Source organism: Bidens hawaiensis, unplaced genomic scaffold (assembly GCF_021521415.1).
Source record: "Bidens hawaiensis isolate Kalapana, Puna unplaced genomic scaffold, B.hawaiensis_p1.1 tig00041920_1, whole genome shotgun sequence".
NCBI lineage: Eukaryota > Viridiplantae > Streptophyta > Magnoliopsida > Asterales > Asteraceae > Bidens > Bidens hawaiensis.
The window spans coordinates 1-72,089 of NW_027505753.1; the positions used below are offsets into that span (position 1 = coordinate 1).

Genomic DNA, 72,089 nt, shown 5'->3' on the forward strand with positions numbered 1-72,089 from the left:
CCTGTCACCGCTGTTCCTTATTATCCACCAACTAATGTAGAGCGCACTGCACCACCTATGCCAGCTTCTGCAATTGAAAATCAGGTACATTTTTTAGTTTATTATTTTATACTTTATTTGTTTTATATTTTTATGAGAAAGAGTAATGTTAGTTAATAATATCTTCTGTGACATTACAGCTATGCCCCATTTGTCTAACCAACCAAAAGGATATGGCCTTTGGCTGTGGACATCAGGTATGCTTCATTCATTCAACATCAGGAAAATAATACACACACACACACACACACACATATAAAATAAATTTAATACAAATGGTATTTTTTTACTCGAAAAGATGACCTGTTACCAGGTTGATCTAACTTGACCTGTTTTGACCTGTTTTGACCCGTTTGGTTTTTTTGCAGACATGTCGTGACTGTGGACAAACGCTCAAGTTGTGCCCGATTTGTAGGAGTACAATCGATACCAGAATTAAGCTTTACTAAGGCTGGTTTGTTTGTTTGATTTGGATAGTAGTGTGATTTGATACGAGTTGAAGGTTTGGTTCGTGATGATGTTCTTAAATTTTTAATAAATTGTAAATTAATTAATATTTATATGTTTGGGCTCTTTCTTGAAAGCTAAAGTATATACCTGTTTGGATTTGGGTGTGGGACAATTATATGTTATTTCATGGATATTTGAGGCCTCACTCGCTCATGATATTTATGTTGTACATGTATAGTAAACTTCCATTTCACCTGGTCTATTACTGTAAAACTTGACTAATATGCTGGGCTGAAGAGACTGCTCATATATTAACAGGTTATAAACCGTTTAATACACATTAAATAAAGAAAATATTAACTAGTTGACTATGAAGATTTAAGATATGGTTGTAATTACTTTTTTAGATGCAACTCACACTTTGTCTTCTATTATGTTTCTTTAAACCTATTTATATTGGGTTTTGATTGACATTGACAATAAGCAAACGATCTAAACCGTCTTTATTTGACGACAAATAATCGAATGGGATAAAAAAAATTAATCTAAAAATGGGGGAAGTTTCAGATATAAAAAGTATTAATTTTTCTTTTGAACAACCAATCAAACTTTATTAATAAACAACTATCGTTATAAGCAAGACACAACCAACGAACAAAGTACAAAACCACCCCCATACACTATACAAAAATAAACACAAACAAAATAAGCAAGAGACACTTCTCAAACACCCGTTATAACATGAAATTAAAGCCCCACCGCTTCTTCCATGTGAGACTTCCGTTCTTTCCCCGGTTCTACCCAAAAATGACTTAGGGCCTTAATCTCGTCAACCATGTTATTAATGTTTATCTGTTTACCTTCAAACACAAGAGCATTTCACGCGCACCAAATCGTCGTTAAACACACCGCATTATACACTTTTGCTTTTCGCTTTGGGAAGTGAGAGAACCGATGTAATTCTAGCAAGTCTTTTACCAAGAAAGCAAAAATAGAAGACACCTTACACCACAAAAAGATTACACTCCATAGAGTTTGGGCGAACCGACATGAAATCACCAAATGCTCCGTCGACTCCAACTTTTGTCTTCACATATCCGGCATACCGCTGTCATCACTGCAATAATAATAATAATAATAATAATTAATTATTATTATTATTATTATTATTATTATTATTATGTGGGCTGTATCAATTACAATTACTATACTGGCCATCATTGCTGTGCATTGAATGCATGCTAACTAACAGCTGACAGCTTCATAAACCACCTCAACCCTACCACCAGCGGTTCCGATGAGATGAAGCCACCACGTATTACTTATTCCTTCTCTCATTCACTACCAACTCCACCACATGGCTGCCACCTGTTTTTCATACCAGAGACTGCGAAACGAAGGCGACAATAAGGCGAGAATCCGATGGCCGTCCAGGTTGAAGATCAAGAAGAGACTGAAGATGAAGATTCCAAGCTTGATGAGGCGCAAAGCTCGGGTGGTTATAGCGTCATTTGCAAAGGTTTTGAAGAGGCTTAAGGAGAGCCAGTCGCATTTAGGTGATCTATTTGCTGGTAACTACTTGTTCTTGCAGGTCACTCCTACACCTTTGAAGTCATCTTCACATGCAGTTGTTAGTCGAGAGTCCGTCAAGAGGATCGATGATTGATCCCAGTGTGTTTGCTGGTTGTTACTTGTTCTTGCAAGTTCTTTTGATTTCAAAGAAATAAACTTCATATATTTTTGAATTTTGTTTTACATATGGTGAATATTAAGTAGAATTTTTTTTAATATTGGAAGACTCGTCTATAAGTTTAAGGTCATTTTAGATGCATCGTTTTAATGGTTTGAAGGTATCATTATAATCTTTGTTCATATTTCATATTTAGACAACTTTAGCACGTCTTTGTAGTTGGTTTAAGCGAAGTGTTAGAAGTAGTTTAGATGTTGCAATTGGTTAGGTGTACCGGTGTAAATAGTTTTATGCATGGTTATAACGGGTCATCTACAATGTGACAACCAGTATAGTAATTCTATTATATACAAGAGATGCTAAAATTTTGGATTTGATAGGTAGTTTTTATTTATTGAATGTATTGAGATTTTTAAGAAATAATTGAAGTTTTGACAAAAAATTACTAATAAATAATTCCGCGATCAAATTTGTTACGTGAGGTAGTGTGTTTGTAAGTTGTAGCAAAGTTGATAATCAAAGTAAAAATGACACTAGTAATTACAAGGAAAGCCCTTGATTGATTTAGGATCTCTGACATAAAATCTCGAGAGGCGACTAAACGTCAATCTGCCTTAGAAGTATTATTAATTGAAAACGAAGTACAACTCTACAGGTGTAGATGATCGTAGCTAAGGACTTACATAACGTGTGTTGCATGAGTGTGTGAAGTGTTCTTTAATATCAATCTATGCCTTATATAACAAAACGGAAATAGCTAACATCCCAAAATATTCATTTGTATTCTTGGTCAATACTCCTAGCCCCACACGTGAATCCTCTCAGTCAGCTAGCGAGTAAGGCTATCCGTAATGGGTCGAGGGTTGGGGCGAAATGGGGCGAGAAGAGGAGGGAACACCGCCCCCCCCCCCCCTCGGTGATATGTGGGCGAAAAGGGGCGGGGGCGGGGTTTTCTTGTCTCCGGAATTAGTTTAATAATAATATTACATTATTATGACCGTTACAACGGTCAAAAATAAAAAAATAAAAAATTTAATTAATTAAAACAATATATATATATATTATATATATATATATACCTATCTAATAAATGAGTGGAATCTCAAACAACTTTTTTTTTATAATTAACCAGGATTCTTCAAAGTGTCATATGACAATTTCTAATTATTTTATAATTAATTTTAATTCAATATTATACTTCACATTCGCATGACTATTTCAAATTCTCTCGCTGTTTCAAATCCAATTCCTTCTAACCCTATCAAACAAGTAAACAGGTAACTATCAAATATTTGTAATCCAATTCACATATTCAATCGTCTTACCTAATCATATTCAATCTGATTCGCAGTTTCAATCGGATTCGAACGATTCACCTTCACATCACAGGTTAAATCAGGTTCAATCGATCAATCTTTATAATTCTATTAACAGGTTCAATAGATCAATCTTTGTAATTGTATTAATCGGTAAATAATTAAAACGCATATTCTATTAAAAAAACATATTTTATAAAGATAATGTTATTGTAATTTGAATCAAATAGAGCTTGCGATTGAGATTTTAGATGAATGATTTTGATTTAGGTTATTGTTATAATTATATGGATGATTTTGATTGTAATCGTAATAATGATATGTGTTAGATTGACTAGGTGTTGTATAATGATATGTTCATCTTTTGTGACTTGATTGTATGTATAGCTAATTTCATTGATACCTAGAATTTGATCAATTTGTGCTATCAAACAAAATATTCTGGATTTCTGATTATAGCTATTTTTTATTTTTTATTCATAATAAATCAATCACACACCACAAATATCAACCTCAAATTCAAATGTCAAATATGTGATATGTCCATATTATGTTAAATAGCTATATGTTGTTTTAGTTGATTACAAGATATTGTCGCGCCCGGTAAGTTTTCTAACCTATTTTTTTAACGGTGTTCGGTGAGTTTTCCGACAACATTATAATTTGGAAGAGGTAGAACGCCAATTACAATAGGTCAGTTATATGATGTCATGTGATTTTGTGAGGTGTGGCACCTTATCCCACATGAGGCATAAAGTGTGTATATTGCATTCAATCAAGTTGAAACATTTATAGTTGATTGGGATCTTAATATACATTAGAGATTTGTTTCATTTGTATTTTTTTATTATGTTTATGTTAACCTTAAAAGCATTTAGTGTTACTTTATTTATGTTTTTTAGTTTTCTTTAACAAATTTAACGCAGTTACCAATCATATTATGTCTTCTTCATCCGGGTAATATCGGTTCCAAAAAGCCTTATTTACAATAGTTCTGTCATCACTTCTCTGGTTAATAATATAGGACTAATTGTGTTATAAATTATCCAATAAATGTCTTCGGATAGGCAATGTCAATGATGAAATTCGGAACATAACACCCTCTGACTTAACAAACAAAGACGTCAATCAAGTTTGTATTTATTTTATTTTTACAGAATTTTTAATGAATATTTATGGACTTTTGTTGTTTTTACGGGGATGATGTCCTTCAATGGTGACACTATGATGTCTTCAACATCTATCAATATTGATAGTAATGATGGTAAATTTCTCTAAACTCTAATTCTTATTATTCATTATTGATATTGATTACCTCCGAATGTTTATTTATTCGGTAAAATTATCATTTTTCGTTTTCTTACTACAAGTATCACCAATGAGAATTTCGCCTCTACACAACAAATTACACAATGAAGATTGACAAAAAATTGTAAGCTTAGTTTTATATATTCACCTTTCTATTAATATTGGCCATGTTGTTAGAATCATTATTATATTGACTTTTTTTTACTTTTAGATATATGTAAGGAAAACCGACGGATAATGAGGATTTTCTAGAACGAATACAACTTAACTTAATAGCAAAGATAGAACTTGATAATGCTTCTACATATTGTATTCAAACTAATGTTAGGATGATTTTCATAAACTGGTGATTATGCATCACATATAATTTTTTATTTCTTATCATACATGTGAGAATCTAAATTATGCATTTTCTATTGAAATGATTGTCGCTAATGAGCAAGTAGTTTATTTTCTTTTGATAGTTTTTTCCATTTTGTCTTATTTTGTAATCTTAGTATTTATGCATGTTTTAATGCTATTACCATTTGTTTTTTAATGTTTTAGGGTACAGGAATGGCATAATGCATACAAGTTGCTTGAGTAATATAAAGAAATATAGACATTGTTTGGCATCAGGTAAAGGATCAATAGACTGCAAAAAGGATTATTATGCACCAGGGGCATTTTGGTCAAATGTTAGTAAGGGAATTTTTTTACAGATTGTTTATGGTGAAACTGATAATTCGGGATTTCTGTTATGTGCCATTTTAGGACTTTGGTTTCGGGTCATAATATTTGAATTGCGAGTCGATGATTAGATCTTCTCAATTTGAAAATAAGGTATGTTCGGTATATTAAGGTGAAGATAAGGTTTAGAAACTCAGAAAACTAATCAAGCAAAACGGGTAATATACTGCATTAAATAAGTAAACTTTCTTATGGAGTTCCTTTCTAATGAAGTTATCTCTTTAGCTATATGTTTTTTGAAACCGATGCTTTTCGGTATTAATCTAAATCTATAATATACTGTATTGTTGGTATATAAAGAAATTGGCATAAAGTGGGACTGTAACTAAAATGGCAAAGATGTTGTATTGACAAAGTTATTTTTGTATTCATTTGTTTGATCGATTAATGGTTTCATACGATTATTAGTTTTAAAGTTCAATGGTTTTGTTTGGTTAATTAAAACTATTAGTTGCTAATTACATAAAATAGTTAGTTTATTTAAATTATACCTTAGTAAACTACTCAATGTTGACTTCAAAAGAACTAATTAACATATGATGGTGTGTTACTTCATAATTTTTGTATGTGAGTGTGTTTATATAAAGGTTTGATAAAACATGTAAAAATTACATACATTCAAATGGTGACACAAACCGTCAAAGTTCTCCGCCATTCAGTTTAAAAAGGAAAGTTGGAGATATCTATGACATTGATTATGATGTTGTTGCAAATTCAAGTAATAAATCTAAGGAAAAATAGGTTTCGTGCGACGTTGATGATTGTTTGTTTGGTTGGTTTGACAGTACAAAAGTTATAATGGTTTATGAGTAATAATGGTTTATGGTTTGCAATAACACCACAAAATTTGAGTTTGTTTTTGTGACATCCGTCAAAATTCGAGTCTTGAGTTGTTTTCATTTTGTAAACTTTTATTACGTGAACCCGACTCAACATTTTTAGAACATTATTTATTTATTATACAATATTATATTATATTATATATTTCGATCACCAATAAATCGATGTTTTGTCATATTATAGTGTCGTTGAGAAAACACAGAGGGTTTAATCTAATTTTCGTAAACTCGTTATAACTTTGAAAACCTTTAAACTCATATTAAACATTTATTGAAACTTGAGGGGCCACTTTTGAAAATATGTATATATATAAACAACAAACATGACCTAACCCTAGCCGCCACCACCATTGAGCCGTTTTCCGGCGACGGCGGTCCGGCAAGCCCCGAGCTCCGGCCGTCTTCCCTCCCTCGTTTCTCCGACCATCTCAGCCGCAAACCACCACCACCAACCTCGCCACTCCACCTCCTGCCGATTTTCCGGCCACCATCGACGATATTCCGGCGACACCCCACCACCTCCACTGTCGCACCACCACCACCGAACACCCACCATCCTCCCTTCCCCTCTGTTCGCTTTTCCGGCGGCCGGAATTGACCTCTCACCGCAGCTCTCTCTACTCTCTCTCTGCCTCTCCCTCTCACCGCAGCTCTCTATCTCTCTCGTCTTTCTCTCCCTCCGCCTTGTCTCTCTCTCTCTCTGTATCGTTTTTCGGCACGCCTCCGGCGGCCGGAAATGGCTTCGGCTTCTGTTTCTTCGTCTTCGGCAGGTTTCGACTCGGGTTTTGTTTCCGGTGTAGAGCCAACCTCATAAACATCTAACAGGTAAAGTAATATTAGACTTGGGTGTTAATAATTTTATATATATCGATTATAAGTTTGAAATCGTTAATAATCGGTTATATATTTGGTTGTATACTTTGAAACGGGTTGGATGGATTTTGGTATTGTTTTGAATTGGGGGAAAAGATAACGATCGGATAATGGATATGTTATCTTTATTATGGGTTTAAATTAACAATTGTTATTTTGGTTCGGTCGGTTGGTACATAAGTTGTTTAGAGGTCACGGGTTCGGGTCTCATCCTAGACCGGTTTCGATGTTATTTTTTATACTTAACAAAACTTTATTACTATTAATACTAACATTACTATATATAGATTGTTATTAGTATTATTTTGTATAACTTACTATTATACTTATTAATTGATAATATTATAATTATTGTCGTTATTATTATAAATATAAAATTGTTATTAATATTATTAAAAGTCATAATATTATTATCTATTAAAATCATATATCATCATTAATTACTAGCAATAGTATTAATATGGTTATTTTGTGAACTCGTTTAGAAATCGAACCAACATCACGTATGGTATCATAATTTACTATCAATATAATTTATTATTATTATTATCTTTTTTTTATCAACAACATTTTAATTAATACTAAGATCTTTATTCTATAACTATTATTATTAGTATTATACTATATTAGTATTATTAATAATAATTATTCTTATTATTTCTATTATCTTTATCTTATATCTATATATATATATATACAACCTATCTTTTTTTTTTGAATTATTACTATCATTACTATCATCATCATTAATAATACTTTTATAAACTTTATTGCCAATTCATTTTTATAAAACCCGAACTCTTAAATTAAGCACGTCTTGTTTCTATTTTGATATTGTTTTAGTTATTTAAAAGTCCAATAAAATAATAATATTTTATTTTAAATTATCAATTAAGTACGAGTCCTTAATCATTGACAAATTAACCGGTAATCCGATTTACAACCGAACCTTCTCGTCCAATGTTTCCAATATAGTTTCATTATGGTTTCAAGTTCATTAATATATATTACATTATTTATTTTAGCTACGGTGTTTATCGTTTCAAGTTGGATCTGTTCGTTTACCGTTCGAGCTTCATTTATTTATCTATTTATTTCTCGGTTCATCAATCGAGGTGAGTACTTTCATACCCCTTTTTCCATCTTTCGTTTTGGGGTGACATTTCATACTTATCAAACTAAATGCTTTAATTACTTGCATCTTAAACCCACAAAAGTGATTGTATACCTTACTTGAATAATTGCTCGATTTGGTGTTCTATGCTTATTTGTCTATGTGTTTATCGCTTTTGGATGGTGGAACTATAAATCCTAGACCATTTGGCAACCCCTCATGGCAAGGTGTCGTTAACGTAATGCAATTAACGATAATTATAAAATCCTAGACTACTTGGCAACCCCTTGTAGCTAGGTGGCGCTAACGTAAAACTATTAGCGATTGTCAATTTATCCAAGTTTATAGCTTTTATTTATTGTTTTGTATACAAGTTTGTGGCTTTTTATTACTATATACTTATAGGCTCAAACTTATGAATTGCTCACCAACCTTTGTGTTGACAAACTTTATTTTATGAAATGTTACAGGTTTGACTTTTGTTGACTCGAGTGCTTGACGGAAATCGTTATCAAGACTATTAGGGTATTAGTGAAATGAACAATATGATTGCTATTTGTTTATATGAACGAGATGTGTTATTAGTGATTTGTTGAAATAAAATGAGTTGAATAAATATTGTCACTTTAAATAGTATCTTGTGTGTTTGTCCAATCACGTCGCACCCCGGCATGTTCCGCCGCCTTTGGTCGGGGTGTTACAGTTTTAGTTTGAGGTTTCCAATTTTATTTTACTGGTAAACACATTTACGTCGGTGGTTGTTATTATTATTATTATTATTATTATTATTATGTTTGATTGGTTAGTTGGTTTGACATTTGACAAGTTCTAATTATTGTTTAAGAATAATGCTTTATGGTTTGCAATAATTAATTTTGTTATATTTGGTTTTAAATTATCAAAACATTTGTTTGCTTTAAAGTTGTTTTTTTATTTAATTTAACCTGTGTGTTACACGGGTTCTAACCTAGTATATATATATAAACATATATCTTCTTCTCCATTTTATATCCATTTTATACACAATTTATACCCAAATTCTTACAAAAAAATTAGCAAAAAAGTCGAAGACATCGTCGTCGACAAATCCGAGCACACCAAACACACCCTCCGATGCTCGTAGCTTCTTCGTGGACGACGCGGTTAATTTAGCTAACGCGGTTAATTTAGATGACGACGAAGAAGTACAGGAGTTGCTCGACCACACGGGAGATCGAGAGAAAATAAGGGGGGAGGTTCGTCGTCATCACGATTCAATACGGCAGCCAGTGAAGACGTCGGACAATTAAACGAGTTGGTCGGTCGTTTGGAAACAAATGCCACGGAAATAGGAAACGACCTTAGAGCATCCAACAAACACCAAGAAAAGCTAGCCCAGACGTTGGAATTACGTCAAATGAAAGAAGACTAAGAATCCCTCAAATCGGAGGGGTTTCACGAGGATGCCGCATTATTGTATCAACGATGACGTGAAAAAATGCGCGAATATTACGGATATTAGTTTTTTTTAGTTGTGTATTTTTTTTGTATTTCTTTTTAATTCTAGTACATTTTTATTTTATTATTTAATTTTCTTGGTTTTTATTTGTTTATTTTAATTATAAAAAGAAAATAATAAAAAAATACTTTGGGCTCAGTTTGTAGCCCCTACACTATTACACCTCAAAAACAAATTCTCACCCCTTACTGACTGGGCGCCGCGTGTCGCAATTCGCCCCCATTTGTAGCCCCTTCACTACGCATAGCCTAATAAGTGTAGATTAAATCCATAGTCGTTACCAGTATTGACAAATCAAGAGCAAAAGAGAAGTATCAGTTAGTGTATTCAGGATAATATTGTAACGTCAACTTTGCCCACCCTTACTAGGCTTTGCGCTTCTCACAACCAAAAGCATCCAAAACGCCATCTCTTCTCCTCTCGTATTTGGCGTTTTCAACAAAATGCACATCCTTTCCCTCATCTCTACATGAACTATAAAAACTCTAAATGGAAGAAGATTTTCTTTGAAAAGTAATTTGGTACCATCTGCTAGAGCTTGAAGAATTCCCAAAGGTCCTGCGTATTCAGGACCAATACGTTGTTGTATACCTGCGGATATCTCTCTCTCTAACCAAACAATTACTAGTACACCTATTGTAATTCGTCATGAGAGGTGTCTTCTAAAACTAACCCATATCTCCCCCTGCCCAAATACTTGTTTTGGATGTTTTAGTTTTGCTATTTAGATTAAGGGCTGTCAATTTAGACACAAGACACGAATACATGTCATTAACATACACAACTTTAACAGGTATCAGATGTGGCCTTAACATGTTTCATGTATCAAATAGGTAGACACGAATTGACCTGCTAGTTTTCGTGTCTAAGTAGGTAAAATACTCGTTTACCTGTTACGTATCCGTTAGTGCATGATTAGATTTTTTGATAAATACAAATATATATTAATATAATATGTTATATACCCTAAATAGTTAACCATACATTTTTATATCAAACAATTGAACGCGACACACATCATTTCAATCAAACATCAAGCGGACAACGCACAAAACGCTTATCCGATTCTCCCTCTCCGGATCTTCGGTATTCTGGTGGTTTCCCTTCACATCTCGGGTAGTCGCATCCATTCGATTCTCCAGTTTACCTCTCCACATATCCGATTCTCCGGTAGTCCGGTCACCGAATGCCTGAACCCTTCTCTGATTATCCAGCAGGTTCGTGTTCGGGATTGGGTTACATGTACATGTACATGTACATGTATACATGTTTTGTATTCGTGTCTTATCGTGTATGAGTATACACGATATGTCAGTCCTATTTAGATTTGGTTTTGGGTATGTGTGTCCTCCCTTATAAACCCTGAGGAGTTTAAATCCAAACAAACTCAACTTCAGAGACCAACTGTGATAGATTTCATAATACAAGGTGCACAATGGACACAACCAAAACACCTCCCACAAAAAAAGAAGAAAAATATCCCTTCATGAAAATCTAAAATAATCTTTGGCCTTTGCTTCTTGCACTTCTTAACATCTTATTCTTATCTTTCTACACATCTCCACTTCCTCTTCTTGTTATGACTTCTGCTACTGCACTTCTACCATTCCAATTACTAACCCCTAAATGCATTACCATTACCACATTTAAGTCAAACCCATCTCTCACCTTATCTTCTAAACCCATAAAAACCTCAACTTTCTCTCACTTCTCATCATGGGCCTCTCAAAAACACAAGCTTTCACCTTCCAAGACCTCAGACTGGTCACAACAAGTCACACAAGAAAGTGAAGCAGATGAACAAGAAGAAGAAGAACAAGAACAAGAATCTTATTCTGAGCCACCTGAAGATGCAAAGCTTTTTGTTGGTAACTTGCCTTATGATTTTGACAGTGAGAACTTGGCACAGCCTTTTCAGTTCTGCTGGAGTTGTTGAGATTGCTGAGGTAGTGTTTTTTTTTTAAGGGCTTTCAAGATTTTCTTGATTTTTGTGTAAAGGTTTGAACTTTGAAGTGTGTGTTTTGTAGGTAATATATAATAGGGATACTGATCAGAGTAGAGGGTTTGGGTTTGTGACATTGAGCGCAGTTGAAGAAGCTGAGAAAGCTGTGGAGACATTCAATGGCTATGTAATGTTTATTATCCTTTTCTCACTCTTAATTAGTTTATTGTCTGTCTTTACAATGCTAATATGCTATTATATGACTGTTCACGAGTCGAGCCAGAGTGGTTTCGAGCTCGTGCTTGAAATTAAACGAGGTAGCTCAGCTAGGCTAGAGCTCGATTTTGAAGTTAAACGAGCCTAAGATTGAGCCAACGAGCCGAGCCTGGGTCGATTTTGGCCGGTTACAAATCAAGTTTTTTTAGCTAGTTTTCGAGCTCGTGCTTGACTGTTCACGAGTCGAGCCAGAGTGGTTTCGAGCTCGTGCTTGAAATTAAACGAGGCAGCTCAGCTAGGCTAGAGCTCGATTTTGAAGTTAAACGAGCCTAAGATTGAGCCAACGAGCCGAGCCTGGGTCGATTTTGGCCGGTTACAAATCAAGTTTTTTTAGCTAGTTTTATTCAAGTTTTTATCAAGCGAGCCACGAGCCAGAGCTTCGAGCCTCTAGCTTTTTGAACAGCAGCTATTATGATATGCATACTTCTAATTAATTATTACACAACTTTAACTTAGAACAAGGAAATTTTTTTCAGTAAATTTGATATTTTACTCTACAAGTCGGTAAATTCGTAAATTCACACTTTTATCTGTATTAACGTGTCTGCTAGCGTTTCTAAGTGTAAGTCGACAGATGAACAAAGATGAAACAAAAATGAAAATGTGATTTGTCAACCTTTTCCAATGGAGAATGCTTCAAAAGTTTAGCAAAAACTCCAATTGATATATATATATGTGTGTGTGTGTGTATTTATATATATTGATGAATTTTGTGAGTTGGATATCAAATTTAGATAATTTCTTATGGTTCTGACCAAGATTTAACTTCATACTGGAACCCGCCGTTATTTGCATAACTATGTTTACCTGTCGAAATAAAGTTAATGTTAAATGGACTTGTAATGATGTGGATAATGTTTTGAAAACAGGATTTGAGTGGCAGGCTTTTAACTGTAAATAAAGCTGCACCAAGAGGTTCACAACCAGAGAGACGAGTAGTAGCGACTTCCTTTAAAGTATATGTGGGTAATTTGGCTTGGCAAGTGGATAGCAGTCGACTTGAGCAGGCGTTTAGTGAACATGGGAAGGTGGTTGATGCACGAGTTATCTATGATCGTGAAACGGGTCGTTCACGTGGGTTTGGTTTTGTAACAATGGCAAGTGAGACAGAAATGAACGATGCCATTGCTGCTTTAGATGGACAGGTATGCAAACTAGTACTACAAATTTTAGTATGGTCAAAGTCACATATATTCACTAAATTTTTTTGTTCATTTTCTTAAAAGATCATGTATACCTTAGTTACGATTACAAAAGCAACGTTACAATAATAATCTATATCATGAATAAAACGGTCCGGGATGTTTGCGTTAAAATAGATTTCGAACGACTCTTAACTTATCTCGCCAGTTTGACTCATTTCACGCGTTCCACTTTTAGCTAATTATTTTAATTTGGCCCATTTGAGATAAAGAACAACCCAAATCGAGCGGTTCATAATAAGTAAACGAGCCGAAATTGTGAACAACCGTATGCAAATGATGGTCTTCATTGAATTAATGAATTGTGTATATGATGCAGAGTTTGGATGGGAGGGCAATCAAGGTTAACGTTGCGGAGGAACGTCCAAAGCGTGGCTTCTTTTGATTTTGAATGAGGACTACTGGCTTCAGGATTGCAGGAAGCAGATTTTTGTACTTTTTTTCTCCATTGTAGGTTCTTTCAAATAGTTAATGTTCTTCAGTAAGATCCTAGGTTTCCCCACTTGTTCAAATATCAGAAAGATATTTTACTCATATTAACATTCTATGTTCTATATAAGTTGCAAATGAGAAATGAAAAGAATTATAAAATGTTAAATTCAAATAAATACACTGCACATAAGAGGATATCCAGTAATTTCTCACAAAACATTCTTATATTTTGAAAATCATTACCAACTTTTACATTTATTTTCTATAACCGCTTTATTTATTCAAATAAACTAGTTAACTTTTAACATTGTATAATATATAAAATAAATATATTTAAACATTATAGTATTGCGGAAAAATTATAAATTTGAAATATATAAGTATGCATAAAAATTTTATACATTTTCAACTTTTACAAATACAATATGATTTAACAAGTTCAATAAATAGATATTTGTATATTTATTAATGTATTTACTTTATAAACGTTTAAAAATTTTAAAAAATGAAATAAGATCATAAAAAACCCGACCCCCGCCCCACCCGCCATGTCACGCCCGTGAAATGGTGACGTGAATGTGTTTTTGGGTTTAAGGTTTAGACTTTAGAATTTTATATAATATAACTGAATTATAGTTATCTGGTTTGAAAAGGAGACTGGGTATATCATTATAGCTAGTGAGACCAAGGACTGTTTACTATCAGCAAACTTCACCAAGATTGATTAACAAACAAACAAGAAAGCAGATAAGAATATATGTTTTCACTTTCAAAGACCCAACCCTTAATTAAGTAATACCAAACATTAATGCACCAAAAGAACCCATCTTTTTCTTTTCCCTCAAATATATGCATTCCTAGACAAAAAGAACCAGCAAAGAATCTTACACACAAACATGTTTCATGTTGCTTGCTCCAGTATCCTGCATCCCTGTAGGAATCAAAAAGAAAAAGTTATACCATGCAAAAAAATATATATAAATTTGAAAATGTAAAATAAAGATTTTTTTGGAGGATATAACATTATTCGTGAATAATACGTAAATTTGAAAGGACTACACATGCATGTACACAGCGTACAATTGCCAAAGCGGCTGCATGACAGCCCATTTCGTATTTTCATTGGTTCTTTTTCTAGATTCTTATGACTGTAAATGATAAACAGCGTAAAGACATTGGGGGTCTGATGAGATATAGAGTATAGACCACAAAAGAGATGAAGCTTCAAATTAACATTAAGCTTTCTTGACTCCAAATGAAGCAAGGAAGATGGTTCAATTTGGTTTACCACTTTATTCTATTTTTAATATGTATTTAAAGGCTACCAGGTGATTCAGGAAGACCACACCAAAACCACCTATTCCTAAACCAAAATGGATCAATCACTCTCCAACTACACCGGCAAAAACCTACCATCATCAAACCCTGACATGCGGCTCTTAACCGCCACCAATCCCTTAGCAACCAGCAACCCGTTTACAGGGGTGGTCAACTCACCAATTAACCAACTGCAGCAACAGCCACTCCAACAACACCAACAGCAGCAGCCACTTATGGGTCCTATGACTAACTCAGTGGCACAGCAGCTACTGGGTATGTCAATGGGTCCCAAGAACAACCAGATGCTAAATCCAATGGTTAACCCGATGCATATCCCAAGGCAACACGAGATGACGAGCCCCATGCATAATCCAATGATGCAGCAGCAGCAGCATAAAGGTGAAAGAAACTCGATATTTAGTGCATCGGATGATAATGTTATCATGAAGCAAGTGCTTGATACTCATCTTCCTGATGGCACTGATGTTGATGTCAAACCCCTTATTCACATTGTGGAGGACATCCTTCGTCATGCCACCATTAATGCCGTCATTGATTCTGATTCAACTTCATTGGTACTATTACTATTATTATTATTATTATTATTATTTTTATTAAACAGTTGTATTGATCTGTGGCTCTTGAACTCTATGTAGATTACACACTCAGATGTGGGAAAACTGGAGGGCAAATCCCTCCAAACCAATACACACGAAGCCAATGCACGCCACATGACCAATGCACACCAAACCAATGCAGTTGTGATCCTTAATGCATTGTCACACACAATTGACAAGCTGGCTTGCGAGGTTTGATCTCAAAAACTATACACTCATCTTCTTTAGAGACTAACATGTGATTAAAATTATTTGTTTTTAAATATAATATTTAATAGATGGCATTCAAGTGCTTAAGTGGCGGAGATGGACACACAACCGCACTTTCACTATTTCACGAAGTGGGAAACTTCCACTGGGACGCGAAGTTGGCATTGATCCTAGCAGCGTTTGCTCTAAACTACGGTGAATTCTGGCTTCTAGCTCAGATTTATTCATCAAATCAACTTGCAAAATCAATGGCTATTCTTAGACAAGTACCAATGATCATGGAGCATTCGGCTCCCTTGAAACCAAGATTCGATGCACTCAACAAACTCATTCACGCGGTCCTCGAGTTGACTCGGTGCATTATGCAATTTAAGGAGATTCCATCTGCTTATGTCAGTACTGATGTGCCAGCCATGGCTAGAGCATTGCAAACAGTTCCTACCGCTGTTTACTGGAATGTTAGAGGGATCATTGCTTGTGCTGCACAGATCACTAGCCTCACCAGCATGGGTCATGAGTAAGTGGAAATTTAATACTGTATTAAGTAATAAAGATGGTGATTAACATGATTTAATGACTTTAGGTTCGGGATATCATCCTCTGAGATGCAGTCATGGGAACTATCCACCTTAATCATGAAGATCAACCACTTACTCGAGTTTCTCAAGAAGCAATTGGAGGAATGCCACCGTGTTATAGGTATTTGTTCAATGCTTCGTATTACACCTTGTAATCATGACCCGTTTTGACAAGTCATCCAGCCCGCTTTGTATTAAAAACAATGTTGATAACTTTGTTCTTGACTGGTTGATGCAGGAGACAGGAAGGAAATGGATTTCAGAAACTCATTCAATCAGCTATTCGAAACGATCCATATTGACAACATGAAAATCCTCAAGATCTTGCTCAATTACAGGGATGAACCACTGCCACTTTTCGACGGGGCTACTAAGAAAAGGGTCTGAGCAATAATTCATATTTAGTTTTTTATATATATCGTATTAATAACTAATACTTCTTATAAATATAATTAAATGAATTCCTGTTGAACTAACCTCACAGGTGGGCTTAGAAGTTCTGAGGAAAAGGAATGTTTTGCTGCTGATATCAGGGCTAGACATGTCACGCGACGAGCTGTCGATTCTCGAGCAGATTTACAGCGAGTCACGTGTTCAAGGGTCCAGATTGGATTCTTTGTATGAGGTGGTGTGGGTCCCTATTGTGGACCCCTCTATTGTGTACACTGATGCAATGGACCTACAATTTGAGGAAATGAAGAATAGCATGCCATGGTTTTCAGTGTACCACCCTTCAAATATTGACAGGGCGGTGAAGAAGTCGATTGGTGACAGGTGGCACTTTAGAAGCAAGCCGATCCTTGTTGTGTTGGACCCACAGGGAAGAGAGTTGAGTCCTAATGCATTGCACATGATGTGGATTTGGGGAAGCACCGCCTTCCCGTTCACCACTGCCCGAGAGGAAGCTTTGTGGAAGGAAGAAACATGGAGGCTAGAGTTGCTAGTCAGTGGCATGGACCCAACCATACTCAACTGGGTCGGTTCACCGTTTACCATTCACTTTATTCTTTATATACTCTTATTAAGGTATGTTTTATAAAAGATTTGATTGATTTATGTTTTAGGTAAGAGATGACAAATACATCTTCTTGTATGGTGGCGATGACATTGAGTGGATTCGCAAGTTCACGAGCAATGCACGGGCCATGGCAACTGCTGCACGCATCCCGCTAGAGATGGCTTATGTTGGCAAAAGCAAGAAAAGAGAAAACGTGCGAAGGGCGATTGCCACCATTAATGTGGAAAAGCTTAGTTACTGCTGGCAAGATACCACTCTGATCTGGTTCTTCTGGACCCGAATAGAGAGCATGTTGTTTTCCAAGATCCAACTCAAACGAGCTGATGACCAAGACAACATAATGCTGCAGATCAAGAAGCTGCTCAGTTACGACAAAGATGGATCATGGGCTTTGCTTTGTAGAGGATCACAGATTCTCACCAACGGGCACGGAACCACCATGTTGCAAACCCCTACTGACTTTGACCTATGGAAGGAACACATCCCTACAAGGGGTTTTGACTTGTCGTTTAAAGATTACCATGACAAGCTTCATGTTGCGGCCAACAACTGCTGCCGATTTGAGTTTCCCATGCAGCAGGTAGAATCCCTGAAGGTATGCGTTGTCCCGAGTGCCATCGTCTGATGGAGAAATACATTGCCTTCCTCTGTTGCCACGACCAAACCGGCCTTCTCGAACCCTACTGAACGAGCAATATTAACACCAATCTTGCAGCCTCTGATGTCGGCTATTATTACTAAGTGAATAAACAGCAGCATGTGACTGTTGATGTGTTTCTCTTACGGTTTAATACGATTATTGTGTGTGAAGAGTGAAATGGTTTTACATGAGTGTAATCTGGAAGGTGTAGACTTCTATGAGTTAGGCATGCGTTTGATGTAATAAAATATTTTATGAATTTTAATAAAGCTTGTTTCCATTAAATGGCTGATTGATACCTATAAACTTAATAATCTATCTGCATGCTCACGAATTCCAAATTGCAACAGATAGATAGATAATCGAATATCACTGATCACATCTACTACTTGTTGTGGGAGTCACCGAAGCCACCTAAGCCATTAACGCACTGCCAAACCACAACACCCCATCAAAATTTGGGGTCCGCCCCCCACTAACAGTGGAGAAGATTGCTTAGGGCCCGCGGTGGCCCCGCCCCCCCCCCCCCTGTTTTTTAACGCAGGAGTGTAAATTTACCCGTTTTTGTCCGAAATTTTTTATACGTAGTGTAAAAATAGCTGTTTTCGGCCGAAAGTTTTTATACGTAGAGTAAAATTTAGACGTTTTCGGTCGACTCTTTTTATACGTAGTGTAAACTTTAGCCATTTTCGGCCGAAATTTTTTATACGTAGTGTAAATTTAGGCGTTTATGGCCGAAAATTTGAGCCCGGCCCCCTTCATTTGTGAAATTTTGTATACATTTTGTACCCCCCCCCCCCCGCCCGCGGGTGTCTTAGTCCAAGCTTCGCCACTGCCCACTAACAACCAATCACATCTTTATTCTTAATATGTAGAACGTAGTTAACCCAACGAGCTTGTTAAAAGGTTGGCTAGTTAAAGCCACTGTCTACGTGGAAGTGACATGACACTTTAACTAGGCTTTAAAAGTTAAACCACAACACACGGCCTTATCTACATTCACACATTTACAAAGAGGATCAGCTAAAGTATTGACCTAGATTCGTGGACATTAAACAAATTCAGCATGAATCAGAGTAAAATGATTAAGCCAATTGAAGTCAAGAGCAATGTAGGTTAAATCATGATTAATTCAACTTCAGAAACGAAAAACGCACTAAGTAGTGAAGTTATTGTGATCAAATGATAATCGAATTAGGAAACAACAGTAGTTTTAGAAATCAGAAACAAAAAAGAATATACTAGCCTGGAGACGAAGGTAACGTTCGCCGGTTCCTGAATGACGATTTTGTGGCAATCTCCGGCGATGGTCCACGTGTAAAAAAGCTTAATTGAAAAGGATTTACTTTCAAATTTCACAAGTAGCTCCAAAACTTTCATCATTGTTCCAGCCAGTCCTTGTAAGGAGCGAATAAGCCAAGCCTGGCCCAAGCTCGACTAGGCTTGTTAAACTTGTAGAGTGCTCATTGCTCAAGCTTCAAGCTCGAGTTTGGCTCGTTTTCTAATTATTAGTAAATTCTTTTATAACTTTATAATTATGTTTGTATTTATCTTTTAATTATAAATTTTTGTGTAACATATTATTTATTTAGTTATTTTTACGTAATTTTATATATAATAACTAGGTATGTACCCGTCACGATGCGGCGATACATTAACATGTATTCGGTTGGTAGAAGTTCATTATGATCGTGGTGGGTACATTTAAGTGGATTCGACGCGAGTTAGGTCGATTCTGGTTATGTTCGTTACGACACATAAACTAAAAACAAAACATCGGTTGGTACCCCGGGCGTTACAGTGTCGAGTAGACATAAATTGGGTCGGTTTCGATTACGTCCTTTACGATACTTAACTAAAAAAAATCAAAATATTGTATGACGCGTCACAAGTTGGTGCTGCCACGTGGACCAATGATATTGGTTACAGTTGTAGAACAAAAAAAAGACGGCCGGTAAAACCTGGGTATTACTGAGAAGAGTGGATTCGAATTGGATTGGTTTCGTTTACGACGATACGATATTGAAATTGAAACTAAAAAAATGGATGATGATTGGAATCATACTCTAGTTTTAGTCATAATTGTCATTAGTCTATTTTGGGAGGGGTTAAGTGTAATTATATTTCTATAAATAGGTATCAATAGCTAATAGAGAAAGGAGAGTATGTTTTAGATTTAAGATGGCATTACCATGGCTCCCGTGTATGCGGTGAGAGAGGGCTAGGCCCGGGAATATCTTATAATCTTTATTTACGTTTTCAATAATATAACCGTTCTTCCATCTTATCCCTATTATCCAATCTTCACATATATCAAACCCTATCATTGGTCCGACCTGCCTTTGACCTGCCATTTTATTCAGTCAATCATGGAAACCCTAAATCAGCAAGTTCGTATGGATATTCATGAACAATAGATTCAAAAACTTCAATCGGATGTAACTGAGATCAAGGCTTCTCTCTCCACTTTAATTGCAGATCGGGAGGATTCAAGGGAATTTCGATTGGTCTTTTTAGCCTGGATGAAATCACACGAGAAGCTCAATGGTTCATTTAGCTCAGGGATCTCCGATCTGGAATATTCATCCGGCGCCACACCTAGTTCGGGAGGCAATTTCGGTGAGTTCTTTCCCTATTCTCGTTCCAACTCTATTTCCGGCACAGATTCTGGCCTCAAATCAGACTCCGAGGGGGATTTTTCTGGTGGTCTTCCATCTGTAATAGCTCAATTGGAGGCACTCGTGTCCAGATCTGATGAGAGAGAAAAACAGAACGTCGATGGTTCGTCGAGATCTGGATTTTCCGGCGAGGTTTTCTCCAGATCTGATTCAAAATCTATTACACTACCAGATCCGTCTCTAGATCTGGAAATTGGCTATGTGGTGGATCGTTTCTCAGGTTCTGTTCCTATTTTCCCATCTCTACCCGCTCGAATGACGACAATAATCCCCAATTATGAAGCCAATACGATTGGCGCTGACGAGAAACTACCCATATTTGACAAACAACCAACCGTTCAAGCCAAATTGGGGCTGTTAGGTGATACATGGGCCATATTGGATAATATTTGGTGGGCTTTGGGCTTTGGTACAGGGGTGGGCCACAATCTGGAGCTGAAAATCATTGTGGGCCGATACTCCCCAGATCTGGGCCCGTTTTATGGGGACGTTCAGTTTGTCACTCAGTTCCTTGGGCCTGCGTTAAAAATTGACGATAGACGCCTTGGTTGGAAATGAGGCACACTTTGGATCACTCGTGCTGACCGGTTCTGTCTTTTGGCCCGTTTACCTCTATTGGAATTTTCTTTAATAGAGAACTACCGGGTATTCAGTGGTGGTACAAGAATGCCAGTCTTGTTATTGTGTTAAGTATTGGATCATATCATTTGTGGATGGTGCATGGGCAGGGTCGACCACCTGAAAACGCTCTCGGGGAAGCTTCCGCTTGGTTATTGAGTCAATTGTTCGTTACCAGTCTTGAGGGCAAGACTGTTTTGAGGGGGGGGGGGGAGTAATGATAGGAATCATTCTCTAGTTTTAGTCATAATTGTCATTAGTCTATTTTGGGAGGGGTTAAGTGTAATTATATTTCTATAAATAGGTATCAATAGCTAATAGAGAAAGGAGAGTATGTTTTAGGTTTAAGATGGCATTGCCATGGCTCCCGTGTATGCGGTGAGAGAGGGCTAGGCCTGGAAATATCTTGTAATCTTTATTTACGTTTTCAATAATATAACCATTCTTCCATCTTATCCCTATTATCCAATCTTCACATATATCAAACCCTATCAGATGATGTGCCAGAAGCTGGTGCCGCCACGTGGACTGATTACGGTCTTGCGGCACCAAGCTTCTCAAATGTTATATATTATTAATCATTTAATTGGTATTAATTAAAGAAACATATATCAAATATGTTAAATAAATAAATAAATGTAAGCAACAGGCTCGTTTAAGTTTGTGAGTCAGAAAGGGACGCTTAGTCTTGTTTATTAAATAAGCTTACTTTTAGGCTTAAGCTTGGGTTGTTTAAGCTCAGCTCAATTGAAGCTTATTTTGCGAGCTAGTTTCGAGAAGTTCGCAAGCAACTTACTCGTTTACACCCTTGTATATTTGTTGGCTTGTTGCTAATAGTTTGTGACAATTTCTCACACGTCATGCATTATTACATCAAGATAATCATAATTTTTGTTTCCAAATGCTAACCCGTTTAATAAACATGCGTTTTTTAATCGGCTTGTCAACCTGTTTATCATTTTATGACTTGTCTAATCCTTTTGTTACAATCCACCAACATGTTTACAACCCATTACCTACCATCAAATTGTTCAACTCACTTAGATACATGTGTTGCTTTCGAGTTTTGAGGTACGCCATGGATAGTGTGTTAGAACTTAGAATAGATGTTAATACTTTTGACACAAACAAGTATACGGGTCACACTCGAAACCAGTTATTCAACAGGCAAACCCGCAAACCGTACATGATTTATAGTTATTGACTTATTTCTAGAGAAATTATAACAAATTCTCCACAAGTGTTTTTTTTTTGTCACTTTCGATTACAAACACAAACTCAAAATTTTTCATTTTTATTTTCATTTTCATTTTCATTTTCATTTTTTAGTTTCCTTGTTGGGTTTTAATTTATTAAATTGAAAGCTCACTAAAACCCTAATCATAACCAGCAAATAAATCAGAGATCCATTCTCATGCTTTCACCTTCTATTCCACCTCTCATCAATGGCTTCCATTCTCCAAAGACTCGTTAGAAAACACCCACTAACCCCAACCCTAATCACCAATCTCAACACCCGAATCCTCATCTCACCGACCCATTTACCCGACCCACCCGTCACTTCAACCCCCATTTTCAAAACCCTACCCGATGAATCAAACCCACATCCACATTCTTCAACTTATTATTACCCTAGTTTCTCATTTGACTCATTTCTGAACCCAGTTTTTAATACTGGGTATGTTCAATCTGAAGAAGATGTTGGGATTTGGGCTGATAGTGTGAAGAAGAAGAGGAAGAAGAAGATGAACAAACACAAGTTGAAGAAGCTGCGGAAGCGCCTGCGCAGGAAGACTTAGTTTTTTCGGGTTTTAGGTTTCGGTAAGGCCGGTTTCTAGACCTTTCATTGCTTGAGTGGAATGTGTTGGATAGTGTGCCTGATTTAAAGTTATTAATTAAGTGGTATTTGATCCTATGTTATCTCTAGAACCCTTAAATTGTGAGTTCAAACATTAATATCTAAATTTGATAGCTAAACTATTGCCTATTGATCTAATGGGATGTTTTGGAATAATAAAAGAATTTTTCTTTATGTGCCTACTTTAGTTTATGTAAAATTGTTGTTTGGTTCTAGTTTTCATAAGGGTTAATTTTCTGGATTAAAATTTAATGTTCGTTGCTCGATTCGGAATGGTTAAAATGGTCTCTTTTTGTTGTTTTTTTTGGAGTTTTCACGAGTGTTTGGATATGATTTGACATAGAAATGAAACTCGTTTTTTCTGAGGGTGAGGCGCTAAATGCGCTATTGAAAAAGCATCAGGGGCGAAAACAAAAGGGGCACGCCTCATGTAGTTTTGGGTCAAAATTAGGGCCGAAGGGGCTTTATACGTAAACTCAAAGGGTGAAGTTATTACAAAAGGTTTACTTGATAAGTAGGTTGATATGTAACACAGATGACAGAGATGCGGCTTCTGGTTGTAAAAGAACTTATGTGGTTGTACGTAGACGCGCTTCGTGCCTTTTTAACTAAGTTACGTAGATTATAATACAAAAAATGTAGTTATAGAGGTATATGATTGCTCTGTATTTTCTTTGTGGACTAGAGAGGATAGATGATTGATAGATTTTAGCTTTTAGGTAATGGGTTGTGGGTTGCCATTGAATGGTCTGAATAAGTGACATGGCAATAGTGTAGATGAGGTGAGGATTCTAATAGTTGAAACTGTTAGGCCACAAAGGGGCACTCTAGAGGTGTCAAAATGGGCTGGTCATGCCGTTTTTTAGTAGGGTAGAGTTGTGCCTGGGCGGGTGGGTTTGGTTGGATGGCAAACGGTTTTGCGCTGTTTAAAATGTCTTTTAAATTAGTTACTGAAATAAGTGGATTTTATATTGTAACTTGTATCTTGCTAGTTTCTGTTTCACTTAAAACTTTTTCTTTAACTTAGTAAAGATAAAAATAATAACTCAAATTGATATATTCACATAACAAACTGCTTAAGATATAAACTTCATATAGATAAATAGGTATGGTTTGGTTATGGGCATTTTTATAGATATGTTGGACTGTTTGTTTGGATGTGTTTTTTTAGCAGAACATAATCACATATAGATTTGAACCATTTTTAAAACTAAATACTAGGGGTCTTGACTCTTGACAAAACAGTTGAAACCGAAGCAAGTAGGCCGGTATGAAATTTATGTGGTTCGGTTTTGGTGGCGTAATGGTCCGCTTGACAGACTGGAACCTGGAACTGACCGGTGTAAATCCAATTTATTTTTCATTTTATGAAATACATAATTGGTAGCTTTATGGTTGTTTTCATTTTATGAAATACACAATTATTTCATTTATAAGCATATTCTTAGTTTATGAATATGCAATGCATTTAAATAAAACCAAAAGGTCAATTACTATTCTCCAGTTGGACCAAATTGAGAACTTGTGGCATGTTTTTCCATTTTGAGAGTGGTTTGAATCGGTAAACTGAAAGCCTTACAAGAACCATAATTCTCTCCCAAATTACATCTACACCTAACACCTATATCTCTTCATCCACATACATTACACTATACAAAACAACTATCTATCATTTTCGTCCACGTTACATTACTTCAAAATTTTTAATAAGCATTCTCTCTTTACAATAAGTCCAGAGAATGTAATGCAATTTTCCACAATTCTGAATAAAAACTTCCTTGTAAATAATCTCTCTTTTGTGCATTATGGCGCGCGGTTTGCATATTACCGCTCTAGTTATCATCGCCGTTACAGGCCTTGTCATGGCTTCCCATACTCCGAAACACTCCCACAAAGGTTCATCGTCAAAAGGTTCTGGCAAGAGCTCAGCATCATCTCCTTCATCTAACGCCCCGTCTCCATCTGATGATTCCTCACCTACATCTTCGCCGTCTCCATCACCCTCAAGCGACGATGGTTCATCCCCTAGCCCATCCGCTGATGAGAGTAGTGCCAGCCATTCGCACCAGAATTTTCTATTGCACCGGACTCTTATGATGCCCCGGATTCTTCTGACTCACCGGGGATCGCCGAAGCACCGGAATTAGCCGATGCACCAGGTTTCAGAGGCTAATGCACAGTTTTCTGAGTATAATGCACCGGGTTCTGAGGCTTATGCACCGGGTTCTGAGGCTGATGCACCGTTTTCTGAGGATAATGCACCGGGTTCTGAGGCTTACGCACCGGCTTCAGAGGCTTATGCACCAGGTTCAGAGGCTGATGCACCGCTTATAGAGGATAATGCACCGAGTTCTGAGGCTTATGCACCGGCTTCCGAGGCTAATGCACCGGCTTCTGAGGCCAATACACCAACATATGAAGAAGATACCGATGATGAAATTCGAGGGCATGACGCTGCTGATATCTTGAAGGCTGCTATCGCCGCTGGCGTTGAAGCTCTTGCAGGTCTATTTCTCTTCAAAATTCGATTGTCGTAGATGATAGAACGATTTAAAAATTTTCATATTAGGATGTAAATATGTATATCATCTACATAGGAACCCAATTTTGGTAAATATTCCACTTTATATATTACAATTTACAAGATTTTATACAAATTATTTCACTTTTAAATAACTTTTAGGTTTCTAATTTTAATAAACATTGGATATTAAATGAAATTCAACAAAAATTGGAGAACTAGGGAAGCATGTCCTTTTACATGTAAAAAAATAATATAAAACTTGATTTCACTTATAAAAAATTAGTTTTAACATCTGAATAAAAAAAATTTAATTTTGTAAAAAATATTATGTTTTACCTTTTTTTTAACTGTTTTTTTAAATAAAAAACTTTTTTTATTAAAAACGTCTTTTACATGTGTTTATATGTAAAAGTTCAAAAAAATATTTCAAATTTGCGATTTTTGTCCATGTGGTTTCATTTTACTTGCAATTAAACCCGGCTCACACTAACCCCGTTAAGTCTGGTCGTTAAACTCATCAGCGTGCTTATCACGTGAGGGCAATTTTGTCCTTTTTCCCAAATACACCCCAACCCCTCACGTGAGGAGGCTTGCGAATTATGAGTGAGGATTATTTGGGAGAAAAAAAGACAAAACTGCCCCTCACGTGATGAGCATGCTGATGGGTTTACCGATAAGGCTTAACGAGGTTAGTGTAGTCGGGTTTAATTGAAAATGAAATGAAACCACATGAACGGAAATCGTAAATTTGAACTATTTGACTAAAATTGCAGATTTAGACAAACCACAGCGACGAAAACCGCAGTTTACTCAAAAGATTATGTAAATATGTGCTTTTTACATGTGAAAACAAATTTTTTATCTCTTTACATGTAATAGACATGATAGTTTTTTTGGTTTTTTTTGAACCCGCACCTTAAATAAGAGATAAGTATTAAAGTTATTTATTTTTTTCTCAGGACGGGGGTAGTATATGACAGGCTGAATTGAATTGCTGAAAGCGATTGTTTCTCCTATCCACCCATGATTGACGGCCCAATAGCTCTACTTCACCACCACTTTCTATTAGAGGAAGACAAACATTTGGATGGTCTACTTATAACTAGACAAAGTATTATAACTGAGTTTTCTTATATATATTGTAGACATTTGGATCGGGTTTTATGCATAACTAGGTTGTTTCAAACATTAGGCATCTTCCTACTTGGTCCAACATTGGACTCTCTTGTGTTATCACATTTGAATATGTGAATCAATTTAGCTAAATGGGTCGCGTTCAAGTTAGACTTGTTAAATTTATGAATAGACTTGTTTATTTTTTTTATTCTAAAAAAGTGCTTTACATCGTAACGTTAACAAGACTAGCCACTTTAAGCATAAATGTTTTATACACATATATTAGTATTTTTGTGATAGATTTTTAGTTCTAAGCTACAAGAAAAACAAATTAAAACAATTTTTCAGGTTTAAAAGGTCGTGTTCATGTCAACTCAAGAAGGTTGGCGTTGTGCCTAAGTTCATGTGACTGGCATGATTTTTCATGTTTACGTCAACTCTCAAACATGATCCGTGTAACATTTATAAGCTAGTTATTGTTTTGGATTAATCTTATATTTTTCCTAAATGACAGATATTCAAATTATGGTCAACTCTTATGCACTTAATTTTTCAATACATATGGATTAACTCATCTTAGTTCATATGCAACCAGGCACAAAGGTTGTCTTCTTAGTGAAATCAAGAACAACATACAACAAAAAGCATCCAAGAAACTCAAAATGTAATACTGTTATATATGATTTATCCATGATCAACAATGAGACCCTTTTCTGCAAACGAGTGCACCGGCGCTCTGCGTCATGGCCCCAACTAACGTCGATGGCCTGCCACTTAAACTTGAAGCTCTTGCAAACGATGAGGCGGCACCTCTACCGGATTCCCTGAAATATGCACCGTTTAACATCAAGTCCCCTTCCGATCTCCAATTCCAGTTCTTCCATTCACTTTCGGGTGCATTTTCATGCTTCGTCACCTATACATATACATTAATCCGCGGTTTAATTCTCTATTTGAAATATACAAAACTTGTAAACAAAAATCACTTATTTGCATGCATCATGCTTGCTTGCATACCTCCTTGTCAAATCTTGTATTAGGTGCCAAAAATATATTGCCTTGGCTATAAATGGTAGGTGATGCACTACCTCCAATTGCATACATCTCCCAATGAGTATAATCATTATTAACCACATGGAAATACCCATGTCTACATCTACAATATTTCACATTCAAAAGTCAAAAACTTAACTACCAAGTGCTTAATTAATTAAGTAACTTATAGACTAAAGCAATTATTTGGTAACTTTTACCTTGGCATTCTTTGAACAAGACCTTCACCAAAATGGTTAAAAGCAATGGTGACTTGCATATCTTTATCTTGTGTAAAACTATCACTATGTCCCAACAACATGACTTTATCATGATGAGTCATGTAATTGTTGGATATCGTGATCGCGGTGGACCCATGTATGACATCAATGAGCCCATCATGGCAATTCGACAACGAACAATGATCAATCCACACATGTTTGCTAGCCAGAATCGAGATCCCATCACCGTTGGATTGATCCCAGTGCCCTGCATGATGAGGTGAGTTTCTAATAATACCATTACCAGCCTGCTGACAATCATGTATGTGAATGCCATGTATGATAATATTATTAACATCATGAATAGTTATGCATGGACCATTAGCAATATGAACATTAACACCCCTTCCATCTATGGTTTTAAACGAGTTCATAACAAGTTCTTGACGTAATTGTATAACCATGTCACGTTTAAATATGATCCATAACGGTTCATCTTGAATAACCGCATGTCTAAGTGTCCCGGGAATCGGGTTCACTGGATCATCATTCCCGGGATCGGTAACAACGTATATTCGCCCATTTTCGTCCCCAATCGCGTTCTTTCCGAACCCGATCGCGCAATCAGCTAACCGTTGGCGATTAGTTTCCCACTTGGGATCACACCGCCAGCAGTCGTCAATGGGGTTGCCAGTGGCACAGGAGAGATACCCCAAGTTTCTCCGGGAGGCGTTGATGCTACGATGAACTTCGTCAACGACGAAATCGGGGGTTTGATTAGGTGGTGATGAAGTGACAATTGCTAGTGAAGAAAGCAAGAGGATTAATGGAAGAAATGTGTTGGCCGTTTTCAAAGACGTTTTACCCTGTTGTTAAGAACAGTGTTTTTAAGTCAGACCTGAAGCGTCAAATTGGGAAGAAAAGATTGTGAAGGGGTGATATTAATGAGCGTATGAAGGGTGTTTAAATAGTAATAATGGTGCCGTGATAAATGGCGTAATTAGTCTGGTATTGGAGAACCACGTGTAACTTGGGGTTAAAAACCTTAATATTTTCTTGGAGTTCTCATTGTAGGTCGTTTATTCGGTTAGTGTTTAAGCTTTTTCAACAGTTTTCTGGTCAATGTTTATATATTTTATTTATTTATATATTATATTGTGACGAGTTAAATAGAAATTAAACTCTCATGATATATAAAATATTTAGATCGTTGTAGCTGAGAGGGAGGATCATTGTATGGTGTGGTGAAAGAAAATCGATTGGACCGGTCCGAGCGGAAGAAAACTTTAATAGGAATCAGGTAGCACGTAAACTTTGGATTTAAAACAAAAGACAAAGATTCTCGTTCTTGTTGTATAGCAGTAGGGGTCAAAATGTAACGTTCTAGGATCAAGTTAAGATCCTTCTATAACTCTATTGTATTCGTTATATTCTGTTTTATATTTTAGCTACTTGTTAAGATTGTTTTTGTTTTATATAATACTATATTTAGAAAAAACAATAGAGAAACGTGAATATATTCTTTCAATAATGACGTATCCAAAGGAAGAATCAACGTCATATAGGTGGCAATTAAATTTCTGACTCGGATAAGATGGAAACAAAAGTCAACTTTTTTTTCCAAAATAGGCGGACAAGCCTGATTAGCAACAGATATAATCATGTAAAGTATAAACAACCATCTATAATCTATTGTTGAGATAATTTCACACTTCCAGGAATATTTTTTTAAGAGAAGGGTTTTTCAAAGGGTTGATCACCATGGGTTTTACTAGAGAGCCTTTCTCAGGTACTGGTGACGAAATAAAATGTGAAGTCTCTTTTAAGAGAATGCAACCTCACATGTCTATACGGCTTGTATATGTAAAACTTGAAGCAACACCAATTTAAAGGACCCGAATGGTTAATACGAAAAGTATAAGGGTGGTATGGAAGATCTCAGGGGGGCGGTTTGGTGGAGATCCAAAGTTAAAGGACCAAGTTGAATAACTTGGTGTCATAATTATCTTTTACTTATTATTAAATAAATTAGAAGTCTAGTTTAATTGTGATTTCTAGTTTGAGTAGGATTAGAATTGTGGGTGTTATATAAACCCATCAAAAGGTTTATTTCTAGTAGAGTAGAGAAGAGTACAGAAGAGTCATAAATATTTTGTTCTTTTTCTTATTAATGAAAAGAGTCGCATAAACGTTTTATGCAAAATCGTGTTTGGTGTTCTTGATTCACTTGTCTAAGGTTTAACAGTATAGGCCTATACGGACCGTATAGGATACGAATGACTGGTGGGGAGAAAAAACAGCTTTTTGCAGCCTATACGACCGTATACCCTTATATGAGTCGAAGAGTTGTATAGGCATTAAATGTCTCGTAATGCTCCTTGACAAACCATAAAACCTATACGGTCGTATTGGGCTATACGACTGTATAGAAAATATCTGCAAAAAAATTCGGACCGCCTTTTGACTACTATTAATCGTTGCCGAAAAACGAATATACGAGCCTGTATGGACTATTATAAAGCGCAACATAATATAAACTTAAACGAATGTTCTTAGGGTACACTACAAATTACTTAGCCAAGCGTGATATGTAAATATTAATAGACAGTTTATTTTATTAGAACATATCATATCATTCAACTTTTCAATATAAAACATAATTGTGAAACAACAAATGAAAGGGTCGAAAAAGAGAACGGTTAAAACTGATTAAAAAAATATGATGCAAGTCAGATAATATATCTGGATGACGTATAATGTTAAAGTCATACATCATATATATTAAATATATGGTCATCAAAAAAATATTCTACACGATGAAGGCTACATATGATGTGAAAGTCATAAATCACATATATTAAATATATGGTCATCAAAAAGTTTTTTCAAAAAATTGTCTATACGGGCCCGTATATACCTATACGACCCATATAGGCTTATACGACCTGTATAGGTCTATACGAGGCACTATAAACGATTATCAACAACATCATACACAAACTGACACGATTCAGGTGTTATACAACCGTATAGCCCTATACGAGTCGTGTAGGAAAAAAAATGATGTGTGAGGATCTTAAGTTGTGTGGGAGGATCCTAAGCCTTAGTTAATTCATCACTCTTGGTGATGAAATAATATATTCTATGACACATTTGTTTGCATTTTCTAAAAAGCAACTTACACATCTTATTTTGTCACTGGTAACTGAGAAATACCCACATGTGATTAAACTAAAACAAAGCCCCATAGTGATTAACCGTTTAATGAAAGCCTCATTTATAAAAAAAAACAAATCCACTTTCAATGACTACACCTTTCACTAAGTTGTTGGTGCATGATGTCAGTAGTTCAGTATCTAGTGTCTGTAATCGTGTTAGTTGGATTTGTTTATGTGTTTTAGATAACTTGTCTCACAAGTTCGCTTGGTATAAGCGAACTTGTGGAACAAGCGAAGTTATTGACAACATCGCCTAGCATGTTAGGCGAAGTTGTCGAATGATATATATGTATAGCTACGGCTTATTTTTTAAAACGGTGGTTCAGTACGTGTAATTGTGATTTGGCTATCACGTGTTAAGGTTGCAATACAACGTGTCTTTTGAGTATTGTAACGTGTCTTTGTGCTTGGTATTAACGTATATCGCGTCTAACACTCGTATCGTCTTACGTAGGGATTCCGCACCTACGTAATACGAGATATTTCCGTGTAGATCCGGCTGGGAACCTACAATTGGTATCAGAGCTTTTGCTCGTGTTTGTGTGGTTCGGGATTATCACACGAGTGAAGAAATCGTTCCGTTCGACTATTCGTGGAACGAGTTTACGTTGAAATACCGAGTTTTTGTGTCCTACTCATCTCCCACTATCAAATATAACCCATTACACCTTCGCATACCTCGCAATACGTCAAATTAAAACCTGCAAAAACCGTTTGTTCATCAGGCGAAGTTGCCGCCACTGTTTGTAGGGTTTAGGCGAAGATATAAGTTTAAGCGAAGTTATTATTAACTTCGCCTGCCTCACAAGTTCGCTTAAATAAGCGAAGTTGTCATCAAGCGAAGTTAACATCAGGCAATCTTAAGAAGAAAGCGAAGTTAAGAGTTTCAGCGAAGTTAAGAGTTTCAGCGAAGTTAAGTATTCAAGCGAAGTTAATCTTAAGCGAAGTTAAGAATAACTTCGCCTACTGGGTACTGTTCAGAATAATAAAATATTATTTTTGAGTTCCTTTGTGTTTTCGAGTCGTATTTCTTTCAAAGATGACTTCTATAAACATTACGGAACCGGTGAAGATGGAGGTGGAAGCCAGTTCAGCTACTAAGGCTCCGAAAATGCTTAAGGGTACCGATTTCGTGGCTTGGAAAGATCGGTTTGAGCAGTATGTTAAATATCAAAATGCTAAAATATGGGTGTGCATTCAAGATGGATACATTCCACCAACGGCCTTGTTTGAGGGTCGTGATCAGATTAAGAAGTACAATAAGATGGAAGAGGAAGAAAAGAAGATGTATGAGGCAGAGAGTAAAGCTCATGCAGCAATCACCATGGCTCTTCCACAAGAGATTCTACACACCTTCAAGAAATACAAAACTGCTAGAGAGCTATGGGAAGCTCTAGAAAACCGATATGAAGGTAATGTGGGGATACGTGCATCCAAAATTAAGCTGCTAAAAACCCAATTCTCAGTGTTCAAATATTTGAAAAATGAATCACTTGATGATATCATCACAAGATATTATCACCTGATGACCGAACTCAGCAATTACTCCATTGTAAATAAAGAAGAGGAGATAGTAGAGAAACTTCTTGATGCTCTTCCACCGAAATGGGAAATGTACACGGTTTTGATGAGAGAAGATAAAGAGTTTGCCGATATTGATTTGGAAACAGCAGTCAATAAATTACGAACTTTTGAACTAAACATGGTTCGGAAAGAGACACCAACTGATCAGGTTCAGGATCCGGGAATGTACGGTGCAAAAGTTAGTTCAAGTTCAACTTCAAGGTCAGAATCAACTGCTTACTACTCAAAGGGAGACTCAAGCTCAAACTCAACTCAAGATGGTCATGTGACTCTCAACTTGGACGGTGATGTATGTTTTGTAGCTGGAGGAAGTAATTCTTCAAAACCTCAAGCCACAACTGGTAACTTCTCATCAAATGCTCCAACCAACAAATACTCACAGATGCCCATGAGTATTAAATCAGCTGAACAGCAGTTTGCTCTCTATGCATCCTTCATTGCATCTTATGAAAATTACATCAAAGGTAAAATAGTCGACCCTGCAACTTTAGATGAAGACTATGATCAGATTGATGCTGATGATCTGGAAGAGATGGATCTGCAGTGGCAGATGGCGATGATAGTAAGAAGAGTTAAAAGGTTCATGAAGAAAACGGGTAGAAAGTTCGTTGGTGAAAGACCAGGGTTTGACAAGTCAAAGGTTCGATGCTATAACTGTCAACAAAATGGTCACTTTGCCAAGGAATGTACAAATGAGAGAGTCGAACGCAGCCAGACCAGGCCTGCACAAAAGAATGGGGGAGATAGTGAGAATAAGGCTATGGTATCTAGACACAATAGTGGGTATAACTGGAATCTACATGTTGAGGAAGTCTTCGAACAGGCAAATTTGGTGAACATCGAAACTGCAGGAAGTGAGAAAGAGACAGGAGAAATTCAAGCTTACATGGCAGAAGTGAACGATCAGCTTTCTGAGGTAAGTCCTGAACTCCCATGTATGCAATGTGAAAATCTGTCTGAACAATTGAAAACCGTAACTGATCAGTTTATTAGTTTGGACGCTCAATTTAAAACATTAAAAGAAGATCATCATTACACTAAAACTAGAGAAAACAGTTACAAGGTAAAAATAAAAGCTAATGAAAAAGATATCAGGAGTCTTAAAGCCAGTCTAGCTGAGAAAATACAAGTAATTGATCTTTGTTATGAAGTCGTAGAAGAGAAAACCAAACTAATTGCTGAGAGGGATAAACAGATAGCTGATTACCAGGTAAAAGTGGTGGAACTGAACAGAAAAATTGAACAGTTTAGAAATTCCTCTGCAATGCTTGATCACATCGTAAGTGTTCAACGTTCCCCAGTTAAAAAGGGGGGAATTGGATATTCTGAAGTTCCACCACCATATAATCATAACTATACGTATAATCCTAGTAATCAGAAATCTGTTGATGATGAGATTAGTCAGACAGTTCCTGTCAAAGTTTCGATTAAAGAACCTGAAGTTAGTCAAAGCGAAACAAGTACGCCTGTTTCGGATGTTAAGATTTCTGTTCCTAGTTTTGTCTCATCAAATTCGGACAAGACATCCGAATCTAGTGAGATAAAAGAAGAGGTAGTATTACTAAAACGTGGGGAGGAATATAAGCCAACTGAAAAGATTTCTCCCCTAAACCTGTTTGTCCCACCATATGTTAGACAAACGAATAGTAATGCAAACTCAACATCTGAAACAACTGTTGAGACGAAAGTTGAACACAGGAGTTGTTTCAGATGCAATCAAATCGGACACCTAATTGCTACTTGCCCTCTAAATCAGAGATTCAGAGGTATGAGGCCTCCGAAAACTGAGAATAAAACTAATAGTAATTACTATAATGTTAAGAATGTTAACTCTCCAAAATTCAGACATTGGACTAATCCAAGATTTCAAAGAAATCGATCTCAGTGTTTCCCAGTAAACAACCGAACCAACAATTATAATTCAGTTAATTCACTAAGGTTTGGATGGCCTCATAGTCAATTCTCAAGAAGGTATCCTTATAGAACTTACAGAAATTATTCTCAAACTGACTTTGAACAGCCAAAGTACGGGATGCCCTTTAACATATTTAATCGACCCAAGACCTATAGGTCTTGGGTCCCCAGATTTTAATCCTTTGCTTTAATCGTGCAGGAACAGTTGAACAGGACTGTCAACAATCGGTGGGTTGTGGATAGTGGCTGTTCCCGGCACATGACTGGTAACAAGAATTTGTTACATGAATGGAAACCTGTTCAAGGAGGAAGAGTAAGTTTCGCTGGAGAGAGTGGTGGTAGGATTACGGGTACTGGAACAGTGACAAATGGTAAAATGAAACTAGAGAAGGTGAATTTTGTTGAGGAGTTGAAGCATAATTTGTTGAGCGTGTCTCAGATTTGTGACAAAGATTACACAGTGCACTTTACTAAAAATGAAGCTATTGTTCTGTATCCTGGTTTCAAGATACCAGAGGCATGGGTGGTGATGAAGGCTCCAAGAGAAAAGAACACATACGTCATGGATATGAGGTCAACTGAGATGACATCAGAAGAATCATGTCTTCTGTCAAAGGCAACTGAATCTGAGTCCGAGTTATGACATCGAAGAATGGGGCATATACATCTTCGAAAAATGAACTACATTGTCAAGAATGGGCTGGTGCTCGGTGTTCCCTTAAAGAATTTCAACTTTGAAGATCAATGCTTATCGTGCAAGAAGGGAAAACAACACAAGAAACCTCAACACTCCAAGATGGTTAACTCAATTGTCAATACACTAGACCTACTTCACATGGATCTCTTTGGTCCCGTGAATGTAAAGAGTCTTGGTGGAACTTCATACTGCTTGGTAGTAACTGATGATTACTCGCGATACTCTTGGGTGTATTTTCTGAAGACAAAGGATGAGACGGTTCAGTTGGTAATTAACTTGATTACCAAGGTTGAGAATATTATGGGGAGAAAGGTTAAGTACATCAGGAGTGATAATGGGACAGAGTTCAAAAACTACCAGATGGAGCTGTTCTGCTTACAGAAAGGGATAGAACACCAGTACAACGCCCCGTATACTCCGCAACAAAATGGGGTGGCTGAGAGGAAGAACAGGATGCTAATTGAAGGAGCCAGAACCATGCTGGCTGATGCTAAGCTTCTCGTGGTGTTCTGGGCTGAAGCAGTTGCCACAGCCTGTTATATCCTTAATCGTGTTTTAACTGTTAAAAGGCTAAATAAAACTTGTTATGAACTTATGCATGGTCGAAAGCCAAACTTGAATGGTCTCGAACCATTCGGGTCCCCATGTACGATATTAAAGACAAACTCTAAATTTGGAGAGAAAGCCGACGAAGGTATTTTAGTCGGATATGTTGTTGGGACACCCAACAGAAGAGTCTTTAATTTATCGAACAGTAAGGTTGAAGTGGTATGTAACACTGACATCACGAGTTACAAACCACCAATGCCCAGCACGGGACCCGCTGAAGCTTTTGACTATGATAGACTGTTTAAATCTTTTAATGTGCCTTACTTGGATTGTGCAGAAGTTGATGAGAAAATTGCTTCATAGATCATGTATGACGAGGAGGAAAATATTGTGCAACGTCCACGATACAATGAAAGTCAACCTTCCACATCAAGTACAGTTAATGCTCCTGCCGCCTCTACTGAAGAAGAATTCTACAACCCTTTTCACTCTCAACAACAATCGCCCATTGATGAACTCTCTTCGAACCTGGAAGATAATCTTCAAGTCAGTTCGGTCCCGACTACTGGAGTTCACAAAAATCACCCTTTAGAGAACGTGATAGGTGATCTGTCTAATGGTGTACAAACAAGACGAAGCTTGAATGAGCACACCTGTGTTTACGCAAGCATTAAGGAAACAGGTATCATTAACGAGTGCTTGTACACCTGCTTCATTAGCCAGATTGAACCAAAGAACTATCAAATGGCTCTAAAAGACAGCTCGTGGGTCGAAGCCATGCAAGAAGAGTTAGCCCAGTTCGAGAAGATGGAAGTATGGAAATTGGTTGCAAAACCGAATAATGTGCATGCGATTGGCACCAAATGGGTTTTAAAATGCAAGAGAGATGAGAAAGGGATAATTATCAGGAACAAGGCGAGGCTGGTCGTTAAAGGGTTTAATCAGCAGGAAGGAATCGACTACAATGAAGTGTTTGCTCCTGTGGCAAGATTGGAAGCGATTCGTTTGTTTTTGGCATTTGCTGCACACAATGAGTTGAAGGTGTTCCAGTTAGATGTGAAAAGTGCGTTTCTTAACGGTAAAGTCGATGAGGTTGTGTACGTTGAGCAGCCTCCAGGTTTTCCTGACCCAGACTTTCCTGATCACGTGTACAAGTTAAGTAAAGCGCTATATGGACTACATCAGGCCCCTCATGCCTGGTACGCAACCTTGTCTGATTACTTACTTGAGAATGGGTTCGAAAGAGGAAAGATCGACAGCACGCTGTTTGTCAAGAGAAAGGGGGGAGATTTTCTTTTTGTTCAAGTCTACGTGGACGACATCATCTTTGCTGCATCAAAAGTTGCCACGTGTCAGGAATTTGAAGAAGTCATGAAAAGGAGGTTTGAAATGAGCGCAATGGGTGAATTAACGTTCTTTTTAGATTGCAGGTCGATCAGAAGAAAGATGGGATGTTCATCCATCAAACTAAATATGCCCAAGACGTTCTCAAACGCTTTAAGATGGAGGACAGCACTCCATTTGATACTCCGGTTTGCGTCAACCACAAGCTGGGTGCTGATTCAGACAGTGACGCAGATGTGGACCCCACCCAATATCGAGCAATCATAGTTCTTTAATGTATTTAATTGCATCTAGACCTGACATTATGTTTGCAGTTTGTCTCTGTGCTCGATTTCAGGCAAGCCCAAAGGAATCTCACATGAAGGGAGTGAAGAGAATACTGCGGTATCTCAAAGGCAAGCCTAAGCTGGGATTGTGGTACACGAAAGGGGGAGACCTGGACTTGGTTGCTTACACGGATTCTGACTATGGAGGTTGCAATCAGAATCAGAAGTCGACAACCGGTGGATGCCAGTTTCTGGGAGGAAGATTGGTGTCTTGGCAGTGCAAAAAGCAGACCTCTGTAGCCATTTCTACCTGTGAAGCAGAGTACATGGCAGCATCAAACTGCTGCTCCCAGGTTCTTTGGATACAACAGCAATTGCGCGATTACGGTCTGAATTTCACTCAAACTCCTATTTGCATTGATAACACTGCAGCGATCTCAGTAACTAACAATCCCGTAAAGCACATCAAAACTAAACACATTGACATTCGTCATCATTTTATACGGGATTGTGCTGAGAAGAAATTAATAGTGCTCGAAAAGGTTGATTCGTTAGATAATTTCGCTGATCTTTTTACTAAAGCGTTTGACAGAACTCGTTTTCAAAACCTTGTTGAGTTTAATGGGATGATCAATCCCGAGTAACCGTATTTTTCGTTTTACTTAAAAAAAAAAAAGGAAACGTCACTAACGCTTAGAAGTATGTCGGTTGCTTCAGTTTGAAAGACATATCTTCGGATGTGTTTGGTTCTCACTTCTACCAGTAGATTATGAGGATAGCCATTAACCAGATGACAGAAAGCGACTGGGGCGGTTTATGATGTGTTTTTATTCCGTCACTGAAAAATAGTCGTCCATACTTAGTTAAAAGGACGCATATTCGTATGTGGTCGGTCCGGCTGATCCATTGGATCTTCAGGATAGCCGTTTACCTGATGACTTTGACTTGATCGGGGCGATAGAATTTAAATTTTTTAGGGAGATGAAATAATTTTTCAAGTCTACTACTTCGTAAGAAGTTTCTATACAATGTTTATATGAAAATTGATCCAACATTGGAAAGTGATACACAAACTATTTCTGTGTGCTTAACTAGTGAAGTTATTAGGCCTAAAAGACTTTAGAACAGTCATTGTATGTTATGGTAGCTTTTTATGGTGCGTAAAAGTAGAAGTGATACTAACTAAATCTCCTCGATTTAAAGTGGTGACTCATTCAGTGTTGTGCATGTCTCCATATACATCTTTCCGAATGATAGGCAGAAAAGCGATTACCCAGTCATACACGAGGCCGTGAGTGTTCTGATTCCTGTGAAGATAGTGTGTCAAGTAACTGCAGTGATCCAGATTCGGGACTTGCAGTCGTTTACTATTAGAAGCTATGTAATCTTTATTAAAAAAAATGTGTGTATGTGTTGTTGAGCCTTCTAAAGCTTATAATGTTCTACTTATCAATCAAGAGGCAAGAAAGAGAACGGGAAGAAGATTCTCAAGATCGAAGTGTAATTACTGTTTAATCAGACACTACGGGTCGAGGTCAACTCGAGGTGACTTGGGGAAAGCCAAATACGCTTTGAGAAGGAGACATCACAGTCTATGATGTGTTGTTCATTTATATTTTGAGCTTAATTGAACCTAATCCATATCACAGAAGCGATGAAAACCATACTAAGTTGTTTACCTGCTTACAACCTGTGTCTTTATGTCATAATACCGCTGAACATTGATCTATGTGACAGTCACTTAATTAGTATGATTCCTGTTCGGATCTTTTCTAAAACATACTAGTCCCTGTCAAGACTGAAATTTGATCCCGTGTATTTTATTTCTAAATTTTATTTTACATATGTCGTTTTATGGTTTTATACCTGGTTACTTGGTTTTTGATTGTAACATTTAATCTTTAAAGGGAGTTTTTAAAAGACAATTGCAAAATGTTCAATTTATAAAGGACCTTTGTGTAAATTTCTATACTAAGCGAACTTGTTAACAGGCGAAGTTAAGGGGTAAGCGAAGTTAACCCTAACTTCGCTTATATAATACAGACCTATATAAAGGTTAACTTAGTCAAAACCTTTCATATTTTCAATTCGGGCTAACTTATACTCACAAACCCTCGGCGAAGTTAAATCTCGAATCAATCCTTGTTATTTTTCTCAAATTCAATCCGTCTAAAAGGTGTGTAGGGTCGGGATAATGTATAAGTCGTCTCGATCATGTTATTTAGATGCCGTTTTGGTCCGATTTAAGACCCCGTTCATGCAAACCTTAAACACCCACTTTTCAAACTTATTTTAACGTGTTCGTAAATAATGTGATCGTCTAGATCTCTTTAGTATCATGTCTTTATTGTCCACAATCACCAATCTCACCAAATTCACTTCGTTTGGCCGTCTAAACCTTTGCCGTTTCAGTTCAGGCGAAGTTATAGTTTAGGCGAAGTTGTTCTCAACTTCGCCTAAGGCTTAACTTCGCCTGTTACTTTATATTTTAATTAATCAGGGGCGAAGTTATGATTAGGCGAAGTTATCCTTAACTTCGCCTTAGGCTTAACTTCGCCTGATGCTATAAAGTTATTGTATAGGCGAAGTTGTGCTCAACTTCGCCCTATGTCTAACTTCGCTTGCACACTTATGTTTATCTTAACTTCGCTCATGGTAATAAGCGAAGTTATGATCTACCTTGACGATTCTCTAACTTAGACCGTTTGTGGTGCAGATATAGCAGCTGTAGCAGGAGCCGGTGGTACTGGTGGTGACGAAGGTGGTGATAAGAACCGTCAATTTTTCCCGGGGCATAATATGTACATCACACTGGACCCGGATGCTAGCGGTGTTGATGATTACCGCGAGATAATCACTTTTCTTATCCGCTCGCGTATCTTCCATGCTATTACTACAACTCTGCCCATCTCTTTACCAAACATAGAAGATTTCTGGCAGACGGTTGAATATGATTGCAGAGTCGAGCCCCCAGTTATGCGTGCAACGGTTAACAATCAGGAAGTGCAGTTCTCATCAGAACAGATACGGGTTGCTTTGCAGTTTGGGGATGAAACGAGAGATTAACCTACAGACTTCGTGGCTCCATTCAGAGATGGTGTTTTTTTAAGATTGGTCTATTCTGGTCCATTGGGGGATACTCAGAGACGCAAGGGGTTTTTGTTAGATCAATGGCGCTTTCTCATGCACGTGATCATGTCGGGTAGAAAGGCTGGTACGGATGGAATGGGTGCGACGATGCAGTCGGCAATGACAGCACTGACTTACAACAAGCGTTATAGCTTCAGTCAGATGGTGTTCTATGAGATAGACCGTCAGAGACGAGCGGTGGCGCGTGAGAGATTCTTGATGTATCCAAGATTTTTACAAATGATCTTGAATCACGTGGCTCCTACGCTACCTCAGCGCCGTCCGATTCGGTATGTGGAGAGTGTCAACAAGAGAATCTTCGCCAAATGTAGATCATCAAGTGCTAGAAGTAAACCAGAACTCCGTCCTCGACATACTCCGTTATTTGGGTACTTGATCAACCCGGAGTATGTTGCAGCTCGTGGGGACGAGTTTCGGGATCCGGCACCGCAACAGGCTGGAGCACCTCAACCACCACCTGTGGTACAGCAATCTCTTCCTGCAGCTCCTATTGTGGCGCCGGAGGAACACGTCGACCTTGAAGCTGCTTTCGGCGGTCAAGGATTTTTCGATATGGAACGTGTTGATCCAGAGGAAGAGGTACAGGTCTCGGCTGCACAGGTTTCTAGTGTGGATGTGTCGATGGCAGCTACGACTGTGGCTGATTCTGATTCCTCAGATGATGATGTTGCTGAAGCAAGTCAGATTCTGATTACTCAAGAAAGAATTCATGGGAAGAGAAAGAAAGACACAGATGACAGTGAATCAGACTTTGAGGAGGATTTACATCGGTTGGTTCGTCGAGCGAGAAGGGCAAGAACGGGTGAAGGATCGGGAGCTGGTGAGAGCTCGAGGGTGGTTCGTTTTTCTCCACCCGCACTGTCTGGTATGACTATGGTCCCTACATCGTTGACAGTTATAGGACCGATCACCTCGGGTGTTGCCGTGTTGACTACCTCATCCTCCTTTGGCATACCACCCACTACATTTCAGCTCTCGGCTCCAGAAATTGTGTCCTTGCCACCTCCAACTCTTACTCCATCGGAGGTCGTTGCAAGATTCGTTGAGTCGACACTGGTTGCCACTGCAGGGTTGCCTGTTACGATACAACCTGCGGTTACTTTTACGCCTGTCTCTGATGTGCCGGTTACCTTGGGAATCCCTCCTCCGTATGCTCAAGACATTTCACATATGAGGTTTGATTTTGATGCAACCTTATCTGACTCGGAAAGAATAGCAGCTCTTGAAAGGGTCGTGGCAGAACAGTCGAGAATAAATCTGATCCAGATTCACGCTATTCAGCGCCTTGTTGCAGAGAATCAGATTCAGTCGTCTCTCCTGATTGAGCACGGTAAACTTTTTGATGCCTTGAAACAGTTCTTGGCATCTCAGGGGGAGACGAGCTGTAAGGGTGATGAGCTGAGGACGAAGAAGAGTAACGATCGAGACGATAATCCCAATGCATCTAAATGTGCAGGTGGTGAGTTGCCAAGAACTGAACAAGCTCTAGGGACTTCCACATCTCAGGGGGGAGTCTACTGGTGCAACTGGTGAATCGGGGGGTGATGATGTGGTGGTAATGGATGCTGAGGAGGTGTTGGATGTTGATGTTGCAGGTGACGACGATGTGTTACCGATTGAGGAGATTGAGAAGATTGGGGCTGGTATTATGATTGACAGTGAGGTTGAAGAAAGAGAGATTATGGAGGATAACATTGAGCATGAAATTCCCGAAGTTGATAAGTCAGATATGGGTCAAGATATGGGAAACGATGAGACTGATTGGGAAGAGCAGCCGAGATGGAAAGAAGGCTACGCTCAATGGTTAGTAAAGACAAAGAAACCGGCGGTTCCTACTATGTTCAAGAAGAGTTACAACATCAAAGGATATGCTGAATCGAAGAAGGGGATTATATGCTGGTTATATGATGAACAGTTGAAACTATTTGTGATTAAACGCTTTGACGGAGTACAGTATTTCAAAAGATTGTTGAGATCGTTTAATACCTTGCCGGAGTGTGAGGTGAAGGACTTAGCCAAGTTGGGGTTGATAAACAGGGGTGATGATAATATGGCTAGGATTATTGGAAAGATCGTGTGGAAAGAAAGCATCAAAGAGAAAAAGTTCAACTTATTAAAGCCGCAGAAAGGAAAGCTCGTTGAAGATAAAGACAGAGGTATGAGAGCTGATGGCAAGCCTTGGATGATAATGAAGTATAAGCCGATCCGTTGTTTAAAAGAAGTGCCGATGAAACAGATGCCCAAGGATGTCCTAAAGAATCTGAAATGGTGGTATGTCGATAGTGAAACAGCTAAAGCGGTGATGGAGGATGAAGATGAACAAGAGTTGCTAAGAGTGTATGATCCAATGCACTTGGTGAATTTGTCTCAAGCTGACTTGCAGGTGCTGAACGAGAAAAAGATATTCTATATTCCGGCTTGGAAAGAAGAAGCCAAGAAATATTGTAACACCCCGACCGATGGCGGATTATACATCGGGGCGCTACGTATTGTTTCATTACTCGTGACACTATTTGGGTGTCAATATTTAATAAATACATTTCATTGCGCATGCGCATAACACACCATAAAGTAACATAAATCACATATCATAACTCATAATATTCAAATACATAAATTTGTCTTGTTATATTTTAAACTAGGTCCAAAGTAAAAGAAAACATCCTACGTGTCCTCGAGTTTCCAAAAGCAGCTACAGCAAACCTGAACATATGTTAAAATAAAACGTCAACACTTGCGTGTCGGTGAGAAATCAAGTTTAATAGATATAAATAGATAATAACAAAGCACTGCGCGCAACATGTGTATAACTGGTGTTCAACATAGTGTGTAAACAGATTGTAATCAAGCCTAAATAGATCATAGCTCATAGTTCATAGCGTGCTCCAAATCGAGCAAAAACAAATAATCATTCGTGTATGTGCAAACAAACCAAGAAAATCGTAACAATAGGTCTCCCGTGTTCATCTAATGGATCCATGAAAACTTCGGAATAGGCCGATCAAAGGGGTTAATGATCAACACATACAAATATACAACACTAGTAAACGTCCATAACACATGGTTTTGCGCACATAGTTTCATAAACAAGTTTAAGACTCAAGTTGTACGAACACATGAACATCCCAAAACGTTAAAAATAAAAAGGGATTAGGTACGAGATTACTCACTTGTAAAAGGTGCGTTGAAAGATAATGCAAGAACCAACTTTCAAACAAGCGAAAGTTAACCTATAAATAAGAGGTTATTGGTTTAACGATTGGTTTTTGTCTTGAATATATGTAAGTCACTTAAACAAATTATTAAAAGAAAAATTATATATTATTTATTTACCGAGATTTCTGGGCAGAAAAGAAGAGAAGACGGATTGCAAAGAGGGGAGTTGGAGGCGTCGCTGAGGATCTTCGGCTGAGAGTAAGGGAGAAAGATTTTGGGGAGTGTTTAAGTGTTTGAGTGTAGTGTTTAATTATTCAAGAAATTAGTTTTATAGGAAAACCCTAGGGAACACATCCCTTGAAATGGGGAAAAAGATCTTATCAAATCAAAGCAAAAGATATCAAAAGCAAAAGATATGGTGGCAGCTGCAGGGGATGGGGAAGGCTGACAGGTTACTGTTCATAGCATGGGAGGGGTCAGTCAAAGTACTGCTCAAGACATGGAAAAGGAGATTTTAAAAGATTATGCCAGTTACTTTTTCTAACAACCAAGAGGGATGGTAAGCAAGCTGCGCCGAAAGTGACTTTTCGGACAGATGTCAGATCTGGCCTACTGTGCCCATACCTTGGCAGGTATAGCACAGAAGGTAAGATATTTCAAAAGCATACAGGCTGGCTTAAACTGGAGAAAAGACTTAAGTGTCTAGCGCGAGAAGGCTTGAGTGCGCGAGGGCGAAGGCAGACAGAACAATCCTTAGCGCGCCGCGGGAAGAACTACAATCCTTTGCGCGCCGCGGGAAGAACTACTATCCTTTGCGCGCCGCGGGAAGAACTACAATCCTTAGCGCGCCGCGGGAAGAACTATAATTCTTTGCGCGCCGCGGGAACAGTTCGCCTCGCGTATCGCAGGAACAGCTGGTCTTCACGCAGGCTTCCTTGTAAGGAGTCTGGCGCGTGGAGCTGCGCAGACATCCTTAGGCGGGAAGAACCAAAGGACAAGCAAAGATTTAAGAGAGGTTCAAGGCTTAAGGGTTAAGCGGAGGGGCGGGACGGCGACAAGTGAGAAAAAGGGGCGGGACGGCGGAAAGGAATTATTATTATTATCATTATTATTATTAGTAATATATATATATATAATAAATTTATAAAGATTATAATCAAATTTTAAATCTTAAAATCGGATCCGAAAACGGGTACCTGGGTCGGGTCGGATTTGGGCGGTTGTCACAGTCTCCCCTACTTTAAGAAATTTCGTCCCGAAATTTATCTCTAAGTAGGATGCGCAGAGAAAAGGTGCGGGTATTTGATCTTCATTTGATCTTCCCTTTCCCAAGTGAACTCGGCTCCGCGCTTGGACTCCCAGCGAACTTTGACAATAGGGATGCGACTGCGCTTGGTTTGCTTCACCTCGCGATCCATAATCTCAACAGGCTTCTCAACGAAATGCATAGACTCATCAACTTGAACTTCATCAAGTGGTATGTGGAGGTTCTCGTCAGCTAAACATTTCTTGAGATTGGATACATGGAACGTTGGATGCACATTGCTGAGCGCGGGCGGCAGGTCCAGCATGTAGGCAACCTTTCCCACTCTCGCAAGAACCTTGAACGGACCAACATAACGAGGTGCAAGCTTACCTTTCTTCCCAAAGCGGACAACACCCTTCCAGGGCGACACTTTGAGGAGAACAAGATCACCAACTAGAAATTCGAGAGGCTTCCGCCTGCGATCTGCGTAACTCTTCTGTCGGCTTCTGGCAGTCAGCAGATGATCACGGATCTTGGCGATTTTATCGGTTGTCTCTTGAACTACTTCGGGTCCTGTGATTTGAACTTCACCCACTTCGTTCCAACAAATCGGTGAGCGGCACTTTCGACCGTAAAGTGCTTCAAATGGGGCCATACCGATGCTGGAATGATAGCTGTTATTATAAGAGAACTCGATCAGAGGTAGGTGTGAATCCCAATTACCTCCAAAATCAAGAACACAAGATCGAAGCATATCCTCAAGGGTTTGGATGGTTCGCTCAGACTGTCCGTCAGTCTGAGGATGATATGCAGTACTTATGTCCAAACGAGTTCCTAACGCAGATTGGAGAGATTTCCAAAAGCGAGATATAAAACGGCCATCGCGATCGGATATGATGCTCAAGGGAGTACCATGATGGCAGACAATTTCCTTGACATATAGATGCGCAAGTCGTTCAACACGGTAGGTTTCACGAATGGGCAGAAAGTGGGCAGACTTGGTCAATCGATCCACTATTACCCAAATGCTATCATGTTTGCTTGCGGTCGAGGGTAACTTGGTGACAAAGTCCATTGCTATACTTTCCCATTTTCACGTAGGAATTTCTGGTTGTTCGAGCAAACCAGATGGGCGTTGATGTTCAGCTTTTACCTTAGAACAAGTTAGGCATTTAGCTACGAACACAGCAATATCCTTTTTTCATACCGGGCCACCAATAAGTAAGGCGCAAATCTTTGTACATTTTGTCAGCGCCAGGATGAATGGAATATCAAGTTTTGTGCGCTTCACTCAGTATGTCAGCGCGAAGAATCTCATCATTGGGAATCCAGATGCGATTGAGATAACAGAGAGTTCCATTCAGGTTAGGGACTAGATGTGCTTCCGCACCACACGCTAACTCGGCGCGTAGGTTGCCATTGCTGATCGATGCGCGCTGCGCGTCGCGAATGCGCGATTCAAGATTGCTTTGGACCGGCGCGAAGTGAAGCTGCGTGCGCGGCAAAATACAGTTGAGTTGACTGGGTTTGCGGCTGAGCGCATCGGCTACCCCATTAGCCTTTCCAGGGTGATATCGGATCTTACAATCGTAATCGCTGATGAGTTCGTTCCATCGGCGTTGTCTCATGTTAAGTTCCTTTTGATCAAAAATGTGCTGAAGGCTTTTATGGTCGGTGTAAATGATGCACTTAGTACCATAGAGGTAGTGTCTCCAGATTTTTAAGGCAAATACAACTGCGCCAAGTTCGAGGTCGTGAGTCGTATAATTCTTTTCATGAATTTTGAGTTGCCTTGACGCGTAAGCGATAACCTTGCCTCGTTGCATAAGTACACAACCGAGACCTTGGTTGGAGGCATCACAATAAACGACAAAGTCGTCAGTACCCTCTGGTAACGTTAGAACAGGAGCTTCGCACAACTTTCGCTTCAGCGTTTGAAAGGCTTCTTCTTGCTTCGTGCCCCAAATATACGGTTTGCCTTTGTGCGTTAATGCTATTAAAGGCAAGGCGATTTTTGAGAAGTTCGAAATGAATCGCCGGTAGTAACCAGCTAAGCCCAAAAAGGAACGGATTTCGGTAGGAGTGGTCGGTGTAATCCAGTTCTTGATTGCTTCAATTTTGGATGGGTCGACATGAATACCCATCTTGTTTACTACATGACCAAGAAACTGTACATCGTCAGACCAAAACTCACACTTGGAGAGTTTGGCATAGAGCTGTTCGGTTCGAAGCTTTTGCAACACCAACAGAAGGTGTTGTTCATGCTCGGCCTTGGTTTTGGAATATACCAGAACGTCATCGATAAACACGATCACGAATTGGTCCAAGAAAGGCCTACACACCCGGTTCATTAGATCCATGAAGACAGCGGGTGCGTTGGTTAAACCGAAGGGCATGACCAAGAATTCAAAATGACCGTAGCGGGTTCGAAAGGCAGTTTTGGGAATATCCTCTTCGCGGATACGCAACTGGTGATAGCCAGAACGGAGATCGATTTTGGAAAAACAAGAGGCACCTTGGAGTTGGTCAAAGAGGTCGTCAATACGCGGTAAGGGGTACCGGTTCTTAATGGTGAGCTTGTTCAGCTCGCGGTAATCGATACACATGCGAAACGAACCGTCTTTCTTTTTAACGAACAAAACCGGAGCACCCCACGGCGAAGAGCTAGGGCGAATGAATCCTTTATCGGTCAACTCTTGAAGTTGACTTGCTAATTCTTGCATTTCAGCGGGTGCAAGTCGATAAGGAGATTTGGCTACGGGGGATGCACCAGGAACAAGATCAACACGAAACTCGACTTCCCGAGCGGGAGGTAAACCAGAAAGATCTTCGGGAAAGACTTCAGGGAAGTCACGCACGATGGGGATTTCATGAAGTTTCTTCTTTCCTTCATCGGGTTTGACCACATGAGCTAAGAACGCGACACATTTCTTTCGTAAAAGTCTTCGGGCTTCAGTGCATGACATAAGTTTAAGACCGTTAGAGGGTTTCTCGCCGTAGATATGAAGATCTTGACCATTTTCCCGAGGAATGCGAATCAATTTCTTGGCGCAGATTACTTCGGCGCGATTTTGCGAGAGCCAGTCCATACCAATAATAACATCAAAACTTCCAAGAGGCATGGGAACGAGGTCGATTAGAAAATCGTGTTCATTAAGGTTAAGCGTGCAATCTTTGATCACGGAGTTTATTATAATTGTTTCACCGTTAGCCATTTCAACTATAAAGTTTCCGTTTAAGTTTATTCGCGGTCGCGCAAGTTTTTGTTCAAATGCGCGAGAAATAAAACTCCTATCGGCGCCAGTATCAAAAAGGATAGATGCAAATTGTTCGTTAAGTAAAAATATACCATTAACCACGTCATTATTCGCTTGCGCTTGGTGCGCGGTTATATTAAAAGCTCGTCCGCGCGCCACTTGGTTTGAAATTTGGTTAACCGGATTAGCTTGCGTGATTTGTACTTGCAGTCTCGGGCACGCGTTCCGGAAATGACTGGGATCACCGCAGTTATAGCACGACCTGGGTCGTGGATTATGGTATGTTGATTGTGGGTTCTGCGGGTAGGTTGGTGGTGTTTGCGCGATTGGGTTGGCGGGAAGGACTCTACAGTACTCAGCAGTGTGACCAATACGGCCACATCGGTTGCATTGTCGACACGGGGCTTGAGTTGGGTGATGAAGTTTACAGGTTGGGCAAAAGGGTTGGTTTCCTGTGTAAGGTTTCTTAGTTGACGGGGCAGGGAGCGCGGAATTGGTTAAGGCATAGTTATGGACTACAGGTGGTGTTGGGTAGGTTGACAGTGGGTTAGGAGCGTGTACTGGGGGGTGGTAGGCGGGTTGCTGGACAATGAGCGGGTTGGTAAGCGCGTAGGCTTGATGATTGGGTTTGCGCCTGCGTTTGAGGTTGTTATGGTTTGAGGGTTCTGGCTTGGTTTCTGTTGGTTCTGGGACAGTCTTGGTGAGTTTGGTCTTCTCGGCTCCCCGCAGGAACAGGGTTCCTGCCCTGACATGGTTGTCGCTGAGCACAGCAGCCAACTCGATGGCGTCAGATAGGGTTACTGGGTTCCTGGCCCATACAGAATCTTGAATTTCCATGGGGAGACCCCCAAGAAACTTTTCGATGGCGCGGCGGGAAGGGGTAACTAGGTGCGGGACAAGCAAACTTAGTTCGTGAAAGCGCGTAGCGTACTCGCGCGCTTCGCCACTGTACTGTTTCAAGTTCCAAAATTCCTCCTCAAGGCGCTTTACTTCGTTGGGAGGGCAGAATTCTCGAGTCAAAAGATCCTTGAATTCCTCCCAGAGCATGCTAGAAGCAGCCTCTGCGCCACGCGCGTGAGCTACTCCGTTCCACCATGTAAGCGCCCTTGATTCCAGGACACTTGAGGCGTATAAGGTTCGTCGGTCTGGAGGGCAATGGGTATGGAGGAAGGTGTTCTCAATTTTCTCGAGCCATTGGAGCATTACGGTGGCTCCTTCGAGCCCTGTGAATTTCGGAGGGTTACCCGCATTAAAGGACTTAATATTGTATCCGGAGGGGTTGGTATTATTTTGATTTAAGGCTTGGGCTATTGCGGCGGCCATTTCCTGGGAACGACGCTGCATACGTCTGCGCGAGGCTTCTCTCCTCTGATGACGGCGAGCTGATAGCGGAGGCATTCTATAAAAGTTTTAGTTTTTGTTAATATCTTGGTATGGGAAATCGTTTTAGCGCAAAGTATATCATTGTAAAGCTTGTTTCGCGGAGTTAAATGCTATCAAATTTTGAAGTAAAATATGAATTTAAATGCAAACTTAATACAGGTAATGAATTCGAATTGAAAATCGACAATTCATGCATCACCATGACTTTTCAAATCTTCAATTTAAAATATACGAGTAAATGAGTATTGGAGATTGACAATTCATGTATCACCATGACTTTTCAAATCTTCAATTTTTGAACATAAAGTTAATGGGGATTGAAAATCAACTATTCATGTATCACCATGACTTTTCGGATTTTCAATGTTAAGTCCCAACAACAAACGAATATGTAAGTAAAGAAACGAATTGAAATTTAACAATAAAAATCGAAAGATCGCGGATAAAACATGAAATCATGTGCTGCGTATGCGCAAGCATATTTTATAAATATCGAGTAATTAACAATTAGCGCGCAATCATGAGATTTTTCTCATGCGCGAGAAGGGACTCTTAGGTATTCTAGGTTGTTACGTCTAACCACCTAATCCTAAAGTCACGCAGCTCTGATACCAATCTGTAACACCCCGACCGATGGCGGATTATACATCGGGGCGCTACGTATTGTTTCATTACTCGTGACACTATTTGGGTGTCAATATTTAATAAATACATTTCATTGCGCATGTGCATAACATACCATAAAGTAACATAAATCACATATCATAACTCATAATATTCAAATACATAAATTTGTCTTGTTATATTTTAAACTAGGTCCAAAGTAAAAGAAAACATCCTACGTGTCCTCGAGTTTCCAAAAGCAGCTACAGCAAACCTGAACATATGTTAAAATAAAACGTCAACACTTGCGTGTCGGTGAGAAATCAAGTTTAATAGATATAAATAGATAATAACAAAGCACTGCGCGCAACATGTGTATAACTGGTGTTCATCATAGTGTGTAAACAGATTGTGATCAAGCCTAAATAGATCATAGCTCATAGTTCATAGCGTGCTCCAAATCGAGCAAAAACAAATAATCATTCGTGTATGTGCAAACAAACCAAGAAAATCGTAACAATAGGTCTCCCGTGTTCATCTAATGGATCCATGAAAACTTCGGAATAGGCCGATCAAAGCGGTTAATGATCAACACATACAAATATACAACACTAGTAAACGTCCATAACACATGGGTTTTGCGCACATAGTTTCATAAACAAGTTTAAGACTCAAGTTGTACGAACACATGAACATCCCAAAACGTTAAAAATAAAAAGGGATTAGGTATAAGATTACTCACTTGTAAAAGGTGCGTTGAAAGATAATGCAAGAACCAACTTTCAAACAAGCGAAAGTTAACCTATAAATAAGAGGTTATTGGTTTAACGATTGGTTTTTGTCTTGAATATATGTAAGTCACTTAAACAAATTATTAAAAGAAAAATTATATATTATTTATTTACCGAGATTTCTGGGCAGAAAAGAAGAGAAGACGGATTGCAAAGAGGGGAGTTGGAGGCGTCGCTGAGGATCTTCGGCTGAGAGTAAGGGAGAAAGATTTTGGGGAGTGTTTAAGTATTTGAGTGTAGTGTTTAATTATTCAAGAAATTAGTTTTATAGGAAAACCCTAGGGAACACATCCCTTGAAATGGGGAAAAAGATCTTATCAAATCAAAGCAAAAGATATCAAAAGCAAAAGATATGGTGGCAGCTGCAGGGGATGGGGAAGGCTGACAGGTTACTGTTCATAGCATGGGAGGGGTCAGTCAAAGTACTGCTCAAGACATGGAAAAGGAGATTTTAAAAGATTATGCCAGTTACTTTTTCTAACAACCAAGAGGGTTGGTAAGCAAGCTGCGCCGAAAGTGACTTTTCGGACAGATGTCAGATCTGGCCTACTGTGCCCATACCTTGGCAGGTATAGCACAGAAGGTAAGATATTTCAAAAGCATACAGGCTGGCTTAAACTGGAGAAAAGACTTAAGTGTCTAGCGCGAGAAGGCTTGAGTGCGCGAGGGCGAAGGCAGACAGAACAATCCTTAGCGCGCCGCGGGAAGAACTACAATCCTTTGCGCGCCGCAGGAAGAACTACAATCCTTTGCGCGCCGCGGGAAGAACTACAATCCTTAGCGCGCCGCGGGAAGAACTATAATCCTTTGCGCGCCGCGGGAACAGTTCGCCTCGCGTATCGCAGGAACAGCTGGTCTTCACGCAGGCTTCCTTGTAAGGAGTCTGGCGCGTGGAGCTGCGCAGACATCCTTAGGTGGGAAGAACCAAAGGACAAGCAAAGAGTTAAGAGAGGTTCAAGGCTTAAGGGTTAAGCAGAGGGGCGGGACGGCGACAAGAGAGAAAAAGGGGCGGGACGGCGGAAAGGAATTATTATTATTATCATTATTATTATTAGTAATATATATATATAATAAATTTATAAAGATTATAATCAAATTTTAAATCTTAAAATCGGATCCGAAAACGGATACCTGGGTCGGGTCGGGTCGGATTTGGGCGGTTGTCACAAATATCAGCGAGTAGTTACGGTTTGTGTCAGAGAATGCGTACATGCTTGAAGACGGGTGACTCGATTTTTGGGATTACAAGACACGTGATTGAAGATGAGATATGAAGCTACTGCCAAGGGGGAGTCTGTTGGTGCATGATGTCAGTAGTTCAGTATCTAGTGTCTGTAATCGTGTTAGTTGGATTTGTTTATGTGTTTTAGATAACTTGTCTCACAAGTTCGCTTGTTATAAGCGAACTTGTGGAACAAGCGAAGTTATTGACAACTTCGCCTAGCATGTTAGGCGAAGTTTTCGAATGATATATATGTATAGCTACGGCTTATTTTTTAAAACGGTGGTTCAGTACGTGTAATTGTGATTTGGCTATCACGTGTTAAGGTTGCAATACAACGTGTCTTTTGAGTATTGTAACGTGTCTTTGTGCTTGGTATTAACGTATATCGCGTCTAACACTCGTATCGTCTTACGTAGGGATTCCGCACCTACGTAATACGAGATATTTCCGTGTAGATCCGGCTGGGAACCTACATAAGTCAATGTGTCATGTGTGCGGGGCACTCTGTTTCGTTGCAAGTCATCGGTGACTAGCGTATGGTGTTGTGTCGGTGAAAAACATCAAGACCAGACAATTTCACATTTAAATTCCTCAAACGATTTTGGGGACCTTTTGAAAAGGATTTCAGTATGATCATATAGATCTTTTTAAGTGAAAAAATAAACCAAATATGTAATTTGTAATTACTTTGATTCCCAATTCAAGTGATACTTTACGGCCTACGGATTACTGACCCATAAATCTTATAGGCTACATTTATATGGTGATAGCAAATATACTTGTAAATAGAATAAATAGTAAAGTGTCATTTTCGTCTATGTGGTTTAGTTAATTTCACCCATTTTTTTTCCTTGTGTACACTTTGTGAAACATCATAACCTTGGTGCGACCAACAATTGGATCTACACAAAAAAACATAGCCTCTTTGTTAACAATCACAACGAAAGTCTTAAGCCCTTTGTAACAAGGGTACAATAAACTTGAATTAGGTTACATATATTTGCACCGTTAAAAAATAAAATAAAATTTGAATTAGGTTATGCCTATTAGAGTTCCTTGTGTCAAATATTGCTTGTGTCAGATAACCACGTGATGCCTTCTACGATACTTATTACTCTTATCCTAGGAATTACATGCTAAAAAAAGTCAACTTTTGTTGGTGTGTTTTATATATATAGTTGTTAAAGAATCAAGTATAAAATGCTTTAGGATATAAGATAGGTTTGACACTGAAATTTAATTCAAGGTCAAGGTTTAGATTTTCAAGCCGCTCATCTAGTGTTGGTTGCCTATTAGAGCCACTAGCTTTACGGTTTAGAGTTACCTGCTCTACAATAACCTCTACCTAGTCGTTGTTGGGTTTTGGTTATCTATTAGACCCACCAGCTCTACGATAACCTCATCATTCACCAATCAATTCCAATGCAACCTGCAAGCTAAGCAAAGCTCCTCACTTTCAATGTCACACTGTACAAATCAACATATAGTTTGTTTGTTTTACAGTCAAGAACAAAGTCAAAAAATTGTTCGTAGGTACTCAACATCTCCAACGGTTTCCAACGCATGGAACCACGGTGGATGGGCGGCTATGTCCGAGGCATTTGAAACTTTTAGAAAATAAACATTTAAAATGTTAAATTGCAATAATATATATTCTCAAATACTTATATTAAACATTTGAATTATAAAATACATATATATATATATATATATATATATATATATATATATATATATATATCATTAAACAATGTTCTCTGTCTCATCTCTAGCTCCCCAACCTTGTTTCTAACTTGTGGGTGCTATTGAGTTTGATTTTTGGATGGTTGTATGACCATCTAATCGTCTTACTACACTTGCATCTTTGATAAAATCAACTATTTATTTAAAAAGGTTAAACTTAAAACCCCATGACCTATTTTGTAACACCATAAAAGATAAAAACCTTAAAAACAAATCTACACAAGGAATTGTACATTTGTACCTACCATTTTTAAATGAGGAATGTTAGTCATAGGCCCACTCCCAAAAGTGGGAAACATCAAACATTTGGTTTTTTGCTTCTTATTTGAGGTTGTACAAAAAGACATCATCATTCTTTACAAGAATTTTGCTTGAAAAGAAAGCCTTATTTCTTTGCATAAATGAGCATCTCCCTGTATATATTATTAAATTAAACAGTTGTGTCATGTCGTTCCATATATAACAGAAAATAGTTAAAAGATATTTTGTTGGTTACATTAGTATTACTATATATTTATATATACTTTTTTGAAAGGCAACATTAGATAAACAACTACTGAGTAGCAAAAAGCCAAAACCGAACAAACAAGAAAGTTAACTTACATAATTAAAAACTTCAAATTTACACCAACTATCCCAATCTACTTTCGTATTCTTCGATCCAGAAACCACTTAAAGAAAGCTTTGTTAACTAACATGATTTAAAAAAATAATGATATTATATAAATATAATGTATATCTAGAATTATGGGCCTTTGTTGAAGCTTTAGAGGAAGCATGCGTAACGGAGCTTTATGTAATTAATAGTTTGTACAACTTGGGACTATTCAAAAGTAGATTCATTTTCAAGACTCCTCATTTCATTTCCAATATTTCTTGGCCTATGAATGAGTGCACACTTCCCCTAATTTCTCATCTTATATGCTAGTTTATTTCGTTACATATAACTATTTTATTTGTTAAATCATATGTAGAAACAAATGTATATAGGAGTGAATTGCAAAAGAACATCTTCACTTGCTTATGGTTATGATTGGTTACAAACTAATCTTTATTTATATAAATTGTTATCTTGTTTTTTCCTTAAAATTTAAAGATTTACTCGTATATCTTATAATGTCATTTTATAATTTTAGTTGATTTGTAGTCAATAGTGGATTTTTTGACAACCTTAAAAATACTCAAAGGATGTTAATAACTTAATATTAATACTATACTCTTACACGGGAAAGCCATTATAACACGAAAACGTCATATCTAGTCTAGATTTAGGTCGACCAAACGAATACCAAAAACAACATTGATCAACATATGGCATCAAGATCACATAAATAAATTAGGATTTTTGTTTCTTGATCAATTAGTGTTATTATACACTAATTGCATGATTAGAAGCTCCATTGTGATTTGTGGTAGCTAATAACCCATGTAGTTTCTTGTCTTTGATGGCTGGATCTTCCAACACTACAACCTTGTCTTTTTCTCCAACTCCAACCATGTGTAAATGTTCCACATCCTCCCTCTCTTTTCCCTTAAACAATACCCTTTGCTCCTTTGGCTCCATGCCAGTCACTATTGATAACAACATCTTCAATTCTCCTGTTTCAAACCAAATTAATGTTCTTAGAAAAAGCTTCAAGCATGCAAAAATCAACATGAATGATATGCACAACAACATTGAGTTCTCAAATGGGTCATGCATAGTAATATTATAACTCCAAGATCAGTCAATGTAGATTTTAAAATATTGGGTTTTGCAATTTAAAAGGGATAGCGGCACAACTTGCTGTCTGCTTGCCTTCTGTTTCGATGTAATCACTACTTTTCAGTTAAAGTTTTATGTGATATCTTAAGTTTTTCAATTTGTTCATCATATCAGATTAATGGTATAAGGTAAGACCATGATGTCGTTTATTTATCGAGTGGACTTACCAAATGTTGAAGTTGCTTGGATGGATATGTCATGCCATTGGAAACCATTTGCAACTCTAACCATGATAAATCCTTCTTTTCCAACACTTTGGTCATCAATGTCTCTCTTTTGAACAAGCATCCCACCGGGTCTTAATTCCCATTTGATCTCTCCGGTGATGGTGTTGCCACACTCCTTGTCTCCGTTGCTACCGTGACCGCCAATGCGAAACTTGGAAAGGCTCCTTTGGAATCTCTTTGACTTCAACTTTATCATCTTTAACTGTTTTTCTTTCCAAGAAAGAGACAAGTAGTAATATGGTTGGAGGTGCTTTATATAGCACCCAAAAGACTGGGGTTTGGTGTTGGACCCTTGTAAAAAAGATGGGAAGCACATCAGGGTAAATGCTCAATAAATTTAACTTTTTTTTAACGGCCAACTAAGTAACGCTGGGTACTTCGTACGCGGCCCCCATTGGCTAAAGGTAGCCCGAGCCGGCCACTAGTCTGGACGGACGGAGCCCCTAGCGGTCCACCTGTTGAGGGATTCACCTGATAAAACCCAACCCTCACGCCCGCCAAACGGCACGACAGCGAGGAGTCGGTAAAACCGGGTGAGATCAGGACTCGAACCCTGGCAAGCCAAGGTCATCCCTCATATCTCCCATATAAGTTGGTGGTAGTGAGGTTTGATCCCCCAACTTATCTCAATAAATTTAACTAATAATTTTATTTTTATTTTTGTTTGTTTTGTAGAGAAATTTTTTTGAATAACCAAAGAAAAATATTATTATTTTGTAGAGATAGATAGCTCAATAGTAACTTTTCAATAATAATAATAACTAGGTGGCAACTCGTCATGTTGCGGCGGCGGGCACATATTCAGTTGTGATTAGTTAAGTTCGTACATGTACATACATTAAATGCAAATCATAAATTACTAAACACTTATAATAGTAGTGACTCGTATAGCATATTATATAAAAAATGCACTTAAATCAAAGTTTATTCGGTCAATAAAACATGGTCGTTGTAGCGACGAGTCGACGCAAATTTAGTTAGTATCGGCTATATTTGCTACGGTTCGGAACTAAACCCAAAAAATAGTTTTGTCAATTTAAAATATTTGAAACAAAAACTCGGGCGTTACGGCGGCGAGTAGACACAAATTCGATTGATATCCATTATGTTCATTTTACGCGTACGAGAACCAAACCTAAAAAATAATTTTGCTAGATTATCTTATTATATTTAAACTAAAAAAATAAAAATAAAACGTATATAAAGAAAACTAATAATGCAACACATAAGGGATAACTAACCAAAAAAAAATAGTTGTTACCTTTGATGGATTGGAGCCTTAAACTTGGGCAAATATGGTCAAGAGAGAGTTCGGATAGTTGACCAGAGCCCCAAATAGAAAGATTGTATAGTTTTTAGAAGTAATTACATAAAAGACCAAAATATTTGTCTTAAAAAGACTTTTGTGGCACAGACATTTGCTTTTTATCTATATATAATAATAATAAATAAATAAATAAATAAAATATATTATGATCTATACAAAATTAATATTATAAATATACAAAAAGTAATTATATATGTATACAAAATAATTAATAGTTAATAATTGAGTTGAGCTCGAGTTCTCGGAGCTAAAGGAGACGAGTTCAAGCTCGATTGGGCTATGTAATTTTGTTACTTATGTTGGGTACTTGGGTTTTCTCCCAAGAGTGGTATCTAGGTTATTCAATGAAGATGATCGAGTAGTCGAGTGAGCCAATGGCCAGTCAATGATCCAAATGGCTGATCAAAGAAAACAACTATTTCCGTAAATGAAATATCATTAACAAAACAACTATATATACACTATGATTCTTTCATGTGATTTTTGTAGCATGTGATTATCCATGATGAATAATGTGGTTCAATAATAAAGAAAAACATATGTCTTATAGTTATAAAATTTCTACTATATTTGTTTATAGCCCCGTACATTTGTCACAACATACTAGGACCAATGCAGATATTCGATATCATATTTTAGACTTAGTTTAATCTATTGATAGAACTAATAAAAGATATACTTTAACCGATTGTTGCTAGGCAAGACATGTTAAAGACAAAATAAAAAAAAATTGTTAAGCACGAGAAGACATGTGTTGAGAATTAGCACGTATTCATTCCTTTTGCTTTTGATACATTTTGGTCTCCTACCCCCGATGCTGCTACGTTTCTGAAATGAGTTCATCGGGTTGTGCACAATAACTTATCTATGTCGAATAACTATAACTTTGTTTTCAGTAGGATCGGATTGTCATTCAAAATGGGATGGCTTCACAACTTGTTGTTCGCTAACTTGTCTCTATTGTAATTTGATATTTTGTCTTAGGTATTAAAAAAATAATAATAAATTCATGTATAGTTTTATAGTACTTGTGACAAGCGACTATTGTTGTTAAGATCACTATCTTGATCTTAAGATCAAATTCAAATAGAATATGCACGCAGTTCATGAACTATGATTTTTGCAAGCGTATTATCTCGAATAGGATCTTGTATAAACGTTGATCACAGATTGAGATTATATTGTCCGGCTCAAACATGTGAATTACGAAAGTGTAAATGGCTCAATAATGTCAAATTAAAGTAAATAATAAATAATAGCCAATATACCATAAGAATAAATTCCAGCAAATTATTGAACTTTAATTGCTTAGTACCTAATTTGTGAATACTTAGATACCCTAATTTATCATTTACACCATCGTGTTCACATATCATATATATCATTCAACCTCCCGCATTATAAATATTGTTTGCTTGAAAGGAGCTCCAATAAGTTACCTATCCAATACTAGTCCATCAAAGCATGCTTAATTATGGAGTTTTCCTCCCATCCACAAACATTATGCCTAAAACACATTAATGGTATTTGAGTTACAATATTCATTATAAAACAAATACCTCACAATTCTCATATTCATGATCTATGTTGTAATTACCTAAGGTGGTACATTACACCTACCGGGAGCTTATGTGGATCAGCGACATCAGGGGAACAACATGCCACCCCTGTAGTTTGGTTTATGAAACTTGGCCCTCGGGATTTTTAAATAAAAGCACTCTAGTTTAAGCTTTAGTTCAGTGACGAAACTTGGACGAAGATGCCGGGGTGGGGGGACTCAAAATGTATTAAAAAAATCACATATGAGGGGGGCCGAGCTAAAATTTTCGATCGAAAACGACTAAATTTACACTACGTATAAAAAAATTCGGGCGAAAACCAGTAAATTCACACTACCGCACAAAAAAACAGGGAGGCGGGGCCACCCCCGGCCCTAAGTATGCTTCGCCCCTGCTTTAGTTCGTAGTCAAGTAGAGTGGCCACAAGGACTCCACAATACTTATTTAAGCCAGTAGTCTGAATGATCCCACGTCAAACAACATGGTTTTCTTGTTGTAGAAGGTAAAAAAGAAAAACTTTTGTTTGTAACGAAAAGAAACCAAAAAAGTTATTTTCAATGGTTTTTTTTCCATCAATTAAGCTTAATTTCATTTAAAACTTATATGATAATTCAAAACATATACTATTTAAGTAAGTTTTTTTAGATAAGATGTCAACCGACTACATTGATTTTTACGCTTACTAACTCTCACTTAAGAACAACATCAAAGAAAAAACCCGCCACAACTGAAAAATTACATCGAGTTCGGTTTTAAACCTAAAACCTCATAAAATCACAAATTTTAACTATCACCCCATCCCACGACATTGTAGCATAAAGAAAAAAACACCAACTAAAATAAAGTATTCAATTTATTTTATAAAATATTAAATGTAGAAAACAAACTTTAAAAAAAGAATAAAGTGGTGTGTGTCAGTTGATAAATCTAGACACCCAACGGTTACTCAACTGCCTAAGCGTGATCCCCCGTTTCCATGAAATTCCGCTTTTTTTCAATCCTCACACTTTACCAATTTATATTTATTCATGATTCCATTAATAATAAACACTTTACAATTGGACTCCATAACAAAACGCTAATAATAATAATAATCTGTAACATTCGAGGTCCATTAATTTCGTATGATCCCAAGTTTTTAAACAAGTAATGGAACCTCCACAAGGGTTTCTGCTGCATCTATGGACCTTCATATGCTTCTTACCTTACTTCATTGGTCTTCTTCTAGTTGGTGTTCTCAAAGGTCAATATATTATTTTGTTTTCTGCTTAAAACTTATAATATGTTATGATATTAGCTCTAATTATAACAAGCTTATTAGAATAATATATGAACTTTGGAGTTAACAAGAGATAAGGGAATAAGAAAAGTAAGAATTATTAGTCTTACTGGGATGCAAATCTCAGTTACAATCACCTAGTATTTATAGTACAAAATCAATTGTATATACACTATTTGGGGGGGAACAAGATTTCATTATTGGTTTGACAAAGTTGAAAAGTGTGTCATACACAAAAAAGGTGTCGGTGGTTCACAACACTCCCCCTTGGATGACACCTTTTCAAAACTTCGGGGTTTTGAAGTACCGCCTCATTAAAAACCTTGCTAAAGAAAAACCCAATGGGAAAAAGCTTTAGCTAAGGGAAAAAGAGTGCAGTAGATAGCTCCCCCTCAAGTTGCAAGTCGTTACATTGTTCGTACATGGCGCATGCCAATATCATGGACATGTTTTCTGAATGTTGCTGTGGGAAGTGTTTTTGTGAAAAGATCAGCTGAGTTGTTGCTGGATTGGACATATCTCATCTCAACCTGATTTTCTTTAATAAGGTCCCGAGTATACTCAAAGTATCTTGGTGGTATATGCTTTGTTCTGTCACTTTTGATATACCCTTCCTTCATTTGCGATACACAAGCTGCATTATCTTCATAGATAGGAGTTGGGATTCGATCTTTCTCTAGACCACAAGAAATCAATATGTGTCGTGACATAGATCTTAACCATACACATTCTCTTGAAGCTTCATGCAATGCAATGACTTCAGCATGATTTGAAGATGTTGCAATGAGTGTTTGTTTCTGAGAACGCCATGAAATCGCAGTTCCTCCATTCTTAAATACGTATCCAGTTTGAGATTTTGCTTTATGGGGATCAGATAAATAACATGCATCTGCATAACCAACTAACCCTTCTTTTGAATCGTTAGGATAAAATAAACCTAAATCAACAGTTCCTTTTAAATACCAAAAAATATGTTTAATGTCATCCCAATATCTTTTAGTAGGGGATGAACTGAATCTTGCCAATAAATTAACTGCAAAAGAAATGTCAGGTCTTGTACAGTTAGTAAGATACATAAGTGCTCCAATTGCACTGAGGTATGGTACTTCGAGACCAAGAATCTCTTCATTATCTTCGCAAGGACGAAATGGATCATTGTCAACATTGAGTGATCTAACAACCATCGGTGTGCTTAAAGGATTTGCTTTGTCCATATTGAAACGTTTTAAGAGTTTCTCAGTATAAGTTGACTGATGCACAAGTATCCCATTATGCATATGCTCAATTTGTAAACCAAGACAATATTTGGTTTTTCCAAGATCTTTCATTTCGAATTCTTTCTTTAAAAGAGCAATTGCTTCATTAATTTCTTTTTGTGTCCCAATTAAATTTAGATCATCAACATACACAGCTATGATCACATATCCTGATGTTGTCTTCTTGATGAAGACACATGGACAAATAAGATTATTTGTGTATCCTTTGCTTATCAAGTAATCACTCAAACGATTGTACCACATCCTTCCAGATTGTTTCAGTCCATACAAGGATCTTTGTAATTTGATGGAATACATTTCCTTAGGCTTTGAGCTTATTGCTTCGGGGAGTTTAAATCCTTCGGGAATTTTCATATAGATGTCACTATCTAGTGATCCATACAAGTAAGCTGTGACAACATCCATAAGACGCATCTCTAACTTTTTAGAGACTGCTAAGCTGATTAAATATCTAAACGTAATAGCATCCATAACAGGAGAATACGTTTCTTCATAGTCAATTCCTGGCCTCTGAGAAAAACCTTGAGCTACAAGTCTTGCTTTATATCTTGTAACTTCATTTTTCTCATTTCGTTTTCTCACAAAAACCCATTTATATCCTACAGGTTTCATTGACTTTGGTGTAATGACAATAGGTCCAAAAACCTTTCGATTGTTTAGTGAGTTTAATTCAGCTTGCATAGCATCTTTCCATTTGTTCCAATCTTGTCGATTTTTACAATCATCTACAGATTTTGGTTCAGGGTCATCATTTTCTTCCATGATATCGCTTGCCACAGAATAAGAAAATATATCATCAATATTTTCCATTTCATCTCGATCCCACATTATATGTGATTTACCATAGTTTATTGACAATTCTTTATTGGAATCATTTATTTCTTCCTGAGGAAATGTTATATCATTTATTCTTTCCTGATGGAAGGTTTTGTCAATCATTCCTTCCTTAGGGTCAGTATCCTTCTCAGAACCCTTTCTTTTTCGATGATTTTTATCCTTTGAACCGATTGGCCTTCCACGTTTTAAACGTTTTTGAGATTCATGAGGTGCATTATTATGGAGCATTAGCAGCTGGTATATGAGATTTAGTGACCCTGTTTATATCAGTAAATGCATCAGGTAACTGATTTGCAATTTCTTGTAGATGTATTATTTTTTGAACCTCTGTCTCACTTTGTTTTGATCTTGGGTCTAGGTGTAACAATGATGGCACACACCATGATATATCTCTTTCTTGCTTTTTCATTTCTCCCTCTAATGTCGGGAACATTGTCTCATTAAAATGACAATCAGCAAAACGTGCTGTAAATACATCACCTGTTAAAGGTTCAAGGTATCTTATGATGGAAGATGTTTCATATCCAACATATATTCCCAACCTTCTTTGGGGACCCATTTTTGTGCGTTGTGGTGGTGCAATAGGAACATACACATCACAACCAAAAATTCTAAGATGAGAGATATTTGGCTCATTTCCAGAAACAAGTTGTGTGGGATAGTATTTATGATTTGCACTTGGTCTCACTCGGATTAATGATCCAGCATGCATGATTGCATGATCCCAAATAGAAACAGGGAGTTTTGTCCTCATTATTAATGGTCTAGCTATTAGCTGTAGGCGTTTGATCAACGACTCGGCTAAGCCATTTTGTGTGTGTACATGAGCAACAGGGTGTTCTACAACAATCCCCACAGACATGCAATAATCATCAAAAGCATGTGATGTAAATTCTCTCGCATTATCAAGCCTTACTCTTTTAATGGTATAATCCGGAAAATGTGCACGTAATTTGATAATTTGAGCAAGAAATTTTGCAAAAGCAACATTACGAGTCGATAATAAAGAGATATTAGACCATCTGCTGGATGCGTCTATTAAGACCATGGAGTATCTAAATGGTCCACATGGTGGATGAATTGGTCCACATATGTCACCTTGAATTCTTTCAAAAAACATTGGTGTTTCTTTATCGACTTTTAATGGCAAAGGCCTTGTAATTAATTTTCCAAGAGAACAAGATGTACATTGAGGCATTTTATCTATTTTGTGGATCTTTTGACCTTTCTGTGGATGCCCATGTGTATTTTCAATGATCCTTTTCATCATTGTGGATCCTGGATAGCCTAATCTGTCATGCTATAAGTTTATGATACCAGAATCGCAACTATTTTCTTTGACTGCCATATGTGCTTGAGGCACATTTATATATGTATAATGCAAACCAGAATGGAGCATTGGCAATTTTTCCAATATTTGATCTTTGCTTATGATATGCAAATATTTTTCATTACTAACAGTCCTTGACTGAGTATCATACCCATTATGATATATGTTTCTGAAACTCAACAAATTTCTTGTTGATTTTGGGGAAAATAAAGCATTTTCTATTTTGAGCTTTGTACCATTTGGTAATGCTAAATTAGCTTTTCCCACTCCTTCTATCAAGTTTGTAAGACCTGATATTGTATTGATGATCCCTTTTGTTGGTTTCAGTTTATAAAAATATTTTTTAGATCTAAGTATAGTATGCGTGGCTCCACTATCCGCTATACATATATCTTCTTCATTTGTTTGATCTTGTGCTCCGGTGATTTTCATTTTAAATCTTGAAAAATATTAAGAAAAAAAATAAGTGTATAACGAAGACATATGATATTTTAATAAAAACTTTATTTAATTGAAACACAAGTAGTACATGAAAGAGGAACTACATAATTAAAGATAATGAGAACACACTTAATAATTGCATCTAATTATAGTAGCCAAACAACTTTGTTTCAAAGTTCCACCCCAAAGTCTTCAACGCTCAGCTCAGCATTGATATTATTAAAGTTATCAACATGGTTCACTTCTTTCTCTTTTCCTTTTAGAGAGGCTTGGTACAGTTCACACAGATGTGGAGCTGTGCGACAAGCCTTTGCCCAGTGGTTTGTACTTCCACATCTAAAACATGAAGTGCCATTGTTTTCGGACCTACCAGCTTCATTCCATTTATTTTGGTGGTTGGAATTGGTATTGTGTTGGACATGATAATTATTGGCTCTCTGGTTACGACCACGACCACGACCACAACCACGACCGTAAGAGTTATTGTTCCATTTGAATGGATGCTTACGATCATTAAAATGCCTTTTGTCAAAATGACCACGTCCACGTCCACGGCCTCGTCCTCGACTTTGTTCCCATTTATGATCAGAATTTTTATGAGAACTTTTGTGAGCAACATGTGCTTCTGGTATTGCTAATGAACCCGTGGGACGAGATTGATGATTTTTCATTAATAATTCATTATTTTTCTCTGCTACAAGGAGTAATGCTTTGAGATCAGAGTATCTCCTAAAATTCTGCAAACGATAATGTGTTTGCAAGTTTATATTTGATGCATGAAACGTAGAGAAAGTTTTCTCTAACTTTTCTTCCTCTGTTACGGGATACCCACAAAATTCTAGCTTTGAACAAATTCGGTATAAAGCAGAGGTGTAATCATTTACCCTCTTAAAATCTTGGAACCTAAGATTGTTCCATTCATCTCTAGAAATAGGAAGTAAAACTTCCCTTAGATGACCGAATCTGCTTTTCAAATCTTCCCATATCATATATGGGTTATCATAATTAAAATACTCATGCTGTAATAATTCATCAATATGTTTATGGATGAAAACATCAGCTCTTGCTTTATCCTGGTCAGAGCAATCATTGTATTCTTGGATTGTGTCTAACACATCCATAGATTTTAAATGTCTTTTGACATTTGCTGTCCAAGACATATAATTTTCTCCAGAAATGTTGAGTGCAGGGAATTCGAGTTTTGCTATATTTGACATTTTGTTGCTAAACATAATAGAGCAAATAATAAGATAAATATTAGAATCCATATATATCAATCAACAATGAGATACAATACATTGGTAGAGCTATAAACATATAAAAGAAAAAGAAAATGCCGAAATCTTCAGATGGGAGATTAAAAATTAGAATGAGAAGTAGTATAAGCATTATAGTGACCAACAGTAAAACCGGGTGAATCATTTTGAGAACTTTATCTTGGATAAATTTAATAAGAAGAATGTTTGTTGTAAATGAAATGGTGTTAATGATTGGTTATTTATAGTGAAAATTTATAACCTTTTTACAACGGTTATATTACCGTTTTATAACGGTAACATTACCGTTTGTATGTGTGTGTATATTAATTATTTTAAAGTAAGATAATAAATAAGATATTAAATACAGTTTATTTTATAAAATATATAATTAGTATGCACAATAATAAGAATAGAATTGTTAGTGTAAATAAATCTAACTTTTAAATGAGATATTAGTGTGCATATATAAATAAAAGTTAGAATAGTTATCAAATTTTAATAACAATGTTTATACACATTATTGTTATTACTTAGTATATTAGTTAGTATACGTATATACATAGATATATATCTAATGTACATAATTAAAGAAGTGTTTATGATGCTTATGTAGATACCTTTGTGTCTATTACCTTTCTTGGTTAGGATATAAGCGGCTCGTGCTGATAACGTGTTATGATATTAGCTCTAATTATAACAAGCTTATTAGAATAATATATGAACTTTGGAGTTAACAAGAGATAAGGGAATAAGAAAAGTAAGAATTATTAGTCTTACTAGGATGCAAATCTCCGTTACAATCATCTAGTATTTATAGTACAAAATCAACTGTATATACACTATTTGGGAGGAATAAGATTTCATTATTGGTTTGACAAAGTTGAAAAGTGTGTCATACACAAAAAAGGTGTCGGTGGTTCACAACATAATAATTTAACCTACTGAATATGTTTCATTTCAGGTGCTATTGTTGCCCCAATAGTTTGTGTGACTATGACAGTTGGCAACTCTGCTATTGTTTTAGGGCTCTGGCCACCACATGCTGTCTGGACTTATTTTTGCATTTTAAGGTATTATTATTATTATTATTATTATTTAATGTTGTAAAAGTCGGTTCCAAGGCTGAGTAGCTGGTCCTCGGCATATTTTGCAACCTTGTTATTATTATTATTTTTAGTTATTACTTTTTTATTTATTTTATTTTTGATTTTGTTGTCTGTGTATATGTAAGTATGTATGATTGTATGTTATTGTATTGCAGTGCTAAACGACTCGGGCCGGTGATGAAACTGGTGATGTGTATATTGGTGGTCCTACCACTCGTTTTATGCCCGTTTGTGTTGTTGTGGGTAGCGTCATTGGTGGCTTAGCTTATGGATTTCTTGGACCGGTTTTCGGTACGGTTAAAGCTGTCAGTGAAGGAAAAACCGATAAGTTTCGCCATTGTGTTATAGTAAGTGAATTCGAGAGGTTATCAGCTTACCGTGTTAAGCTGTTAGCATAACACAGTAAGCTGATAACCGAACACTTTATCAACTTATTAGTTTATTCAGCTTATTAGAAGTTAATTATTTTACTATTTTTACTGAATGATAAGTAATTCGGTTGTCAGGATGGGATATGGGATACAATCAAGTGGAGTATGACGTTTGTTAGGGACTTGATGGATGTTTGTTTATATTCATACTTCTCAATGACGAATGATCTCCGGAAACAAGACCCTCCCGGGGGTAGAATTGAAATCAGGTTTGAAATGTTTTGCTTTTCAAAGTTTGGAAAACGAGTCATTTAAGCTCAACTCGGTGTTATAAAAAAAGAGCTCATTTTGTGGTGGTGTTGCAGGGTGGTTTATGTTCCTGTAGCGATTATTGTTGGTTTGCTAGGGTTTGCGATTGACTTTCCGGTGATCACAGTTATTGCAGCCCTAAAAAGCCCGGTTATGTTGCTAAAAGGATGGCACCGTTTGTTTCATGATTGTATAGGACGAGAAGGCCCGTTTTTGGAAACTATTTGTGTGCCATTTGCAGGTCTTGCAATCTTATTGTGGCCTTTTGCTGTTGCTGGAGCTTTGTTAGGATCCATGTTGGCTGGCATTATTCTTGGTTTTTATGCAGCTATTGTTGCCTATCAGGTCAATATTACATCATCATTTTATCGGTTGACTTCCAAAGTCAAACAAACTGTCTTTTAAACTTCAAATTCTTCATGTAAAAAAAACGTTTGAAAATGTGGATGGTGAAAATGCAGCAAGTCTGATATCAATTTTGAATATGAAAGGTAATATATTTGACCTTAAAAGTCAAACTGTAACAGGAGTCGTCTTTCTATTTCGGGATTTGCTATATATTAGCTGCATTGTCGATCTACGATGAATACAGCAATGATATTATCGACATGCCTGAAGGATCTTGCTTTCCGAGGTATAACCACTGCTCTTTAATATATTATAACTTAACACGTTGTCAATTGACCTCTGTCTTCATGGCTAATATTTTCCACATGAAAAGACCTAAGTACAGAAGTAATGCGGGCCGGCAATCTGGTTCAACTACACCTTCAGTCTCAAGACCTGCTTCCTTCAAAAACCCACCATCTCGGTCTAGTTCTTTCACCGCCCCCATGGTCGAGTTGAAACCATTGGTGGTTAGTCACTCAAAACCTTTGCTTCATAGGTCGTATTTTATCTTCTACAATTCAAACGGGCAAAAGTTTAAACTTTGCGAAAATGGAAACCAGTCAAATGTATTGGCCAGGGTTAAAATATTCTTAGTTATACTTTTAACTATTTATAAAAATTACTTGTTTTGACGAGTTACCTCCACCTCTTACATATGATATGAATATAGTTTGCTAAACTTGTTCCGATTAATGGTGTAGTTGCTTGATAGCTTATTTCAAGAATGCCGTCGACAAGGTGAGTTTATGGTTTTAGAAGGATTAATAACCGTTAAAGAGATTGACGATGCAAAATCTGGGAAGGCTAGTGGAAGAGTGATTAGTATCGGTCTCCCCGCATATTGTCTTTTCCAAACACTTTTACGGTCTGCAAATGCCAATAGCGCCGGCATTTTACTAGGTAAACAAAAAACACTATCGATTTTTTTAATTAAATATTTTGTTATAACATTTGTTCTGATATTATACTCTAGAGGATAATGTGACGGAGATAAATACCACAAACAGGCCAAAAGGCGGGTTCTATGACTGGTTCTTGAATCCTCTTTTGGTGATCAAAGACCAGATTAAAGCTCTGAATCTGACCGAGTCAGAAGCAGAATACTTGGGGAAACTAGTGCTGTTGAGTGGTGATGCGGAGAAGCTGAAAAACTCGAATATTGGCCCGCCACCAGAGTCTGAGATTAGACGGGCCGAGCTTGATGCATTGACCCGAAGGTATTACTACTTTGTTTCTTTAATATCATAAAATGTTTCCTTAAAAGTTAATTTTGTGCTAATGAATGTATGTTTGTATGTTTTTTTTAGACTTCAAGGGATCACTAAGTCAATATCAAGGTACCCGACATACAGAAGGCGGTTTGAGAGTAGCATAAAGGCGATACTGGAAGAACTGGACCGCAGGGAGACCAATGGACGTCAGTCATTATCAGGATCGGAGAATACTAGATTGTTTAGTAACCAGAGATCTTTTAAAACTAAAACGAGTAACCAAGAAGATGATCAAGAGGCTGAATGAGATGTTGATATTGTGTAGTTGGATTTTACTTGTATTTAATCTTATTTGTAGATGAAAATGGCCTTCTAGTTAATCAGTTCCTCGTAGAAGTTTTTAAATTTTGTTAATATTTTCATTTAATTTCCTGCTATTAATATCAACATTTAATCTGGGCCGTCCAATGTATTTTGTTAAAGCTTTGATGTTTAATGTTGTTGACTTTTGTGAGTGACCATTAAAAAGACAATCAATATAAAAGTCTTATAGTCGTGTTAAAATAATTTCACATTTATAGTGCATCACTTATACAACAATATATTGTATATTAACACTTGTATAGCATAGAAATACATGTAACATGTGTATCGGTCCCGTACTGATAAAGTTGTGATCGTCTATTTGTTTTATTGTATGGAACATAATTGCAAACTAGATGCATACGCAAATGGCTTTACATACACGTTTAACTCTCTTTGTTACATCTTTTGTCATGTCTTTGCCCTCTGATAGTGGACCCATAAATTATTTTCATGGGGGGCGACGTTGGGACTTAACACTAATTTTAAGATGGGCGATCGGAATTTTCACATACAAATAACACTAAAAAAAATTTAAGGTGGGCGGCCGCCCCCCATTCCCAAAGACTAGGTCCGCCTCTGCTGCCCTCCTGTAATATTTCTTTCTTTTAATTTCAAATTTCCATATTTTTGAACATGTATGTGAGATCGTTTTCATGAGCTACGCTTTCTATTTTCATACAAACGCTTATAGACAATAATATTTACAAATTTGATTTCATTCTTACATGTTAAAAAGTGTGTATCCATCCCCTGCAATCAGTTATATGCATGTACTGATTTAGTTGGTATATGAGCATATAGAAATGGTTATTGAATAACCCTAATATAATCATAATGTATGTGTGTACATTATTAAATTACTAGGATAGCACCCGTATTACATACGGGTTGAAAATAGATAAATAACAAAATCAATATAAACAAATTTACCAACCATCAACTTCTTCAAAATTTCACCAAAAAAAGCAAATTATCTTCACAACTTAACAAACAAAATAAACGATTATATAAGTTTATTGCATGTTTTTTGAAGTTTCTAGTTATGAACTAAACTAATAACTTAAATTGAAAACACAAAGTAAACAATAAAAACCACAACATTACCTTAAATTTTATCTTCATATTCCAAACAGTTTAAAAAATTATTAAAATTTGACTCATATTTCTCACACTCTAACAACCAATTTACCTTTTCACTAACTTCATTTTTCAAATCCAAATGTGCCTTTTCTTTTATAATATTAGCAAGTTTCAAGTGATCCAAATCTCTTAAAAGAAACAGATCTTTGGATTCTAATATTGATTTAGGATAGTACCCGTGTTACACACAGTAGAACATATTTAAAAACATAATATATATGTAACATTATATAAATTTAATGAAATGCAGATGTTGTATTTATAAATAAATGATACTTTTACATGAATTATAAGACATCATAACTTATTTGAATCAAATACAAAAATATTCAAATACTAACAAAGATAAATGAAAAGTTAAAATATTTTATAACTTATATCATTAGTACAATAATAAGCAAGCAAAGGAAATTAGTCTCCAAATCAATAAAACAATTCTACAATGTCGATTCAACAAAACTTTTATCTCAATGTTAATTCAAAAGATGAACTCTATCTAAGACATTTATTGCACATCAATAACTATAATGTTTATTACTCAAAGATAGTACTCGTAGTTATTTTCACATCAATTTTAAAACATTTATTACAAACCATGTTTGAATTAAATATTCCCATCTTGAAAAACATTTATCACTAACTTCATTTTTCAATCGAAATGTGCACTTTCTTTTATAACATTATCAAGCTTCAAGTGATCTAAATCTCTCAAAAGAAACAGATCATTGGATTTCAATATTGATTTAAGATAGTACATGTGTTACATACGGTGGAACATATTTAAAAACATAATATATATGAAACATAATATAAATTATATGAAATGCAAATGTTGTACTTATAAATAAATGATACTTTTACATGAATTATAAGACATTATAACTTATTTGAACCGAATACAAAAACGTACAAATACTAACAAAGACTATCTAAGACATTTATTACACATCAATAACTGTAATATAATTTATTACTCTAAGATAGTTCTCGTGTTTATTTGCACATCAATTTAAAACATTTATTACAAACCATGTTTGAATTAAATATTACCATCGTAAAAAATTTATAGTTAGTAACCTATCATCTTGAAAAAAAAATTAACAAACCATGTTTAAATTAAAAAGGTCTAATTTTAAAATGGCAAATTTTGACTTCAAAATGTCAACATAATATATATGCATTTTTTTTAAATCCATAATGTGTCCACTGTCTTTTCTTTGGCTTGAAGCAAAGTTAATACAATTAATACAAATTAATTATTTGATTTCGGTCAAAACATAATTCAATTCTAATTTATTATTATCGATAAATACACAATTATATGTATAAACATGCATAAATAATGATTCACTTAAAGACCATAAAAAATTTACGGTTACTATTTTCAACATCATTAGTAACTCTTAATAACATAATAATGGATTGTATAAGAATATTTAATTAAAAACGTTACAATAGTCAAGACAAATGTATGTTAATTTTTATATGAACATAATTTGTGAGTGCAAATCTTAAATTTAAAAGTACTTAAATCATGTTGGTATATTTCAAGAAAGTTATATTGACTATGTAAATGTTATTTAAAATTTAAAACGATTTAATATGAAATAAAAACGATTTAATGTGAATGG

The 72,089-nt window shown here is 37.0% G+C and overlaps 2 protein-coding genes, 1 long non-coding RNA gene and 3 pseudogenes across 6 annotated transcripts; 4 read left to right on the top strand and 2 right to left on the bottom strand.

Annotated features, from left to right (window-relative positions):
* LOC143615154 (uncharacterized) lies at window positions 1-618 on the top strand. Its single transcript, XR_013150419.1, has 3 exons — window positions 1-84; window positions 180-236; window positions 408-618. It is a non-coding gene; the product is annotated as an uncharacterized LOC143615154 (long non-coding RNA).
* Window positions 619-11,323: 10,705 nt separating this feature from the next.
* Window positions 11,324-13,727, top strand: LOC143615152 (28 kDa ribonucleoprotein, chloroplastic-like; annotated as a pseudogene). Its single transcript, XR_013150418.1, has 4 exons — window positions 11,324-11,802; window positions 11,884-11,985; window positions 12,944-13,219; window positions 13,596-13,727. The product of XR_013150418.1 is annotated as a 28 kDa ribonucleoprotein, chloroplastic-like (transcript).
* A 1,244-nt stretch (window positions 13,728-14,971) lies between these two features.
* Window positions 14,972-18,274, top strand: LOC143615151 (protein SIEVE ELEMENT OCCLUSION B-like; annotated as a pseudogene). The gene is made up of 7 exons (XR_013150417.1): window positions 14,972-15,603; window positions 15,685-15,837; window positions 15,924-16,372; window positions 16,439-16,554; window positions 16,672-16,814; window positions 16,918-17,409; window positions 17,498-18,274. The product of XR_013150417.1 is annotated as a protein SIEVE ELEMENT OCCLUSION B-like (transcript).
* A 9,303-nt stretch (window positions 18,275-27,577) lies between these two features.
* Window positions 27,578-31,386, bottom strand: LOC143615155 (pectate lyase-like). Its single transcript, XM_077088361.1, has 4 exons — window positions 31,321-31,386; window positions 28,139-29,004; window positions 27,903-28,041; window positions 27,578-27,801 (listed from the first exon to the last, which is right to left on the bottom strand). Exons 1-4 carry the CDS (start codon window positions 31,384-31,386, stop codon window positions 27,580-27,582), a joined length of 1,293 nt encoding a protein of 430 aa, XP_076944476.1. The 3' UTR covers window positions 27,578-27,579.
* A 24,247-nt stretch (window positions 31,387-55,633) lies between these two features.
* Window positions 55,634-56,600, bottom strand: LOC143615156 (BAG family molecular chaperone regulator 2-like). The gene is made up of 2 exons (XM_077088362.1): window positions 56,197-56,600; window positions 55,634-55,863 (listed from the first exon to the last, which is right to left on the bottom strand). The coding sequence occupies exons 1-2, from the start codon at window positions 56,570-56,572 to the stop codon at window positions 55,634-55,636; spliced, it is 606 nt and encodes a 201-aa protein (XP_076944477.1). The 5' UTR covers window positions 56,573-56,600.
* Window positions 56,601-60,082: 3,482 nt separating this feature from the next.
* On the top strand, window positions 60,083-69,407 carry LOC143615150 (putative membrane protein At3g27390; annotated as a pseudogene). Its single transcript, XR_013150416.1, has 10 exons — window positions 60,083-60,385; window positions 66,527-66,635; window positions 66,827-67,018; window positions 67,178-67,311; window positions 67,408-67,696; window positions 67,879-67,985; window positions 68,073-68,208; window positions 68,443-68,641; window positions 68,715-68,958; window positions 69,049-69,407. The product of XR_013150416.1 is annotated as a putative membrane protein At3g27390 (transcript).
* The last annotated feature ends 2,682 nt before the right edge of the window (window positions 69,408-72,089 follow it).

Coding starts and splice junctions, on each gene's coding strand:
- LOC143615155 (XM_077088361.1), bottom strand. CDS start 31,386: ATGGGGCTTTGTTTTAGTTTAATCACATGTGGGTATTTCTCAGTTACC. Junction 29,005..31,320: donor CCAGTGACAAAATAAGATGT/GTAAGTTGCTTT, acceptor TCTTAACAACAG/GGTAAAACGTCTTTGAAAAC. Junction 28,042..28,138: donor CTTGTTCAAAGAATGCCAAG/GTAAAAGTTACC, acceptor GAAATATTGTAG/ATGTAGACATGGGTATTTCC.
- LOC143615156 (XM_077088362.1), bottom strand. CDS start 56,572: ATGTGCTTCCCATCTTTTTTACAAGGGTCCAACACCAAACCCCAGTCT. Junction 55,864..56,196: donor CCAAGCAACTTCAACATTTG/GTAAGTCCACTC, acceptor GGTTTGAAACAG/GAGAATTGAAGATGTTGTTA.